Source organism: Triticum urartu, chromosome 4A, assembly GCF_056163025.1.
Source record: "Triticum urartu cultivar PI428250 chromosome 4A, HENAU_Tu73, whole genome shotgun sequence".
In the NCBI taxonomy this organism is placed as follows: Eukaryota; Viridiplantae; Streptophyta; class Magnoliopsida; order Poales; family Poaceae; genus Triticum; species Triticum urartu.
In genome coordinates, this window is record NC_141876.1 from 459,715,444 (window position 1) to 459,787,532 (window position 72,089).

General features: G+C 50.8%; 1 protein-coding gene across 1 annotated transcript; it reads right to left on the minus strand.

Moving 5' to 3' along the window:
* Window positions 1-45,515: 45,515 nt before the first annotated feature.
* On the minus strand, window positions 45,516-46,355 carry LOC147976161 (uncharacterized). The gene is made up of 2 exons (XM_087520753.1): window positions 46,157-46,355; window positions 45,516-46,066 (listed from the first exon to the last, which is right to left on the minus strand). Exons 1-2 carry the CDS (start codon window positions 46,353-46,355, stop codon window positions 45,516-45,518), a joined length of 750 nt encoding a protein of 249 aa, XP_087376879.1.
* Between the last annotated feature and the right edge of the window lie 25,734 nt (window positions 46,356-72,089).

Genomic DNA, 72,089 nt, shown 5'->3' on the forward strand with positions numbered 1-72,089 from the left:
CCTTGCTCTTCTTCTTCTTCTTGTTCTCATTGTCCCACTGCGGACACTCAGAGATGTAGTGGCCAGGTTTCTTGCACTTGTGGCATGATCTTTTCTTGTAGTCATGAGCAGAAGCTTCATCATTCCTTGAGCTAGATCGTGAAGACTTTCTGAAGCCTTTCTTCTTGGTGAATTTTTGGAACTTCTTCACAAGCATAGCAAGCTCCTTTCCAATGTCTTCAGGATCATCAGAACTGTTGTCAGATTCTTCTTCAGATGTGGTGACAGCTTTTGCCTTCAAGGCACCAGTTCGCCCATAGTTGGGACCATAGATGTCTCTTTTCTCGGAAAGTTGAAACTCGTGTGTGTTGAGCCTCTCAAGTATGTCAGACGGATCGAGTGTCTTGAAATCAGGACGTTCTTGAATCATCAGGGCTAGGGTGTCAAACGAGCTGTCAAGTGATCTCAGGAGTGTCTTGACGACTTCATGCTTGGTGATCTCAGTGGCGCCGAGAGCTTGAAGCTCATTTGTGATGTCAGTGAGTCGATCAAACGTGAGCTGGACATTCTCATTGTCATTTCTCTTGAAGCGGTTGAAGAGGTTGCAAAGGACACTGATTCTCTGATCTCTCTGGGTTGAGACGCCTTCGTTGACCTTGGAGAGCCAGTCCCAGACTAGCTTAGATGTTTCCAAAGCACTCACGTGGCCATACTGTCCTTTGGTCAGATGACCACAGATGATATTCTTGGCAGTAGACTCTAGTTGAACAAACTTCTTGACGTCAGCAGCAGTGACACCTTCTCCAGCCTTGGGAACGCCGTTCTTGACGACATACCATAGGTCGACGTCAATGGCTTCAAGATGCATGCGCATCTTATTCTTCCAGTAGGGATATTCAATTCCATCGAAGACGGGGCACGCAGCGGAGACTTTAATTATCCCTGCAGTCGACATAGCTAAAACTCCAGGTGGTTAAACCGAATTACACAGAACATGGGAGTACCTTGCTCTCATACCAATTGAAAGTGCGTTATATCGACTAGAGGGGGGGTGAATAGGCGATTTTTATGAAAGTCTTCAAAACGTGGAAGTTTCGAAGACAAACGATAGAAATAAACCTATTACCATGCAGCGGAAGGTAGACTACACTAGGCAAACCATAGTCAAGTATTCAATGAAGTGAAAGCACAATGACTAGCAACTAGGTAGTAAGGATCAGGTAGGAAGATATTAGGAAGCCAATCAGAAAAAGCAGTCACTCAGTGAAGACAAAAGATAGTGCAATCATACGATGACTTCACAAGGACCAACAGTATGTAAAGGGAAGGTAAGGATGAAACCAGTGACTCGTTGAAGACAATGATTTGTTGGACCAGTTCCAGTTGCTGTGACAACTGTACGTCTGGTTAGGGCGGCTAGGTATTTAAACCTGAGGACACACAGTCCCGGACACACAGTCCTGAACACGCAGCTCAGGACACCCAGTCCTCACCGTATTCCCCTTGAGCTAAGGTCACACAGACCTCGCCCAATCACTCTGGTAAGTCTTCAAGGTAGACTCCCAAACCTTCACATACTTCGTTCACCGGCGATCCACAATGACTCTTGGATGCTCAGAACGTGACGCCTAACCGGCTGGAGGATTCACAGTCCTCAAGTGTAATAAGTCTTCAGATCACACAGACAAGAAGACTTAAGTGATGCCTAACACTCTTTGGCTCTGGGTGGTTAGGGCTTTATCCTCGCAAGGAATTCTCTCTCAAAGGCTTCGAGGTGGATTGCTCTCAAACGACAAAAGCCGTACTCTAACTCTCAGTAGCCAACCGTTTATGGTTGTAGGGGGTGGGCTATTTATAGCCACTAGGCAACCCGACCTGATTTGTCTGAAATGACCCTGGGTCACTAAGGAACTGACACGTGTTCCAATGGTTAGATTTCAAACACACATGGGAACTTTACTTGGGCTAGAAGCAAAGCTGACTTGTCCGGCTCTGGACAAGATTCGCTCTCATTGTCTTCACTCGAAGACATAGGTTTTTGGTTAAGCATCACTTCAGTCATTCTGACTGGTTCTCTTGGACCCCACTTAATAGTACGGTGGTTCCTATGACTCAACACAGAAGAAGAACTACGAAAGATCTAAGTCTTCGAGCTCCATAGGCTTCATGCGATGTCTTCTCTTGTCATAGTCTTTAATGTGAATATCTTCACATACCACCTTTGACATCAATGTCTTAATACATTTTTAGGGGTCATCTCTGGTAGGAAAACCGAATCAATGAGGGACTTCTACCTGTGTTATCCTGCAATTCTCACAAACACATTAGTCCCTCAACTAGGTTTGTCGTCAATACTCCAAAACCAACTAGGGGTGGCACTAGATGCACTTACAGATCCAGCCGGAAGCAGAGCAATGGCAAGTGTTGTCCCAACAATAAGTAGATGATTAGATCCTCATTTCCCCTACTTTAGTATGCATGTAATTTCTTACTTTGGTGTGTGCAAATGTTATGTGTGTAGTCACTTGTATAATTGTATGCTTAATTTGGTTATGCAATGCTGTCTTTTTAAGTATATATGTTGATGCTCTGTTGACAGAGCGTAGATGGTGTGCGGACAAAGAAAATCACATCACACACAGACTAAAAAATGGAACCCGTCGGTGATGTTTTCATCAATCACTCACAATTGTATACCAGCAATCGTTTTCTCACAACACACACGTCTTATTAGCAGCAACCATCTATGTTCTTATCGGTCTTCAAACACATTTCTGTTTACAGACCTGTTTGTCGCGTATCACACACATCTTGTTAAGTTGAAATGTTTCTGTTCTCATGTCTCAATGCAAACAGTTCATCCGAGTGAACCGTATGATGTGTATCGCACACGCCTCCATCTGGCTGCCTATTTCTTTTGTTCCTCCTCATCGCAAACAGTTCATTGAACTGAACCATATGTCCTTCATTGCACACGCAACTAAAACCTGAACCATGTTTGATGCATCCTTCATCGCAAACATTTTGCACATTTCTGACGGTTTTCATACAGCACCATTTGCGATTATGGCATCACACACAGTTTCTCGAAGGGTCTCTGATCGTAGTGTCGCGTTAGCAGCATCCTGCAGTAGTGCTTCTAATCTTCTTGCCTTGCACACCGTGCACTCCTCATGGTAGTCATATGACTCCCTTTGAGAAAACTAGGGGGCTCACCCATATAAGTCGGTCGGCAGGGCATGGGCATGTTGTGTCATGCACATGTAGGCGAATACGACCCAAAATCCAGTATGTGCGGCACGAAAATATGGTGGAACCATTTCCCCTTGATGGTGCAAACAAACAATACTAGATGGTTCACAGAAAACTCGTACATCAAGAGAAGTGGTGTCGCCCTGCTTACACTATATCAACTACTAATTACTTTCAAATATTCAACTGTGAATATGTCCAGTACGAACATATGAGTCTTATTTGCGCTCATATTTCGAAGGTCGATTCTTTTCAATCTTTACGCATATATTCATTCACTAACATTACAAATTATATCCCTATATTATACTATCAGGTGATAACTTTCTGACATATCAAAAAATCATATAATGAAAAGATGAACAATCAATGCTCATGACATTCTTCCTGGTGATCTAGTCATGTACCAAAAGGATCATGCTTTACCCGCACACAATGCATTCCATCATCAGGTACTTTATGTGAAAGCTCTTGAGATAGTTCGACTTGGTGATAGCCCTTATGCAGAATCTTACGAGATTGCTATGCATGGTTTTCACAAACTTGATTCTATGCTTAGCCCTTATGCAAACATAGATGGCAAAGGTCTTTTAGACAAGAAAAATGCTCTCGGCCAAACAAACACAATAGTGGTTGACAAAGAGTCTTCAGACCATGAATTCACACCTGGACCACAATCAAATGACCCCATTGACAATTTAGCTCCTCCCAAAAAACTTGGATCTGAATGTCCAACATAATCACGTTCAAGACCACTGTCGGCGTTCTGGGAACGGGGGTCCCCAGACTTGCCTGCCTGCGGCCCACGGCGTGGCTCTGCAAGAGGCCCGTACCCATCTTCACCAGCAAGCATTCAAGACCCTCGCGAGGGGCCAAGCCTCGCGAGGCGGACGACACAAGAACTCCTCAGGAGCGGCCTCACCAGGCTGGCTCGCGAGGGGCGGAGAAATCAAGGCAAGGAAAACTTCGCGAGGTTCCAGTGACGTGAGCCATGACGATCGAGACCAGGCGGGCGCCAGCGCGCACAGTATCCTTGTTTCCTCTTTGGTGCTAAGGATGCAAGCACAGACGAAGAGTACTGAGGCGTCAAGCAAAGGTTTCCATATTGGTGCAACAAGACCAAGACCAGTAGGACGGCGAGATGGAGTTCATCATGGAGCCCAAGACGGCGTCACCACCAGAGCCTTTGGCAGGCGAAGACCACTTTTGTCAGGATAGCTTGTACTAGTTGTCTCCCTTCAAATTTGGTCATTGTTGGCTCCCTTCCCGCTCAATATTTGGGGAGAGGACTGTCAGCGTCCTGGGAACGGGGGTCCCCAGACTTGCCTGCCTGCGGCCCGCGGCGTGGCTGAGCCAGCATGCCGTACGACCCATCTTCACCAACAAAGCGCCCAAGACCCTCGCCAGGCCAAGCCTCGTGAGGCGGACGATGCAAGACCTCCTCTGGAGTGGCCTAGCTAGGAAGGCTCACGAGGAGCGGAGATATCAAGGTGAGGCGAATCTCACGAGGCTCTCGTGATGTGAGCTGTGACGATCGACACCAGGCGGGCGCCAGGCGGGTGCCAGCGCGCACAGCGTCCTTGTTTCCTCTTTGGTGCAAAGGGGGAAAGCGCAGCCGCGGAGTACCGAGGCCTCAGGAAAAGGTTGCCATTTCGGTGCAACAAGACCAAGACCATGGACTACAAGACGGAGGTCACCGTGGAGCCCAGAACAGCGTCACCGCCAGAACTTTGTGCAGGCGAAGACTACTTTTGTCAGGATAGCTTGTACTAGCTGCCCCCCTTCAAATTAGCCCGCCATTGTTGGCTCCCTTATCGCTCAATATTTGGCAAGAGGACCAGGGCCTCTACAAATAGGACTAGCCACCACAGTGGAAGGGGGGGTCAGATCTTAGCTCGAGAGAGACTGCCCCCCCACACAAGCTCACCGAGCTCAAGAATGCCTCAACCTCAGGAGGCCGTTCTTCCCTTGTATTATTCATCATCAGCCCAAGAGGCAATCCTCCACCACCACACTAGAGTAGGGTATTACACCAAAACGGTGGCCCGAACCAGTATAAACCCCGTGTCCTTCTGTGTTGTGAGTTCGTCGAGTTCGTCCGCAAGATCTTAGCGAGCTAGAGCGTAGATCGGTTGGAGGGAAAGACTTCGCACGCACCCCAGTGTTCGAACCTTAAGGGTTTGACGGAACCCCACATCCTGACATTTGGCGCGCCAAGTAGGGGTGCGCCGGAGCCTTTTCTCCGCAATCAGCTCAACGACGTTCACCGGCTATGATGTCTGGCGACCCAAGAGCCGGATCCGACCGCTGGGCAGCCTGGCCGGCTCGGACGGCGCCGCCTGCCCATGAAGATCTCGATCCCGCACCCTAGGCGGCGCAGGCGTCACCAAGCTCCACCGGGCGTGGACAGCGCGGCCAGGCATCATCCACCCTCACCCCTCGACAAGCACGAGCCGCGGCGAGAGCAGCGAGTCATGCCGCGGCAACGGCGCCGCATTCACGGCGGGAGCAAGCGAACATGCGTGTGGCACTCACAGTAGCAAGGGAGCTGCTGCGATGCAGGCTGATGGAGAGTGGCCGGGACACGCTGCTTGAGCGTGTTGCTGAGCTGCTAGACGCAGCGGCGTCGAGAGTGCCACCCTTCAGCTATCGACTCCCCCTAGGCCAATGCAAGGTCGCGCGGTGAGCCTCACCACATCTGCGCGCCGTCGACTACGCCCGGGGGCTTCGCCAACATCAGCACGGCTAGCGGCGTAGCGGGCTCCAATCCCCCCATGCCGCCCTCGAGAAGCACGAGCGCAAGCATCACCCCCCATGGTCCCAGCCGGATGCCGTATTATCATCCCGAGGATGCCATCATGGGCGGAGCAACATGGAGTGTGGGGCACCACAGCGAGGTGTTCGGGGTGACGGCCCCGGAAGCCTACGTGCCCCGCATGATGGACCAAGGGTACGCACCATAGGACGACATCGACTCATTCGTTGGGGAAGATTGGGGAGAAGGGGCGCTAGGAGTCGAAGCCTTCCAAGAGCCAGCGGAGAAACACAGCGATCGCGCTAGCGACGGCAACTACAAGGTACCGCTAACCTCTCAGGAACAGGCTTATGCTAACCATGGGCTACAGATGAATCAGGTTGCAGCACCAATCGACGACCCCGGCATGGCGGTACCCGTCTCAACAACGGAGACACGCTGGGGGCCGCCGAGAGGGAGCCAGGATCAAGGCCACTCTCCAAGGCACGTGAAACCAGGGGACACCCGGAGGTAAGCCCTCAGCCGGGGTGGCTTCAACGACCCTTCCTCCGGCAGAGGACCCGTGGTCACCGAGGGAACCGCTAGCGTCCTCTTTCCCTCATTTGTGCCGTCCTGGTCTCCGGCTGGCTCAAAGGAGGTCAAGAGTGGTGGAAGGCGGGGCTCTCGTCTGGCGATATGAAGCAAGGCCAGTACCTGTGAAGAAGGCCTGCTGCCTGTGAAGCTCGCCGCCCGTGACACTCTCACATAATAATGAGTTGGGGCTGTACACGCCCCGGAGTTCAGGAACACTGGCCTCAGGCCCTGGGGCTCCCTCCCACGCCTAGTGGACAACACTTAGCTCCGCGCTGGTGAGAAGACTTGAAGACCCGAAGACTAGACTAGGTGCCGGACGCGGCCTTTTTCTTTGGATCTCTCTTTCTGTGGCTTTGCTTTCTGATTCTGGACTTAAGTTGAAGCTGAATTTTTATCGTTGCGCGCGGGGGGTGCCTTTTCTCGTTCGAGCCATTTTTCGCCTTCTGAATCTTGTTTGGTTTGGGACTCACGTCTATCGCCTCTCCCTCGCAAAGCTCCTCGCGAGCCGGACTACGCAAAGAACGTGCTAGCACTATGCCTGGTGCTCACCCCTTCCGGGGCCCCCCTTCAAACAGGGCGATAAGCTCCGCAGGATTCTCAGGAACTCGTCGCCTCACGACCCAGCCCTAAGCTGGCACTGACTAAGCTAATCCACGTTTGGAAACTCACCCTCAGCTTCATGAGCTCACGAGGACACATACCCACATCGCGTAGGAAAGTAAAAACTGCGATTTGCTTACACGAGGGGATCCCCCTCTCAAAATGCTCTCACAAGTTTTCCAAGGGCCACGCCCAAGTTTTGCGTGCAGAATAAAACAACAGGAGAATATGGGATCAGCCAGAGATATCGCTCGCTAAGTCGTCCAGGGACGCGTCGCTCGCATCGTCATCACCCTCGTCAAAATCGTCGCCGCCATCGGCGACGCCCCCATCACCGTCGTTGACCATGTCACCTTCGTCTGTGACGAACACCACCCCTTCGTTCTCCGAGGTGAAGGCCCTGACCAACGCATCGACATGGTCCTCTACCCAACGTGCCAAGTCGCCCCAGACGGCAATGGGCACGGGAGCAATGGCAACATCAAAGTCGAAGTTGGGGTCGGCGTTCAGAAGGTGGCTGAAGACACGGGAGAAGGTTGATACGTCTCCAACGTATCTATAATTTTTGATTGCTCCACGCTATATTATCTACTGTTTTGGACATTATTGAGCTTTATTATCCACTTTTATATTATTTTTGGGACTAACCTATTAACCGGAGGCCCAACCCAGAATTGCTGTTTTTTGCCTGTTTTAGGGTTTCGAAGAAAAGGAATATCAAATGGAGTCCAAACGGAATGAAACCTTCGGGAACGTGATTTTCTCACCGAATACAACTCAGGAGACTTGGACCCTACGTCAAGCCAATTAACAGGAGGCCACGAGGTAGGGGGCGCGCCTGCCCCCCCCCAGGCGCGCCCTCCACCCTCGTGGGCCCCTGTTGCTCCACCGACATACTTCTTCCTCCTATATATATCCACGTACCCCCAAACGATCAGATACAGAGCCAAAAACCTAATTCCACCGCCGCAACTTTCTGTATCCATGAGATCCCATCTTGGGGCCTGTTCCGGAGCTCCGCCGGAGGGGGCATCGATCACGGAGGGCTTCTACATCATCATCCAAGCCCCTCCGATGAAGTGTGAGTAGTTTACTTCAGACCTACGGGTCCATAGTTAGTAGCTAGATGGCTTCTTCTCTCTTTTTGGATCTCAATACACTATTCTCCCCCTCTCTCATGGAGATCTATTCGATGTAATCTTCTTTTTACGGTGTGTTTGTTGAGACCAATGAATTGTGGGTTTATGATCAAGTCTATCTATGAATGATATTTGAATCTTCTATAAATTCTTTTATGCATGAGTGGTTATATTTGCAAGTCTCTTTGAATTATCAGTTTGGTTTGGCCTACTAGATTGGTTGTTCTTGCCATGGGAGAAGTGCTTAGCTTTGGGTTCGATCTTGCGGTGTCCTTTCCCAGTAACAGAAGGGGCGGTAAGGCACGTATTGTATTGTTGCCATCGAGGATAACAAGATGGGGTTTTTATCATATTGCATGAAACTATCTCTCTACATCATGTCATCTTGCTTAAGGCGTTACTCTGTTTTTAACTTAATACTCTAGATGCATGCTGGATAGCGGTCGATGAGTGGAGTAATAGTAGTAGATGCAGGCAGGAGTCGGTCTACTTGTCTCGGACGTGATGCCTATATACATGATCATACCTAGACATTCTCATAACTATGCTCAATTCTATCAATTGCTCAACAGTAATTTGTTCACCCACCGTAGAATACTTATGCTCTTGAGAGAAGCCACTAGTGAAACCTATAGCCCCCGGGTCTCTTTCTCATCATATCAATCTCCATCACTTTATTATTTCTTTGCTTTTTACTTTGCCTTTTACTTTTCACTTTGCATCTCTATATCAAAAATACCAAAAATATTATTTATCATCTCTATCAAATCTCACTTTCGTAAGTGACCGTGAAGGGATTGACAACCCCTAAGCGCGTTGGTTGCATTGAGCTATTGTTTTTGTGTAGGTACGAGGGACTCGCGCGTAGCCTCCTACTGGATTGATACCTTGGTTCTCAAAAACTGAGGGAAACACTTACACCACTTTGCTGCATCATCCTCTCCTCTTCGAGGAAATCCAACGCAGTGCTCAAGAGGTAGCAAGAAGAATTTCTCGCGCCGTTGCCAGGGAGGCTCACGTGAAGTCAAGTTAAAATTTTATCTCCCGTCAATGAGCCATTTCTGGTGGCCGTTGCCGGGGAGTCTGTGGAAGAGTCAACATACCAAGTACCCATCACAATCCCTATCTCCCGCATTACATTATTTGCCATTTGCCTCTTGTTTTCCTCTCCCCCACTTCACCCTTGCTGTTTTATTCGCCCTCTCTCTTTCTCTATTTGCCTCTTTTTTCCTGTTTGCTTTTTGTTTACTCGTGTGTTGGATTGCTTGTTTGTCGCGATGGCTCAAGATAATACTAAATTTCGTGACTTCACCAATACCAACAACAATGATTTCCTTAGCACTCCGATTGCTCCTCTTACCGGTGCTGAATCTTGTGAAATTAATACTGCTTTGCTGAATCTTGTCATGAAAGATCCGTTCTCCGGCCTTCCTAGTGAAGATGTCGCTACCCATCTTAATATCTTCGTTGATTTGTGTGACATGCAAAAGAAGAAAGATGTCGATAATGATATTGTTAAATTGAAGCTATTTCCTTTTTCGCTTAGAGATCGTGCTAAAGCTTGGTTTTCATCTTTGCCTAAAAATAGTATTGATTCATGGAACAAGTGCAAAGATGCTTTTATCTCTAAGTATTTTCCTCCCGCTAAGATCATCTCTCTTAGAAACGATATTATGAATTTTAAGCAACTTGATCATGAACATGTTGCACAAGCTTGGGAGAGAATGAAATTAATGATATGTAATTGCCCTACTCATGGTTTGAATTTGTGGATGATTATACAAAAAATTTATGCCGGATTGAATTTTGCTTCTAGAAATCTTTTAGATTTGGCCGCGGGAGGCACTTTTATGGAAATCACTTTAGGAGATGCTACTAAACTCCTATATAATATTATGGTTAATTATTCTCAATGGCATAGTGAAAGATCTACTAAAAAGGTGCATGTGATAGAACAAATTAATGTTTTGAGTGGAAAGGTGGATGAACTTATGAAATTATTTGCTAATAAGAGTGTTTCTTCTGATCCTAATGATGTGTCCTTGTCTACTTTGATTGAGAATAATAATGAATCTATGGATGTGAATTTTGTTGGTAGGAACAATTTTGGTATCAACGCGTATAGAGGAAATTTCAACCCTAGGCCTTATCCTAGTAATCCCTCTAATAATTATGGTAATTCCTACAGCAATTATTATGGAAATTATAATAAGATGCCCTCTGATTTTGAATCTAATATTAAAGAATTTATTACTTTGCAAAAAAAATTAATGCTTTGATTGAAGAAAAATTGCTTAAGATTGATGATTTGGCTAGGAACGTTGATAGAATTGCTCTTGATGTTGATTCTTTGAAACTTAGATCTATTCCACCTAAGCATGATATCAATGAGTCTCTCAAAGCCATGAGAATTTCCATTGACAAGTGCAAGGAAAGAACCGCTAGGACGCGTGCTATGAAAGATGCCTTTATTAAAGCGTGTTCTTCTAGTTCCTATGAAAATAAAGATGAAGATCTAAAAGTTATTGATGTGTCCCCTATTAAATCTTTGTTTTGCAATATGAATCTTGATAATGATGGGACTGAATATGATCCACCTTCACCTAGAAGGCGTTCTCAGAATTTGGAATTTGTTGATCTTGATGCTAAATTTGATAAAAGTGGGATTGAAGAAATTAAAACCCTAGATGTTGCTAAACCCGCTATTATGGATTTCAAGGAATTTAACTATGAAAATTGCTTTTTGATTGATTGTATTTCCTTATTGCAATCCGTGCTAAATTCTCCTCACGCTTATAGTCAAAATAAAGCGTTTACTAAACATATCGTTGATGCCTTGATGCAATCTTATGAAGAAAAACTTGAATTGGAAGTTTCTATCCCTAGAAAACTTTATGATGAGTGGGAACCTAATATTAAAATTAAAATTAAAGATTATGATTTTCATGCTTTGTGTGATTTGGGTGCTAGTGTCTCTACTATTCCCAAAACTTTGTGTGATTTGCTAGATTTTTGTAATTTTGATGATTGCTCTCTAAACTTGCATCTTGCGGATTCCACTATTAAGAAACCTATGGGAAGAATTAATTATGTTCTTATTGTTTCAAATAGGAATTATGTGCCCATATATTTTATCGTTCTTGATATAGATTGCAATCCTTCTTGCCCTATTATTCTCGGTAGACATCTCCTTAGAACGGTTGGTGCAATTATTGATATGAAGGAAGGGAATATCAGATTCCAATTTCCATTAAAAAAGGGCATGGAACACTTCCCTAGAAATAAAATAAAATTACCATATGAATCTATCATGAGAGCCACTTATGGATTGCCTACCAAAGATGGCAATACCTAGATCTATTCTTGCTTGTTATGCCTAGCTAGGGGCGTTAAACGATAGCGCTTGTTGGGAGGCAACCCAATTTTATTTTTATTCCTTGCTTTTTGCCACTGTTTAGTAATAAATAAATTATTTAGCCTCTTTTTTGGTTGTCTTTTTTGTGTTTAATTAGTGTCTGTGCCAAGTAGAACCGTTGGGAAGACTTGGGGAAAGTCTTGTTGAACTTGCTGTAAAAAATAGAAACTTTAGCGCTCACGAGAACTGCTGTCATTTTTATTTGGAGGGTGATATTTAGTTAATTCTTTTTGCAGATGATTAATAGATAAATTCCTCACGTCCATAAATTTATTTTAGAATTTTTGGGGTTCAGATCTTGCGCTAGCTACAGATTACTACAGACTGTTCTGTTTTTGACAGATTCTGTTTTTCGTGTGTTGTTTGCTTATTTTGATGAATCTATGGCTAATAAAATAGTTTATAAACCATAGAGAAGTTGGAATACAGTAGTTATGACACCCATATAAATAAATAATGAGTTCATTACAGTACCTTGAAGTGGTCTTTTGTTTTCTTTCGCTAACGGAGCTCACGAGATTTTCTACTTTAAGTTTTGTGTTGTGAAGTTTTCAAGTTTTGGGTAAAGATTTGATGGATTATGGAACAAGGAGTGGCAAGAGTCTAAGGTTGGGGATGCCCATGTCACACCCAAGATAATCTAAGGACACCTAAAAGCCAAATCTTGGGGATGCCCCGGAAGGCATCCCCTCTTTCGTCTACTTCTATCGGTAACTTTACTTGGAGCTATATTTTTATTCACCACATGATATGTGTTTTGCTTGGGGCGTCTTTTATGATTTGAGTCTTTCCTTGTTATTCTACCACAATCATACTTGCTGTACACACCTTTTGAGAGAGCCATACATAATTTGGAATTTGAAAGAATACTCTATGTGCTTCACTTATATCTTTTGAGTTATATAATTTTGCTCTAGTGCTTCACTTATATCTTTTAGAGCATGGTGGTGGATTTGTTTTATAGAAACTATTGATCTCTCATGCTTCACTTAGATTCTTTTGAGAGTCTTTAATAGCATGGTAATTTGCTTAATAATAATATGCTTGGTATGCAAGATTTGTAAAACTTTCTTTTGAGTGCGTTGAATACTAAGAAAAAAATTGATGCTTGATAATTGTTTTGAGATATGAGGATGGTGATATTAGAGTCATGCTAGTTGAGTAGTTGTGAATTTGAGAAATGCTTGTGTTAAAGTTTGTGATTCCCGTAGCATGCACGTATGGTGAACCGTTATGTGATGAAGTTGGAGCATGATTTATTTATTGATTGTCTTCCTTATGAGTGGCGGTCGGGGACGAGCGATGGTCTTTTCCTACCAATCTATCCCCCTAGGAGCATGCGCGTAATACTTTGCTTTGATAACTTCTACATTTTTGCAATAAGTATATGAGTTCTTTATGACTAATGTTGAGTCCATGTATTATACGCACTTTCCTTCCTTCCACCATTGCTAGCCTCTCTAATACCGCGCAATTTTCACCGGTATCATACACCCACCAAATACCTTCCTCAAAACAGCCAGCATACCTACATATCATGGCATTTCCATAGCCATTCCGGGATATATTGCCATGAAACTTTCCACCGTTCCGTTCATTATGACATGCTCCATCATTGTCATATTGCTAGCATGATCATGTAGTTGACATCGTATTTGTGGCAAAGCCACCTTTCATAATTATTTCATACATGCCACTCTTGATTCATTGCATATCCCAGTACACCGCAGGAGGCATTCATATAGAGTCATATTTTGTTCTAAGTATTGAGTTGTAATTGTTGAGTTGTAAGAAAAATAAAAAGTGTGATGATCATCATTTTTAGAGCATTGTCCCAAGTGAGGAAAGGATGATGGAGACTATGATTCCCCCACAAGTCGGGATGAGACTCCGTACAAAAAATAAAAAAAAAAGAAAAGGAGGCCATAAAAAAGAAGGCCCCAAAAAATAAAAAAAATGAGAGAAAAAGAGAAGGGACAATGTTACTATCCTTTAACCACACTTGTGCTTCAAAGTAGCACCATGATCTTCATGATAGAGAGTCTCTCATTCTGTCACTTTCATATACTAGTGGGAATTTTTCATTATAGAACTTGGCTTGTATATTCCAATGATGGGCTTCCTCAAAATGCCCTAGGTCTTCGTGAGCAAGCGAGTTGGATGCACACCCACTTAGTTTCTTGTTGAGCTTTCATATACTTATAGCTCTAGTGCATCCATTGCATGGCAATCCCTACTCACTCACATTGATATCTATTGATGGGCATCTCCATAGCTCGTTGATACGCCTAGTTGATGTGAGACTATCTTCCCCTCTTTTTTTCTTCTCCACAACCACCATTCTATTCCACATATAGTGCTATATCCATGGATCACGCTCATGTATTGCATGAAGATCGAAAATGTTTTGAAAATGTCAAAAGTATGAAACAATTGCTTGGCTTGTCATCGCGGTTGTGCATGATTTAAATACTTTGTGTGGTGAAGATAGAGCATAGCCAGACTATATGATTTTGTAGGGATAGCTTTCTTTGGCCATGTTATTTTGAGAAGACATAATTGCTTTGTTAGTATGCTTGAAGTATTATTATTTTTATGTCAACATGAACTTTTTTCTTGAATCTTTTGAATCTGAATATTCATACCACAATTAAGAAGATTTACATTTATGCCAAGTAGCACTCCGCATCAAAAATTCTGTTTTTATCATTTACCTACTCGAGGACAAGCAGGAATTAAGCTTGGGGATGCTTGATACGTCTCCAACGTATCTATAATTTTTGATTGCTCCATGCTATATTATCTACTGTTTAGGACATTATTGGGCTTTATTATCCACTTTTATATTATTTTTGGGACTAACCTATTAACCGGAGGCCCAGCCCAGAATTGCTGTTTTTTGCCTGTTTTAGGGTTCCGAAGAAAAGGAATATCAAACAGAGTCCAAACGGAATGAAACCTTCAGGAACGTGATTTTCTCACCGAATACAACTCAGGAGACTTGGACCCTACGTCAAGCCAATTAACAGGAGGCCACGAGGTAGGGGGCGCGCCTGCCCCCCCCCCCCCCCCAGGCGCGCCCTCCACCCTTGTGGGCCCCCTGTTGCTCCACCGACGTAATTCTTCCTCCTATATATATCCACGTACCCCCAAATGATCAGATACGGAGCCAAAAACCTAATTCCACCGCTGCAACTTTTTGTATCCACGAGATCCCATCTTGGGGCCTATTCCGGAGCTCCACCGGAGGGGGCATCGATCACGGAGGGCTTCTACATCATCATCCAAGCCCCTCTGATGATGTGTGAGTAGTTTACTTCAGACCTACGGGTCCATAGTTAGTAGCTAGATGGCTTCTTCTCTCTTTTTGGATCTCAATACAATGTTCTCCCCCTCTCTCGTGGAGATCTATTCGATGTAATCTTCTTTTTGCGGTGTGTTTGTTGTGACCGATGAATTGTGGGTTTATGATCAAGTCTATCTATGAATAATATTTGAATCTTCTCTGAATTCTTTTATGTATGATTGGTTAACTTTGCAAGTCGCTTCGAATTATCAGTTTGGTTTGCCCTACTAGATTGGTTGTTCTTGCCATGGGAGAAGTGCTTAGCTTTGGGTTCGATCTTGCAGTGTCCTTTCCCAGTGACAGAAGGGGCAGCAAGGCACGTATTGTATTGTTGCCATCGAGGATAACAAGATGGGGTTTTTATCATATTGCATGAAACTATCCCTCTACATCATCTCATCTTGCTTAAGGCATTACTCTGTTTTTAACTTAATACTCTAGATGCATGCTGGATAGCGGTCGATGAGTGGAGTAATAGTAGTAGATGCAGGCAGGAGTCGGTCTACTTGTCTCGGACGTGATGCCTATATACATGATCATACCTAGATATTCTCATAACTATGCTCAATTCTGTCAATTGCTCAACAGTAATTTGTTCACCCACCGTAGAATACTTATGCTCTTGAGAGAAGCCACTAGTGAAACCTATGGCCCCTGGGTCTCTTTCTCATCATATCAATCTCCATCATTTTATTATTGCTTTGCTTTTTACTTTGCCTTTTACTTTTCACTTTGCATCTCTATATCAAAAATACCAAAAATATTATTTATCATCTCTATCAGATCTCACTTTCGTAAGTGACCGTGAAGGGATTGACAACCCCTAAGCGTGTTGGTTGCGTTGAGCTATTGTTTTTGTGTAGGTATGAGGGACTCGCGCATAGCCTCCTATTGGATTGATACCTTGGTTCTCAAAAACTAAGGGAAATACTTATACTACTTTGCTGCATCATCCTCTCCTCTTCGGGGAAATCCAACGCAGTGCTCAAGAGGTAGCAAAGGCGCGCTGAAGCAGGCCACGGCCCCTCTCCTCCACAAGCTGCCGAGCTCTGGCAGATTGAGCCTCCAGGCGCGTCACCACCTCGGTGAAGAAGGTCAGGTGGCTGGCGTAGTCACCTGAGTGAGGGGTCGGGGCGTTCTTGTCGCAAATATAACCCAGGGCGGTGTTGGCCTTGTTCCGAAGGTCTTGAAGCATAGGGGCATCCTCGCGCTCCAGTGTTCGGCGTTGGAGCACTTCTTCTCTATTTTGCCGAGCGATGGCCTCGGCATCGTCAATTCGCCTCCGGAGGGAAAGCAGCTCGGCGCGGGCGGAGGCCAGGCCCGCCTGCGCCGTAACCAGGGCGGCAGTTGTGGCCTTGATAACCCACAAGTATAGGGGATCGTAACAGTTTTCGATAAGTAAGAGTGTCGAACCCAACGAGGAGCTAAAGGTTGAACAAATATTCCCTCAAGTTCTATCGACCACCGATACAACTCTACGCACGCTTGACGTTCGCTTTACCTAGAACAAGTATGAAACTAGAAGTACTTTGTAGGTGTTGTTGGATAGGTTTGCAAGATAATAAAGAGTACGTAAATAAAAAGTAGGGGCTGTTTAGATTAAGAAACAATAAATTAAATATAGCGAGTGTGGAAAAGTGGTGGTATGAGTTGCGAAATTTCCTCTAAGCAATTGACTACTTTACTAGACCGATAGCAAGTATTATGTGGGAGAGGCCACTGCTAGCATGTCATCCCTGACTTGGAATTCTACGCACTTATGATCGGAACTATTAGCAAGCATCCGCAACTACTAATGTTCATTAAGGTAAAACCCAACCATAGCATTAAGATATATTGGTCCCCCTTCAATCCCGTATGCATCAATTTCTATGCTAGGTTGAAGCTTCTGTCACTCTTGCCCTCCAATACATAGTCCTATCAACATACAACTAACCCTATGGTGTGATCCACGTGCACGATCATATGATGGGAACCAAAGGACAGCAACATAACCACAAGCAAATTAAATCAATCATAGCAATTCATCAACCACCGATAGGACAACGAAAATCTACTCAGACATCATAGGATGGCAACACATCATTGGATAATAATATGAAGCATAAAGCACCATGTTCAAGTAGAGGGTACATCGGCTTGCGGGAGAGTGGACCGCTGTAGATAGAGGGGGGGAGGTGATGGAGATGTTGGTGAAGATGGCGGAGGTGTTGGTGTAGATCGCGGTGATGATGATGGCCCCGGGTGGCACTCCGGTGCCACCGGAAGCAAGGGGGAGAGAGCCCCCCTCCTCCTTCTTCTTCCTTGATCTCCTCCCTAGATGGGAGAAGGGTTTCCCATCTGGTCCATGGTATCCATGGCACGGGAGGGGCGAGAGCCCCTCCGAGATTGGATCTGTCTCTCTGTCTCTCTCTGTTTCTGCGTTCTCAGATTCTTCCCTTTCACTGTTTCTTATATTCCCGGAGATCCGTAACTCCGATTGGGCTGAAATTTTGACACGTTCTCTATCCGGAAATTAGCTTTCTTGCGGCAAAATAAGGGCATCAATCGCCTTACGGGTGGCCCACGAGGGTCAGGGGCGCGCCTGGGGGGGCAGGCGCGCCCCCCTGCCTCGTGGCCACCTCGGGCACTGTCTCGCGTGGATTTTTCTTCCCAAAAATCATAAATATTTCAAAAAAAATCTCCGTCAGTTTTTATCCCGTTTGGACTCCATTTGATATGGATATTATGTGAAACAAAAAACATGCAACAAACAGGAACTGGCACCGGGCACTGGATCAATATGTTAGTCCCAAAAATAGTATAAAAAGTTGCCAAAAGTATATGAAAGTTGAATAATATTGGCATGGAACAATTAAAAATTATAGATACGATGGAGACATGTCAGGCCTCAGCATGCCTCTCAGCCTCGTCCAACCTGGGCCTGAGGGCGGCGGCCCTGCCCGCGCCCTCCTGTCCGGCGAGCTACAACCTCAACCCGTACCTGCCCTCCAGATCAGCGCGAACCGCGGCTACCCGGCGATTGATATCTTCTTCGACTCTTGCCTCACGGGCCCCGACGGCATCTTCAGCTTGAGCGACTTGACGCTCCCTCGTCTCTAGTCGCTCGAGCTCGAGGCTGCGCTCCACGGCCTCCAGGGCCAGCATCTCCTCGCGCCGCCGGACCTCCTCTCCCTCCGCAGGCGTCCCCCTCATCGACGCAAGGGCGGCCCCACACGCCTCGACTTGCTGCTCAAGGGACGCGCTCCAAGCCTGGAGCTCCCACGCACGCTCCTCCACAGCCTTGTGGCGGCGATCGGCCTTGTGAGCTTCCTCCAAAGCTCGTGAGCGGGCCTCATTGGCAATCTTGAGGGACGCCTTAGCCTTCGCGTTCTCGAGGTCGCGATGATAACGGCCAAGGTTGATGGCCACTCGCAGCTTGCGCCGCTCCTCCACCAACTGAAGACCTTCGGCCTCAAGACGCGAGTCGACGCCAGCAAGCTCTTCACCGAGGCGGTTCATCGCGCCCATCGCCTCCTGGAAGAGCTCATGGCGGACCATGTTGCGCCTGCGCTCGAGCTCGAATGCTCTCCCCATCTCGTCCTCCACCTCGGGGGCTGCGGGTGGAGCATCAAGTGGCGCGCCATCTCTCGGTTAGGGGCTGGGGGCTGGCGCGGCCCCAGGCGCCATCTGACTCTCGGGAGGGGCCCAAACCAAGCAAGGCCCGCTACTTGAAGGAAGCTCCAGCATCAAGGCTAGCCACCTACCAACTGTGACCAAGGGAGGAGCCATTGGAATGCCTGCTGCGCTCTGAGCAAGGCCGTGAAGAAAGGACGGTGAAGGCGCAAGCTCGGGGCGCCTTGATAACGGACCAGCTCCCGAGGCCGACCCCACGCCGCGGGCAACGTCTGAGCCTAAAGCACTGGAGCTTGGCGAGTGTGATGGGATGAGAGGGAGCTGCTTCTCTGGAGATTTCGTGGCCTTAGCAGAAGGTGACCTGAGGGGGCAATCGTCAGGAAAGGAAGGCAGCACACAGAAGATCACCAAGAAGAGGTACTTACTCGTCGACGGTGATGTGCTTTCGTCGCTTCAATGGCTCGAAGATGTTGCTGCCGCTAGGAGATCCCTTCCTCTTGCGGAGTTCCTCGAAGTCCACGCAAAGGCGACCGAAGTGCTGGACGTGATGGCCGGCGCGTGGCGGAGCCGAAGAACAACCAAGCGGGATAGCCTTAGGGGAGCCAGGCTGTGGCGAACAGCCCGGCTCTTCCTTGCTGCGACCTCCCGAGGCCCCCGGAGCCTCGGCCTCGGGAGCCGCAGGCCGCATCTCGTCAGCAACCGGCGCCTCAGGAGGGGCGTCGCAACCTCCCGAGGATGACGCCCCTGGATCACTACTCGGCATGTGCTCCTCAACACCTGAGCAGCTGGCACCCGTCACCGCTCGCTTCCCCGCACCGTCACCTGGGGCGAGCTCGGCACCGGCGACGAAGAACGGGACCACGATGACGGGATTCTCGCGGGGCACCACCAAGCCAATTGGGCGCAGCCCCCACTCATCAAAGGAAGGCATGTTTGCGGCAAAGGTGACCTTGTTCTCGCAGCGGTATAGCATGCAGCTTTTCTTGGGCATCTCGTTTGGCAGAGGGACACCAGACAGGACCGTGAGCACCATTTGCCACACAGCGAGAGGGAGCCCCTCCTCCTGAACCCTCATGTTATCCTGACTGCTGAGCAAGTCCCACATCGGGCGAGAATGACGCTGAAGCGGAGCAACTCGACGCCTGACGAACTCCCTCCCCACCATGGGCGCGGTCACACGAAGGTCCTTCAACCACCGCAGCCTGGCCTAGACGGGGGCAAGGCAGGGGCTCGTGAGCTTCTGATGGCCCCAACCGGAGTTCGGAATGGCAGGCCCCACCGGAGCTTGGAGCAGAGGGTTGAGCACGCCGGCATCAACAAACACCCATCGCGTGCGAAACTCGCTCGCGGACGAAGGGAGCTCAAAGTCAATCCCCATGCGTGCTGTCGCAGCCACGGCCTGGAAGCCCACACACCCTGAGCTCTGCCGGGCACCGATGAGATGTAGCGAGAAGAAGTGGCGGAGGAGCGCCACGAAGGGGGAAATGCCCGCCATGGCCTCACACACGAAGGCGAAGACGGCAAGAAGGGTCACTGATTGAGGGTCGAGATGAAGCATATGGATCTGATAGTGCTCGAGCACTGCTTTGAAGAAGGCGGAGAAGGGAGGAAGCATGCCAGCCCAGAGGGCGTCACTGAAGATCGGGATCTCGGTGACTGCCCTAGCCATGCTAGAGCGAGACGCAGGACAGGCCGGCGTCTCTCCCCACTCGTTGAAGCTGGAGGTGAGCATGGGGCGCACCTTGCCCGTGGCCTCGTCTTTGAGCACCCAAGGCCTGCTGAGTGCCGGCTCGAAGGATGGAGGCACAGTTGGCGAGGGCAGAGGTTTCTTACCCTTGTCGGCTTGCTTCGGCGCCATGACTGTGAAGCGGGCGAAGCGCTGGTCGAATTGAGGAGGCGGAGCAAGGCGATGAGGAAGCAGGGAGATTGGAAGATTGGAAGAGCCAGGCGTGGAGAGGGAAGAATAACTGTGCAAGAAGCAGGACCGCATAGCCAGGCGGATTCAAAGGCATCATGGGGAAGCGGAGACACCCACGTCCAATCAACCGCCACACGTCAACCGAGGCCACAGGCTTTTGGGGCCCATGGTGCTCCGAACTTGACCCTTCGCTTCGCCGCGAAGCCAAGCCTGAGCGCACCTTGGGCCCGTGGGCTACTGTCGGCGTCTTGGGAACGGGGGTCCCCGGACTTGCCTGCCTGCGGCCCGCGGCGTGGCCGAGCCAGCAGGCCGTAAGGCCCATCTTCACCAACAAAACGCCCAGGACCCTCGCGAGGGGCCAAGCCTCGCGAAGCGGACGACGCAAGACCTCCTCTAGAGTGTCCTAGCTAGGCAGGCTCACGAGGAGCGGAGATATCAAGGCGAGGCAAACCTCACGAGGCTCTCGTGACATGAGCCGTGACGATCGACACCAGGCGGGCGCCAGCACGCACAACGTCCTTGTTTCCTCTTTGGTGCAAAGGGGGCAAGCACAGCCGTGGAGTACCAAGGCCTCAGGCAAAGGTTGCTTTGGTGCAACAAGACCAATACCATGGACTGTAAGACGGAGGTCACTGTGGAGCCCAGAACAGCGTCACCGCCAGAACTTTGTGCAGGTGAAGACTAGTTTTGTCAGGATAGTTTGTACTAGCTGTCCCCCTTCAAATTAGCCCACCATTGTTGGCTCCCTTCCCGCTCGATATTTGGGAAGAGGACCAGGGTCTCTATAAATAGGACTAGCCACCACAGTGGAAGGGGGGATCAGATCTTAGCTCGAGAGAGACTGCCCCCACACACAAGCTCACCGAGCTCAAGAACGCCTCAACCTCAGGAGGCCGTTCTTCCCTTGTATTGTTCATCATCAGCCCAAGAGGCAATCCACCACCACCACACTGGAGTAGCGTATTACACCAAAACGGTGGCCCGAACCAGTATAAACCCCGTGTCCTTCTGTGTTGTGAGTTCGTCGAGTTCGTCCACAAGATCTTAGCGAGCTAGAGCGTAGATCGGTTGGAGGGAAACCCCAGTGTTCGAACCTTAAGGGTTTGCCAGAACCCACATCCTGACAAGGACCAGGGCCTCTATAAATAGGACTAGCCACCACCATAGCTGGGAACGGACAGACCATCCAGATCTGATCCTCAACCACACAAGCTCACCAAGCACAAGAACACCTCTCCTCAAGAGGCTGTTCTTCCCCTGTAACTGTTCATCCTCAGCCCGAGAGGCAATCCACCACACCACATTGGAGTAGGGTATTACACCACAACGGTGGCCCGAACCAATATAAATCTTGTGTCTCGTGATCTTTGGGTTCGTCGAGCTAGGCTGTGAAATCGTGGAGTGCGTTAGCTAGAGAGAGGGGGAAGATCTTCACGCGCACCCCAGTGCTCGAACCTTAAGGGTTTTGCCGGAACCCGAAATCCGACATTTGGCGCGCCAGGTAGGGGTGCGCCGAAATTTCTTCTTCTCAACCCATGCTTCGTCACTCCACAAAGCTCATGGCCGATGCTCGCCGAGCTCGCGCTGAGCGCCAGGCCGCCCTCACCGCCTGCGTTGCTCAGACGGCTCCCGTCAGCGGGCCACCCCGTTGTTCTCCGTCACCCGCCGCCAACGCCGTCACCGGTCTGGCGGCAAACGAGCAGCAGGCCTCTTCGCTGCATCCCTCCGTGCGCCGTGACGGCCACACCGCCACTCCATCACTGACCCCGGCCACCTTGTCATCTCACACTCGCGGCGCTCCCACGGACGCGCAGGCCGCGCTGCTCATGGCACGCGAGCTCCTGCGCTACCGTCCATTTGACAACCTCTACGAGGACTGGCTCGACCGCATCACCGAACTCGTCAATGTCGCGGGAGGCTCTCCTGCACCGTCCCTCTCACTTCCTCGCCCGCCCCCAACTGCGGGCGGCGTGGCTCACGGAGCACCTCCACCTCCTCCGAAACAAGATGGTACCCTTGCACCGAGGCGTGCGGCTCAGGGAGCACCTCAGCCTCCCCCACATCAAGACGTCATCCTCGCTCCAAGGTGCGCGGCCCAGCAGCGCGACCCACCGCGCCACATGCCAGCGCACGAACAAAGAAGCTACCAAGAGATTCCCCGTCCACAAGGAAACACTCCACCACTCCCAGCTCCGCTACGCCAGGATTGCTTGCTGCGCAGGGCCATGCGCCACGTGCTACGGCGATGCAGGGGCACCACGACCGAGCTCTGCCTCCACGACGACCCATGGTGGCCATGGTGGGCTGCCACGCCTTCACCCCCGAGCTGTGTAGCGTTGCCTGGCCAGGTAAGTTCAAGCAAGACCTGCCTCCACGCTACGACGGCACCCCTGACCCCATAGAGTTCCTGCAGCTCTACGAGCTGAGCATCAGGCGGCCAACGGCGACGAGAAAATCTTGCCGAACTGGTTCCCCATGTCTCTCAAGGATGGCGCACGCTCATGGCTCCTGAACCTGCCTCCAGGCTCCATCTCTTCCTGTCGGATTTCGGGTTCCGGCAGACCCTTGAGGTTCGAACACTGGGGTGCACGCGGATATTTCGCCTCCTACCTACCTGCACCCCTCCGCCTCGCTAAGATCTAAGCTATGGAAAGAACAACACGAGAGACACAGGGTTTATACTGGTTCGGGCCACTGTTGTGGTGTAATACCCTACTCCAGTGTGTGGCGTGGTGGATTGCCTCTTGGGCTGATGATGATGAAAAATACAAGGAAGAACAGCCTCGCGAGGGTCTGCTCTTGGCTGGGGCGATGAACTGCTGGGAGGAGTTCAGTCACCCTTCTGTCTCTCTCTCTGATTCTGATTCTCTCCTCTGATTCTCTGATCTCCCCTTCTCTCCTGTGGGGGGCTGGTCCTAATTATAGAGGCCCTGGTCCTCTTCCCAAATATCAAGCGGGAAGGGAGCCAACAATGGCGGGCTAATTTGAAGGGGGACAGCTAGTACTAGCTATCCTGACAAAAGTAGTCTTCGCCTGCATAAAGCTCTGGTGGTGACGCCGTCTTGGGCTCCACGATGACCTCCGTCTTGCAGTCCTCCCGGTCTTCATCTTGTTGCAACGAAATGGCAACCTTTGCCTGATGCCTCGGTACTCCGCGGCTGCGCTTGCTCCCTTTGCACCAAAGAGGAAAGGAGGACACTACGCGGGCTAGCGCCCGCCTGGCGCCCTTGGTCGTCATGGCTTGCGTCACGGGCACCTCATGAGGTACCCCGCCTTGATCTCTCCGCCTCCTCGCGAGCCAGCCTGGTGAGGCCGTGCCTGAGGAAGCTCCGCGTCGTCCGCCCCGCGTGGCTTGGCCCCTCGCGAGGGTCTTGGGTCTGTGTTGGTGAAGATGGGCCGTGCTGGGCCCCCCTTTGAGCCACGCCGCAGGCCACAGGCAGGCAAGTCTGGGGACCCCCGTTCCTAGAACGCCGACAGTAGCCCCCCGGCCCAAGGCGCGCCCAGGCTTGGCCGCGCAGGGAGGCGGAAGGGCGAGGGAGAAGCACCGTGGGCCCTAACAGCCTGCAGCCTTGGGCACCGTGTGCCGGTCGATTGGACATGGGCGTCTCCACTTCCCCATGGCGCCTCGGCAACTGCACGAATTGGACAAGTCCCTGCATGCAAAGCGGGTCATGATTACCTGCGATTGTGGAGGTCGGCGGTTGGCCTTCGCCGGCTATAACTACGGAACGGTGCGCGCCCTTCCAGTCCATCCCTTCTTGCTTCTCCTTCTTCCCGATCCTTGCTCCATCTTGCTGCGATGGCCCCGATCCGACGGTTCTCGACGGCAGAGAAGGAAATGGCTCCCCGAGAGGAACTAGTCCCGCTCCCGCCGAAGAAACGGCTCGTCCTCCGCGGCCCGGACGAGGGGGCTCATCAGGTGGTGTCGAGGCCCTGGTGCGGGCGGGCACCGCCGGGGTTCCCGCTTCCCTTGTACGCCCACAACGAGGGCCCTGAAGGAGCTGATGCTGATCGCCACGGGCGGCGCCGCCGTCGGCACCGATGGGTCACGAAGGTGTGGGTCGTCCCCCTGGGGTCCACACCGAGGGCTCCTCTCGAGAGTTCGTGTTTCATGCCGCCATGCCTCCCCAGTCTTGGATTCGCCTTCCTCCCTTCTTCGCCTCCATCATCCCGCGGGGAGAGCCCCTGGAGCTTTGGCTGCAGCACGCCGGTTGCAGCACCCTCGCGACCGAGGCAGAGGTCGCGGTCATTGCCCCGGGCGAGGTCTTCATGACTCGAGGCTGGAGCGAAATCGCCCGGGTTTGCAGGACAAGGGGTGCCTTCGCGATCCACTTGGATTACGACGGTGCTTCGGTGATGTTCTTCAAGGTCTTCGATGCGAATGGGCGCCGGCTGGAGTGCTGCCCCGAGAGAGGTGGCCGGGACCCTGCTGCGGCGAGGACTGGGCCCGCCGACCGCTCCCTTGGCGGCTCCTCAGGCGGTGGAGGCGTCGGAGGTTCCAGCGACTCCGGCGAGCTCTTCGCGACTCCGGAGACGAGCGACGACAGCTACGAGCCCCCGAGCCGGCGCCGCTCCTGGAGCAGGGCGGGCTTGTCAGGCCGCCGCTGACTCTGATCTGGATGGGGTTGGCGTCAGTGCTTGACGGCCCACTGTTGATGATGGCGTCTTCTGCAGGGGCGCGCGTAGTTAGTGTCCCTTTAGGATCTGTTCCCTGCGAGGAATCAAAGACGCGTCCCGTGGGGGCTTGTAAGGTGCCTGTGATCCTGTTTTGTTAATACAACCCTTGTCGTAGAATTGTGCGAGTTGCTCATTCCGTCTTAGCTCAGTCCTCCCTTTCGAACCTCACGAGGGCTTGGTGCTCTGCGCCGATAGGTCCCAGTCCCAAGGCGGCTTCAGCCGTCGCTGGTATGCCAGGTCACGATGCCGTGGTCAAGGCCAGGAGGTGAGCGACCCGGAGTCCGGTAAGAGCCCCTGAGTCGCGATGCTCAGGAGGTCCCCTTTGGCGCTCAAGCAGCCGTCGTTCGGCGAGAAAGGAGAGCGGCATCTCTAACACGGGATTGCATTAGGTGCGAGGGTGGTGCCATGGTAGCTGGTGCTTCCGGGTGGTGACTTATCTCGAGAATCAGGGGTCGCTCTCTGGTGTGTCGCCGGGTCCGTGCATCGGCAGGCGTGAGGTTGCTCGGCGAGGTCCTCGCGTGTCCCTTCCCTCTCGCCTTTGCTCCCCTTTCTGCTCTACGTCCTCGGGTCCCGACCCTCGAGCGAGTCTCAGCCGTCGCTGGTATGCCAGGTCGCGATGCCGTGGACAAGGCCAGAGGGTGAGGGCTGGAGAGCCAGTAGGAGCCCTGAGTCGCGATGCTCAGGCACCCCCCCTTTAACGTGCAAGCGGTTCGCGCGGATGAGAGTGAAGGAGACACCGCAAGGGCCTCGCCTGATGCAGCTCCTTTAAGAGATCATGTAGACTCATCAGAGAAAGAACGAGGGGTTGCCACGACAATTGACAGTCAGCCGTTGGTTGCTTCTGAGGGGTAATGTGGCACTGAAGGCTTGACGAGGTGGCGCCATGCGGGGCTGCCGCGGCCAAAGCTCAGCCATCCAGGTTTGTCGGCGTTGCAGGGACGGACCCATGCGCAAGCGTCGTGCCGTTTGGGAGCAGTTCCGTCAGTTGGCGTCAGTTGAGCGGGCAGCTAGGTCAAACACATTAGCTGCGAAGGAGTGGATTCATTCAAATAGATGCTGGGAAGGCAGACATCACTGGGTCAGGCCCGAGCGACTTGGGGATCATGCAGCCCGAGGGGCGCCCCCAACAAGGTAAGCTAACAACATGAAATAAAAGGGATACACGCTGCAGGGATGGACCCATGCGGCCTGGGAATAATGCAGCCCTGGGGGGCGCTCCCAGCTGGAAGTGAAACTTGAAAGATGTCACCTGATGACGTTGAGGTCGAAGGGGTGTTGGTGTAGCAGACTCGGTGGGCTGCGGAAGCCGATCCTCACGAGCCCCCAGGCCCGGGGGCCTCGGGAGGCTCTGGAGGTGCTGGCGGCTCCCCGCGGACCATCTCCATCTCCGCCAGGGCTGCGGAACGCCTGGCCTCTTATGCCTCCATGATGCCTCTCATGAGGCGCTGGTACGTGGCAGCCGCGTTCGGCAAGCCGTAAGGCATGCAAACGCAGCTGTGGGGTGGACCTCCGCAGCGCCCCACTCGCGAGGGCCAGAGGCGCTCCAGAGAGGCGACTCGGTTGAGCCCTGGTATGTCGATGCAGACGCGCAGCCCACCATCCTCGCCTGGATGGGGAGCCACTGCTGGTAGACGGCGGCCGCCTTTCATGACCCTTGACTCCTGTAGCTCCTGAATGGCCTTGCTGACGAACTCCTGAGGGTCTGGCTCTCCTTGCCTTACTCCTTCTTGAGGGAAACGTGCTTCGAAACATGCCTCCATGTGGTTCCCAAGCACCTCCCTCGTGACTCTAGCCAGGTCGGTGGCCCTCCAGGGGAGAGCCCCCGAGCCCTGCCTGAGGAGGGCGCCGGGCGCGCTTTCCTATGCGATGGAAGGAGGTTCCCCCTGGGCAGGCACGGGCCCAGAGGGGCCGGGCCGGACAATGTCTTCTTCTTCTTGGGGGCGGTCTCGGGAAGCCTCCTGCTTCCGCGGTCCAGGTCTTCCAGTGACGCGGCCTGAAAGGCTCGTTCTAGGGAACACACCGCGTCCTTCTCTTCACAGGGCACCGTGATGACTTCGCCACTTCCTGGCATCTTGAGGATGTTGTAGCTGTGGTGAGTTATGGCCATGAACTTGGCCAGTGCTGGGTACCCAAGGATGGTGTTGTACAACAGGCGAATGTGAGTGACGTCGAAGTCGATGAGCTCGGTGCGGTAGTTGTCACGTGCCCCGAAGGTGACAGGGAGGCGGACCTGCCCAATCGGGACCGTGGAGCCGTCGGTGATTCTGGAGAAAGGCTTGGTTGGCTGAAGCTGACTGTAGGGCACTTGGAGATTGTTGAATGTTTCCACGGACAGGACGTTGAGCCCTGCCCCGCCATCGATGAGGGTCCTGGTGTCCACCACGTTGCTGATAATTTGGGAACAAAGCATCAGGAGGACTCTGGCTGTAGCCGCACACTTGAGCTGATCTGCTGAGCTGAACGTGATGGCGCACGCCGACCACCTGAGAGGGCGCGTGGCTTCAAGCCTGGGGAGGACTGCATTCACTTCGCGGGCAAACTGCTTGAAGATGCGTTGAGAGGCTGGGGCCTGAGCCCCGCCCAGGATGCAGGCGAAGCCGCACGGCTCCTGGAAGCCCCCAGCCCCCTCGTCTTGGTGGCGGTCCTCGTTTCTCCTTGGCTACGGCGACAGCGGAGGGAGGCCTGCGTTGCCTTGCGGGAGATCCTCGCGAGGCTGATCCCTCCAGTCTCCCTCGTGAGGCGGGTCTTGCCAGCGATCCTCGCGAGGTTGATCGCGCCACCCTTGGCATGGGCCACGGTCTTCCCAGCGTCCTGTGTTCCTTCCTCCTCCTCGACCGTAGCCCCGGTCACCGCGGTCGGGGGGACGGCCGATCCTTCCTTCCCGCATGGCTCGGAGCTCTTGACATTCATTGGTGTTGTGGGTGTGGAGGTCGTGGTACACACAGTATCGGCTGCCCTTGGAAGGTTCGGGCTGATCTCTGCCCCGCTTGGTGTCTGGTTCTGCCGCGAGCACGGCAGCCCCCTTACGCTTCACATCCTTGGCCTTGGGCTTCTTCTCTTCTGGGTCTGCGGCAGGCAGCTCGAGGAGGGAGAGACGCCCTTCCTCAGCCCTAGCGCACTTGGTTGCCAAGTTGAACAGCTCCAAGGAAGTGCACAGGTCTTCATGCATCGCCACCTCCTCCTTCATCTTGACATCGCGCACGCCATCGGAGAAGGCTGAGATGATGGCCTCCTCAGTCACCTTGGGAATCTTGAGGCGTGCGTTGTTGAAGCGTTGGATGTACTTCCGCAGGGTCTCCCCGGGTTGTTGCTTGATGCGGCGCATGTCGCTCACAACGGGTGGCCGGTCGCGAGTACCTTGGAAGTTGGCGATGAAGCGGGTGCGCATCTCGTCCCAGGAGGAGATCGTGCCTGGAGCCAGGTTCAGGAGCCAGGTGCGGGCCCCGTCCTTGAGTGCCATGGGAAACCAGTTCGCCATGACCTTTTCATCTCCGTTGGCAGCTTTGATGCCCATCTCGTAGAGCTGGAGGAACTCCGCAGGGTCAGCCGTGCCGTCGTAATGAGGAGGCAAGTCTGGCTTGAACTTGCCAGGCCACGCGACGCCGCGTAGCTCGATGGTGAAGGCACGGCAGCCTGCTGTGGCCACGGGAGGCCTTGGGTGACGGAGAGCTTGGTCTTGCATGTCCCCACGCGCTACAGCTGGGAGCAGTGCGGGGTCTTGACGTGCTGGAGCAGGTGCATGGTCGCGACGTGCTGGAGCAGGGAGCGCCCGGGCAGCTTCTTGCGGGCGAGGGACTTCTTGGCAGCTCTGCTCTTGCCGCGCTGGCACCTGATGGAGCGGGTTCCGCCCAGGGGCCACGCGCCTTGGAGCCATGGCGCCTTCTTGAGGAGGAGGCGGTCGGGGCGCCGCCGGAGCCTCGTCGCCTGCGCAGGGCGGGGTGCGGTGCAGCGGAACGGAGGGCACAGGAGAGCCCCCTGTGGCGTGGACGAGCTCGGCGACGCGGTCGAGCCATTCTTCGTAGACATCATCGACGGGACGGTAGCGCAGGAGCTCGTTTGCCGTGATGAGCGCAACTCAAGCCTCCATGGGTGCGCGGAGCACGCGGGACGAAGAAACAGCTGGGGTGAGCGAGGGAGTAGCGGTGCGGCCGTCTTGCCGCATGGACGGATGCTGAGACGATGCTTGCTGTTCGTCCCCCACCGGGCCCGTGGCGGCGTTGACGGCAGGTGACGGGGGATGGCGAGGACGCCCGCCAACAGGAGCCGTCTGGGTGACGCGGGAAGCAAGAGCGGCCCGGTGCTCGGTGCGGGCCCGACGAGCGTCAGACATGGGCACGATGGTCAGAGGAGAACAGGGTGGTGGAAGACGAATTCCGGCGCACCCCTACCTGGCGCGCCAAATGTCGGATTTCGGGTTCTGGCAGACCCTTGAGGTTCGAACACTGGGGTGCACGCGGAGATTTCGCCTCCTACCTACCTGCACCCCTCCGCCTCGCTAAGATCTAAGCTATGGAAAGAACAACACGAGAGACACAGGGTTTATACTGGTTCGGGCCACCGTTGTGGTGTAATACCCTACTCCAGTGTGTGGCGTGGTGGATTGCCTCTTGGGCTGATGATGATGAACAATACAAGGAAGAACAGCCTCGCGAGGGTCTGCTCTTGGCTGGGGCGATGAACTGCTGGGAGGAGTTCAGTCACCCTTCTCTCTCTCTCTCTGATTCTGATTCTCTCCTCTGATTCTCTGATCTCCCCTTCTCTCCTGTGGGGTGCTGGTCCTATTTATAGAGGCCCTGGTCCTCTTCCCAAATATCGAGCGGGAAGGGAGCCAACAATGGCGGGCTAATTTGAAGGGGGACAGCTAGTACTAGCTATCCTGACAAAAGTAGTCTTCGCCTGCACAAAGCTCTGGTGGTGACGCCGTCTTGGGAGCCACGATGACCTCCGTCTTGCACTCCTCCCGGTCTTGGTCTTATTGCACCGAAATGGCAACCTTTGCCTGATGCCTCGGTACTCCGCGGCTGCGCTTGCTCCCTTTGCACCAAAGAGGAAAGGAGGACACTGCGCGGGCTGGCGCCCGCCTGGCGCCCTTGGTCGTCATGGCTTGCGTCATGGGCACCTCATGAGGTACCCCGCCTTGATCTCTCCGCCTCCTCGCGAGCCAGCCTGGTGAGGCCGTGCCCGAGGAAGCTCCACGTCGTCCTCCCCGCGAGGCTTGGCCCCTCGCGAGGGTCTTGGGTCTGTGTTGGTGAAGATGGGCCGTGCTGGGCCCCCCTTTGAGCCACGCCGCAGGTCGCAGGCAGGCAAGTCTGGGGACCCCCGTTCCCAGAACGCCGACACTTCCTGGGATGAGATGCGCGACCATTTCATCGCCCACTTCCAGGGCACTCGCGACCGCCCCCGGCCGTGGGTGACCTGCACCGCTTCAAGCAACAACCATGGGAGACGCACCAGGAGTACATCCAACACTTCAACAACGTTCGTCTCAAGATCCCCATGGTGACGGACAAGGCCATTATCTTTGCATTCTCCGATGGCGTCCGCGACATCAAGATGAAGGAGGAGCTCGCCATCCACGAGGGGCTGTGCACATTGATACGTCTCCAACGTATCTATAATTTTTTATTGTTCCATGCTATTATATTATCTATTTTGGATGTTAATGGGCTTATTTTTACACTTTTATATTATTTTTGGGACTAACCTATTAACCGAAGGCCCAGCCCAAATTTCTGTTTTTTGCCTATTTTAGAGTTTCGCCGAAAAGGAATATCAAACGGAGTCCAAACGGAATGAAACCTTTGGGAGCATTAATTTTGGAACAAACGAGATCCGGGATACTTGGAGTGGACGTCAAGAAACAATCGAGGAGGCCACGAGGCAGGGGGGAGCCCACCCCCTGGGCGCGCCCTCCACCCTCGTGGGCCCCTTGTTGCTCCACCGACCTACTTGTTGGAAATATGCCCTAGAGGCAATAATAAAAGCCTTATTATTATATTTCCTTGTTCATGATAATTGTCTTTATTCATGCTATAATTGTGTTATCCGGAAATCGTAATACATGTGTGAATAATAGACACCAACATGTCCCTAGTAAGCCTCTAGTTGACTAGCTCGTTGATCAACAGATAGTCATGGTTTCCTGACTATGGACATTGGATGTCATTGATAACGAGATCACATCATTAGGAGAATGATGTGATGGACAAGACCCAATCCTAAACATAGCACAAGATCGTATAGTTCGTTTGCTAGAGTTTTCCAATGTCAAGTATCTTTTCCTTAGACCATGAGATCGTGTAACTCTCGGATACCGTAGGAGTGCTTTGGGTGTACCAAACGTCACAACATAACTGGGTGACTATAAAGGTATACTACGGGTATCTCCGAAAGTGTCTGTTGGGTTGACACGGATCAAGACTGGGATTTGTCACTCCGTATGACGGAGAGGTATCACTGGGCCCACTCGGTAATGCATCATCATAATGAGCTCAAAGTGACCAAGTGTCTGGTCACGGGATCATGCATTACAGTACGAGTAAAGTGACTTGCCGGTAACGAGATTGAATGAGGTATTGGGATACCGACGATCGAATCTCGGGCAAGTAACATACCGATTGACAAAGGGAATTGTATACGGGATTGATTGAATCCTCGACATCGTGGTTCATCCGATGAGATCATCGAGGAGCATGTGGGAGCCAACATGGGTATCCAGATCCCGCTGTTGGTTATTGACCGGAGAGCGATCTCGGTCATGTCTACATGTCTCCCAAACCCGTAGGGTCTACACACTTAAGGTTCGGTGACGCTAGGGTTGTAGGGATATGTATATGCAGTAACCCGAATGTTGTTCGGAGTCCCGGATGAGATCCCGGACGTCACGAGGAGTTCCGGAATGGTCCGGAGGTAAAGAATTATATATAGGAAGTGCTATTTCGGGCACCGGGACAAGTTTCGGGGTCACCGGTATTGTACCGGGACCACTGGAAGGGTCCCGGGGGTCCACCGGGTGGGGCCACCTGCCCCGGGGGGCCACATGGGCTGTAGGGGTGTGCGCCTTGGCCTACATGGGCCAAGGGCACCAGCCCCAAGAGGCCCATGCGCCTAGGGTTCAAGAAGGGAAGAGTCCCAAAAGGGGAAGGCACCTCCTAGGTGCCTTGGGGAGGAGGGATTCCTCCCTTGGCCGCCGCCCCCCTAGGAGATTGGATCTCCTAGGGCCGGCGCCCCCCCCCCTTGGCCCTCCTATATATAGTGGGGAGATGGAGGACTTCTCACCCCACGCCTTTGGTGCCTCCCTCTCCCTCTCCAACACATCCTCCTCCATAGTGCTTAGCGAAGCCCAGCCGGAGTGCTGCAGCTCCATCACCACCACCCGTCGTGCTGCTGCTGGAGCCATCTCCCTCAACCTCTCCTTTCCCCTTGCTGGATCAAGAAGAAGGAGACGTTACGCTGACCGTACGTGTGTTGAACGCGGAGGTGCCGTCCGTTCGGCGCTAGGATCTCCGGTGATTTGGATCACGTCGAGTACGACTTCCTCATCCCCGTTCTTTGAACGCTTCCGCGCGTGATCTACAAAGGTATGTAGATGCAATACAATCACTCGTTGCTAGATGAACTCCTAGATGGATCTTGGTGAAACCGTAAGAAATTTTTTGTTTTCTACAACGTTCCCCAACACTTCTTCCTCCTATATATATATCCATATACCCCGCAAACATCCAGGAGCACCACGAAAACCTAATTCCACCACCGCAACCTTCTGTACCCAAGAGATAACTTCTTGGGGCCTTTTTCGCAGCTCCGCCAAAGGGGGCATTGATCACGGAGGGCCTCTACATTAACTCCATGGCCCCTCCGATGATGTGTGAGTAGTTTACTTCAGACCTCCGGGTCCATAGCTAGTAGCTAGATGGCTTCTTCTCTCTCTTTGGATCTCAATACAAAGTTCTCCTTGATTCTCCTGGAGATCTATTCGATGTAACTCTCCTTTTTGCGGTGTGTTTGTCGAGATCCGATGAATTGTGGGTTGATGATCTAGATTATCTATGAACAATATTTGAATCTTCTCTGAATTCTTTTATGTATGATTGGTTTATCTTTGCAAGTCGCTTCAAATTATCAGTTTGGTTTGGCCTACTAGATTGATCTTTCTTGCAATGGGAGAAGTGCTTAGCTTTGGGTTCAATCTTGCGGTGCTCGATCCCAGTGACAGTAGGGGCAGCAAGGCACGTATTGTATTGTTCACATCGAGGATAACAAGATGGGTTTTCATCATATTGCATGAGTTTATCCCTCTACATCATGTCATCCTGCTTAAGGCGTTACTTTGTTCTTATGAACTTAATACTCTAGATGCATGCTGGATAGCAGTCGATGTGTGGAGTAATAGTAGTAGATGCAGAATCGTTTCGGTCTACTTTTCACGGACGTGATGCCTATATACATGATCATACCTAGATATTCTCATAATTATTCGCTTTTCTATCTATTGCTCGACAATAATTTGTTCACCTACCGTAATACTTATGCTATCTTGAGAGAAGCCACTAGTGAAACCTATGGCCCCGGGTCTATTCTCCATCATACAAGTCTCCATCTACATTATTTTGCAGTATCTTACTTTCAATCTATATCATAAAAATACCAAAAATATTTATCTTATTATTATCATCTCTATCAGATCTCACTCTTGCAAGTGGCCGTGAAGGGATTGACAACCCCTTTATCGCGTTGGTTGCGAGGTTCTTTTTTTTGTGTAGGTACGAGGTGACTCGCGCGTGGTCTCCTACTGGATTGATACCTTGGTTCTCAAAAACTGAGGGAAATACTTACGCTGCTTTACTGCATCACCCTTTCCTCTTCAAGGGAAAACCAACGCAGTGCTCAAGAGGTAGCACACATCCCTGGAGCTGTTCAACCTGGCGACCAAGTGCGCGAGGGCTGAGGAAGGGCGCCTTTCCCTTCTTGAGCTCCTGGCTGCCGACCCGGAGGAGAAGAAATCCAAGGCCAAGGACGTGAAGAGCAAGGGAGCGGCTGTATTCATAGCAGAGCCGGACACGAAGCGCAACAGAGACCAGCCTGACTCATCCAAGAGCATTTGACTGTTCTGCGCCTTCCACAACGTGCATAGCCACAACACCAACGATTGCCAAGAGCTCAGAGCCATGCACGGTGGACGCTTCGGTCGATGCCCCGAGTGCAACGACCGAGGCTATGGTCGAGGAGGAGGAGGCGGCGGAGGACGTTGGGATGACCGGGGCCCATGCCAGGAGTGGCGCGACCGGCCTCGTGAGGACCGCTGGCAGGACTAGCCTCGTGAGGGTGCCTGGAGGGATCAGCCTCGCGAGGACCGTCCTCAGTGCAATGCTGGGCTTCCTCCATTGCCACCACCACCAAGAAGGAATGATGACCACCACCAAGACGAGGGGGCTGGGGGCTTCCAGGAGCCGCGTGCTACCGCCTGCATCTTGGGCGGAGCTCAAGCCCCAGCCTCACAGCGCATCTTCAAGCAGTTTGCTCGCGAGGTGAATGCAGTCCTCCCCAAGCTCGAGGCTACGCGCCCGCTCAGGTGGTCCAAGTGCGCTATTACCTTCAGCTCGGCACACCAGCTCAAGTGCGCGGCCACCGCTGGCGCTCTTCCGATGCTCTGTTCACCCGTCATCAGCAACGTGCAAGTCACCAAGACTCTCACCGACGGCGGCGCAGGGCTTAACGTCTTGTCTGTCTAGATGTTCGACAACCTTCAAGTGCCCAACGATTAGCTTCGGCCTACCAAGCCTTTCTCAGGAGTAACCGATGGCTCCACCACCCCGATAGGGCAGGCCCGCCTCCCAGTCACCTTTGGACAGCGCGACAACTACCGCACCGAGCTCATCGACTTCGACATCACCCACATCCGTCTGCCATACAATGCCATCCTCAGGTATCCAGCCCTGGCTAAGTTCATGGCGGTGACCCACCACGGCTACAACGTCCTCAAGATGCCAGGAAGCGGTGGAATCATCACGGTCCCCTGCGAAGAAAGGGACGCAGTGTGCTCCCTCAAGCGTGCATTCCAAGCTGCAGCAATCGACGACCCCGACAGCAAGGGCAAGTACCCTCCTGAGGCCATCTGCAAGAAGAAGAAGTAGCTACTACGTGCTGGGCCTCGGGAGAACAGTGCCGCAAGTGGTACCTTGTCAGGATCAATGCCCGCACCTGGGGTGCCTCCCACTGTCGCATAGGAAGGCGCGCCCCGCGCCCTCCTCGGGCAGGGCTCGAGGGCTCTTTTCTGGAGGGCTTCAGACCTTGCCAACATTACGAGAGAGGCGCTCGGGCACAACTTGGAGGCGTGCTTCACGACACGTCTCCCTCAGGAAGACACTGGGCAAGGAGCGCCCGGCGCTCAAGAGTTCATCACCAAGGTATCTCAGGAGCTTCAGGAAGCAAGAGCAATTCGCGGCGACCGCCGCCCACCTGGCGTTTCTCCCCACCCAGGCGAGGGTGGCGAGCTACGCGTCTGCATCAACATCCCAGGGCTCAACCGGGCCGCATCTCAGGAGCGCTTCTGGTCTTCGCGTGTTAGACGCTGCGAGGGTCCACCTCACGGCTACGTTCATATGCCGTTCGGCCTGTTGAGTGTGGATGCTGCCTTCCCGCGCAACCTGCGGAGCGTCATGGCGGGTTAGGAGGCCAGGCATCACGCAGTCCTGGTGGAGATGGCGACGGTCCTCAAGGAACCGCCCGGACCCCTAGAGCCTCCCAAGGCTCAGGGCCCCGGTGGCTCATGAGGAGCAACTTCTTCGCCGCGTACCTTCAGCTACCTCAACACCCCTTCATCAATGGAACCAGGTGACATTTTCCAAGTTTATTTAGTTAGGAGCGCCCTCAGGGCTGCATCATCCCCAGGCCGCATGGGTCCATCCCTGTGGCATGTATCCTTTCTTGTTTATGTCTTTAGCTCACCTTGCTGGGGGCGCCCCTCGGGCTGCATCATCCCCAAGCTGCTCGGGCCTGGCCTAGTGGCATGTTTGCTTTCCATGCTTAATCTATCTACGACTATCACCTACTTGATTGTCACCTGGCACGGGAGCCGCGCGCCGACCGTCTTTCTTCAGGACCCTTCGCGTGAGAGTGTTAAGCGCGGCGTCTGTGCTCGGGCCCGTCCCTGCAGCGTCGATAAATCCAACGGCTGAGCTCTGTCTGGCGGGTCGGTCCCGTTCACGTCACCTCCTAGGGTCGTTGGTGCTTGGCCTTCTCACGCGATAACCTCAGGAGATTCATCCGGCGCAGGTTGTCTGACCACCTCGCAGGACCACCATAGCAAGCAAGAATCAAGACCAGGCGCAACCCACCTTGAGGTAGGGCCTCGTGAGTCCCGCGCTGGCTCAGGAGTGCCCAAACACACCTTGTCTAGCCCTGTCAAGCAAGACACGTGTCAGGGCGGGGCCGTACCTGCCCCGGGGGCTCTCCGCAGTAGGGAGTCCCCTCCCATGTACCAGTGGAAGCACCATGCTCCGTGCTGGCAGTCGACACTACCGAGGAGCGGCTATGCCCGTGCAAGTGTGGAAGCACCATGGTCCGTCCTAGTGATAAGCAACTGAGGGCGGCCTCGCGGCTGCATCAACCTCAGGGAGCCTCCGGGCTCGGTGTCTGGCCTCATCGCAATGCCTCCCCTCGGGAGAGCTGCGCGAGGGGGGTGGGCATGGGGGCTGCGCTCGGGTCACGCGCAAGCGCACGCCACCCTGCCAGGTCCCACGGACCTGTTCATCACGCGCCCTCCCAAGCGGAGCCAAGGTATGAAGGTCGTTTGAACGTCAAGGGGGACTCCTAAGCATCGCGACTCAGGAGCCTAACTGACCACGTAGCCCCTCACTCCTTGGTCCGTCCTGGTGATCCGGTCGGCCCAATGGTGGTTGAGGTATGCGCGGGATCGGGCTCTGCTGACGTAGAACACAAGACCTAACATTGCATCTCCTTTCCACAAGTTGTTTGTGCGTCAAGGGGGACTCCTGAGCATCGCAACTCAGGAGCCTAACTGACCACGTAGCCCCTCACTCCTTGGTCCGTCCTGGTGATCCGGTCGGTGCAACGGCGGCTAAGGTACGCGCGGGGTCGGGCTCTGCTGACGTAGAACATAAAGCAAATGGGAAGGAAATTGCAAAATCTCAAAGAAAATATTACAAGGCATATTGTTCTCTGAATATCAAACACAAGTTTAAACGCCTCCATGAGGCACGCTACATGATGCAGGAGTTTCAACAGGAAAGGAGCCGCGAGCTAGTCATCCCTGGATACCGTCGGCACCCGCTAGAGGCGTCCCCTCCCGGGTGGCGTCGCCTTCACCTACGCCATCGGTCGAAGGCGTCGAACTTCTTCAGCAGGGCTTCCACCTAACCTTTCACGGCAGCAGTGGCGGCTGCACAGTGTTCATCAGCCACGGGCTCCAGCAGCTCGTCAAGGCGGGCGGCAGGATCGCGAAGATGGAGGTGGCTGAAGATGCTCGTCAGCGCGGCTGAAGAAAGGACGCGAGCCTTTTCCTCTGCCATGGGGCCGATGCCGCGCACGACTTCCTCAAGCGTCTCGACCAAGTAGGGAAGCAACAGGGCGGGGCCATCCTCATTGGTGGCCAGCGGCTTCTCCAAGCCCTTCTCATAGAGTGACTTCAGAGCCTCGCGAGACCTCTTCTCGAGAAGCGCGAAGGCCGCGCGGTCCTTGGCCAGAACCTTCGTCCTAGCATCAAGTTCGGCCTTCTTAGCCTGCACCTTTTGCTCCAGCTCCTCTAGCCGGCCGCGCTCAGCGGCCTGCACCGGCGCCAGCTGCTCCAGCTCGGCGTCGCGACCCTTGACGGCGTCCTCCCGGGCCTTCATCCTCTCTTCCTCCACCTTACGACCACGGGCATCTTCGGCGCGCTCTTCACGCAGGACCTACAGCTCGGCCTCCAGCACCCAGCAGCAACCTTGGGCGGCCTCAGCGTTCTTCAGCACCTCCTCGCGAGAAACTATTGCCTGAGCTGCGGCTTGCTTCTCCCCTTCAGAGGTCGTCGCGACCTGGCATACCAGCGGCGGCTGAGCTCGCTCGAGGGCCAGGACCTGAGGGTGTAGAGCACCAGGAAGAGCGTGGAGAAGAGGGGAGGCCCGCATGGGCCTAACCTAGCTACCCAGCAGCAGTCGGCGCCCAAGTCTAGCACAACACGAGGAACTAGCTCCAGAATGCCAAGATAAGTCTTGTCCCTGGACCAACCCAACACTACGACATAAGATCCTCACCTTTTCGCTGCCCTGCTACGGCAACATCGCCTTCCCTTCCCATCCTCGGGTAGCTGCTTGCACGCTAAAGGGGACCTCTAGAGCATCGCGTCTCAGGAGCTCTTACTGGACCTAGGGCCGCTCACCTCCTGGCCTTGACCACGACATCGTGACCTGGCACACCAGCGACGGCTGCAGCCTGCCTGGGGACCGGGACCTGTCAACGTAGAGCACCAAGCTGCCGCGGGATTGGAAAGGGGGGACTGAGCCTCGGCAGGACGTGCGCTCGCAAATTCTTGCAATAAGGATAATATTAACAAAAGGCATTATAGACGCTTTACACACCCCCGCGGGGTCCGTTTCGATTCCTCGCAGGGAACAAAAGGAAGGGAGTTCCTAGAAGCTCTATCTACACGCGCCGGATGCCGCCGACGCCATCATCAACAGTGGGCCACGAAAGGCCGGCGCCAACCCATCCAGATCAACGGCGGCGGCGGACAGACGCGGCGGCCTTGCTCCAGGTCCAACGAGAGCTCGGGGGCACGTAGCTATCGCCGCTCGTCTCTGGAGACTCCACGAGCTCGGGGGAGTCACCGTTGTCGCTGGAGGAGCTGTAGGCAAGGCATGCAGTAGGCCTAGCGCCCGTCGCTGCGCCGTCCTGGCGACCTCCTTCAGGGCAGCACTCCAAGCGACGGCCTTCCTCGTCGAAGACCTTGAAGAACAGCGTCGAGGCGCCGTCATACTCGAAGTGGACCGCGAGGGCGGCGTCCTGTTTGACACGAGAAAAATCTTATAAGCACTCCGAGAAGAAGGGAAGAGAGGGAGTATGGATTTCTCTCATGCGCCGGGGAAAAGAAAAATGCGGGCGTGCCAGTGTACCATAGTACACAAAGAAAAGTGATACGGGAAACAAGTATTTCATTTATCTCTTTGGATGAACAAAATTACAAGGTCCCATAAAAAAATGGTTCCGCTCCGTGGCCTACTAGTGCGGCCTGCCTGACTATGGCGATGTGCAGTCTCCTGGTTCCCGGGGCCTCGAAAAGCTCCCGGTTAATTACTCCCGTGGGTTGCTCCGCGAGATACCTCCGATTAAGCCGTGTGGTCGTCTTCGTCGTCTTTGCTTCGCATTCTCCATGCATGATGATGATGGTGTGAGTGTATGGTGTGGGCGGCGGCAAAGCTCGTGTCCTCGTCGGTACATGTGCCGCTCAAAACATGGCTTTGTGCTGGCCATGTTCGCCCTCGCCGTCGCGCCTCGTCGGTCTTGACAACGTCGATGTAGTTGGTGTTGAAGTTGCATGGGTCCTGCTTAGCTCGGACTTCTTGACGATGTAGCGGCTTCGTCGGGTATGCAAGGGGTTGCCTCACGGGAGTAATCTTTTGTGGAGACCAGCGTCGATGTAAAACCAACGCTCACTCGTATCGGCAATGCCGGTGTGGTTAGCGCCTCGTCTCGGCTGGACGCCGTGTTTATGACGGTCCTCCAAGACAAGGGCACCGCCTCACAGGGCCATCGGGAGTTAGTGTTGGTGAAGTCATGTCGCCTCCTCGCCATCACGCCTCGTCTTCATGGGCTTCATGTTGCAAATAGCACCATGTAGTGGTAAGGGTTGGTGAAGCCACGTCATTGCGTAGCACCATCTTCTTTGCATCGCGGGCTCCGTGTTGCGGGTAGCACCAAGGGCGTGTGTCATCTTCATGGCTCCGGGTCGCGGGCTCCATCTTGATGAGGTAGACATTGGTGGTGTCCTCCTTGCAAGCTCCACACCACGATCCTTCACGGTACCGGGTTGATGTTGTTGACATTGGTGTCATCTTGGCGAACTCCGGGGCGCCATCCACCGCGGCATGGCAGCGGCATCCTTGCTAGCTCCACGCCTCCGTCCTCCATGGCACCGGCTTGATGATATTGGCGTTGGTGTCTTCTTGGCGAGCTACGTGCCGCTATCCACCGTGGCACGGCGACTCCATCGTTGCGAGCCTCCACGCCTTTGTCCTCCATGGCACCGCCTTGATGATATTGGCGTTGGTGTCATCTTGGCGAGCTCCGTCTCGCCATCCTCCGTGCCTTCAGGCTCCAGCTTGACGAAGTAGATGTCGGCGGCATCCTCAATGGGCGCCACACCTCCGTCCTCTAGCTCCAGCATGACGAAGTGGATGGCCGGCGTCCTTCTTGTGAGCTCCCCGTCACGATCCTTGCAGCACCAGATTGATGATGTTGACACTGGCGTCATCTTGGCGAACTCCATGGCGCCATCCACCGCGGTAAGGTGGCGGCATCATTGCGAGCATCCACACCTTTGTCCTCCATGGCGCCGACTTGATGAAGAAGACGACGGGTGTCGTCCTAGCGAGCTCCGTCTCGCCATCCTCCGCGCCTTCGGGCTCCAGCTTGATGAAGTAGATGTCGGCGGCATCCTCAATGGACGCCACGCCTCCGTCCTCTAGCTCCAGCATGACGAAGTGGATGGCGGGCGTCCTTCTTGTGAGCTACCCGTCATGATCCTTGCGGCACCGGGTTGATTATGTTGACATTTGCATCATCTTGGCAAACTCCGTAGCGCCATCCACCGCGGTACGGCGACAGCATCCTCCCAAGCCTCCACGCCTTCGTCCTTCATGGCACCGGCTTGCTGAAGTTGACATTGGTGTCATCTTGGCGAACTCCGTGCCGCGATCCACTGCGGCAAGGCGGCGGCAACCTCCGCGGCACACGGCGAAATCCTTACGAGCTCCGCGCCTCCAAGACTCCAGCTTGACGAAGTAGACGTCGTCGGCCTCATCACCAAGGGTAGCCACCACAAAGGAGGCCAACGGACTGCGCGTCGGCAGCCCCATCGACGCGTCCTCGTCTTCCACGCCTTGGTGAAGTCCGGGAGTAGCCTCATCGTCTTGGTTAGCTTGAGGAAGATGATGATAACGCCAACGAAGTGCTGCATGATCGCGAGCTCCACAGCACCACCACGTGTTGTGGATGCATGCAATAATAAAGGATGAAGGAGTGATTAGATGATAACTTCACCGTTCGGAAAGATCAACTTGGTGTTCATGTTGCTGTCGAGGCGCCGGCTTCTTGTACGGATGATCGTCGGCGTTCTTGTGACGAGATGTCGAGGCCGATCTCTCTTCTCTCCTTCTACTTCTTCTTGATGCGCGAGTTATGTGACCGTGGTGGCTGGATGTTGTCGATGGATTTGTGGATGTGTTGCTGCGTGGATTTGTTGTGCACGTGATGGCGGCGGCCGTGGTGGCTGTGTGTCTCTGCGTGCCGGCCAGGACGTGGTAGCTCCTGTATTTATAGGACGGGAGGGCTAGACGTTGTACGCAGCCCGCCGCTGATTTCTTCCTTCTATTCTTCTTCTTGATGTCCAAGTCTGCGCACAGAAAAGGAAACAAACTGATGCATACCTTGTTTCTTCCAGCATGCCTTTCAACAAAAATCAACGAGGTCGGTTGAGTCTTTGGTTTTCCTAATGTTGAAGCTTGCCAATTATACGAGCACACACCGGCTGCTCCCGTGCATGTAACTTGCACCGGGTATTCGGATATGTATTTGTGCCCTTGCCGACCGGCTGTAGATACTCAAATACATACACATATGATGTATAAATACAAAACGGGTATTCGGATATGTACGCACGCGAGCTTGCCGACCGGTCGAGACACCGGAATACATACACGTACAAAGCTAGACTACTACATCTAGCCAATGTGCATGTGGCCAGGACGTACGCATGCACACGAATTTATTGCACCAACATTTCATGCACGTGCATGTGAAAGAACGTGGGCAGCTTGCCATTCATGATTGTGCCATGCTAAATGAATTTTGCCTTTGTATTTATAGCCTGCATAAAAATCTCATTAAAAATATATATATTATTTTATGCAACAGTGGACAAAAACTCATCAAACAAATGCCCCCTCGTCGAGTTGAGCTTGAGTGCGAGGCAAATCGAGCTCGACTCGACAAATTTTTTTTTACTTTTCTTGGCGCATTATTCACATGCAGCCTAAAGACCCGGTTCGAAGTTGGACGATCGTGCGCGCCATTCTGAAGATGGTTGATTAGTAACAATGTATCTTAGTGTAGGTATGACCATCCACACTTGTGTTTTCTAGGGAGTTCGCTGGATCATATAGCAGGCATGATGCCGGACAACGAAACAACCCTATCTTGTCTTCATTCCAATGACGAAACATCATGCATTGTCCTGAAAACAAAAACCAGAATTTACCAATATCGTCGCGACCGTCTAGCTGCTACAGTGCCAGCCGACTTGATTGGAGGGTTTCACAGATTCACGCTAGCCGCACTGGCATGTGGCACTGCTCCCATGATTTCCACGTGTTGATGTAGGCGAGGCATCGGTAGACCGTCGATACCTCCCCTTCATTGAGTGAATCGCCACACCACTCACGGTGTGACAATTCTGGTGGTATGCCGGGACGCCATCAGCCTTACGAATGATTGAGGGCTTGACGTTGCCCCCATGCTTCATTGTTGTTGGAGACGGGGCCATGAGCGCAGGTGTTGCCTTATGGCGCCCATCGCGTGCGTCGGTGTAGACCATTGGTTGCCGACTTGTTGTCAGCGTTGTTATGGATGCATGGGTATTGCTGCCCCGAAACACCCATGATGTAGGTCGATGTAGTGGTTTGTCGCCGGAATGTCGTCGACGACGATAGGGAGTGTCTCTCCATGGCTGCAAAAGATGTTGGAGGAGCACAACTAGGAACACCAAAAGTAAACATGCGAAAAAGAGAGGGGAAAAAGTTTGCGGGATTTAAAATGTTGGCTTTCCCGTTATACACTAGCTATAGGCGTGATATCTGAGAAGGCTACTGAAGGACTTGTCATTGGGAAGCGTCAAAAGACCTTGACGATTGCAACTCAACAACTTAAATAGTTCTGGTGTACGTGCATGAAGACGCCGTTTTCGGGATGCTTCCGAGAGGCAACAAAAATTCATACTCTAACCCATCATCATACTGAGGGCCCCCACAGCTCAACATGCCCCCTGCACACGCCTCATGAACCCAGAGACTTGGGTGTGATAAGTTCAGGGTAAATGGTTTTGGGTCAATGGCTTGGCAATTTTTCTTCATGCATATTGAGGGGTGGTGAACAGCTTCCTCCCGCCTTCCTTCCAGTGGGTTCCTTACTGCTTGGGACCGCTTGATTGCTTCTTGGATTGTTGGGATTTTTCTTTCTTGAATTCGCTTCTTGGATTTTCAGAATTTCATCTTGATTGCTCACGCGGATGATTGATTGGCCGCGGACTTCATGGACTTGTTTTGACATTCGGCTCGAACTTCTTGGGGACTCTTCTTCCAGGATTCTTCAAGAGCCACCTTGGGAAATTGGAAAGGAACTGTTCACCTCTGTGGACTAGGAAAAACCCGCTAGCACATTATCTGGGGCTTCTAGTGGCACACCCCAGGGTTGCGATGTGACTACGCACCAAACCAACTTGTGTTGGGTCAGGCAGCCCTCCATGATCTTTTCCTATAGTCTTCCCTGGAGTGCGAGCCTCTGTGTACATGAGGCATGCCAGGAAACATGAAGAGCGTGGGGTCTCAATACTCAGAAGTGCCCAAGTAATCATCTCCGCTGCCTCCGGAAGCATACACCTGGTACGTGTCGTGCATTGTGGGTGTAGGAGCCGCCTCACCTGCAAATCGACACATTGTGCCACCCTCCAACAAGTCCTAGGGTAGCCGAAACTTCAATCAACAGCGTAGTGTGATATGGGAAAGCCATTTTTGTTGTTGTTAGACTTGGTCCGTAAAAATTGGGGAAAACTAGATATATCTATGAAATGCAAGGGAGAATGCATCATGAATTCGATAGCCCACGGAAAAAGCTTCCCCAACCAAAATCCAAAAGGCAACTAAAGAGGCAAAATTTTAAGAAAAATATTTTTTGAGGAACCTTCCATTGATTGGGGGCATTGGCCGGACTCCCTAAGAATCGACAAGCTGGTATGCTCCCCCGTCGTAGACTTGCTCAATGACGTATGGCCCTTCCCACTTTGGCTCGAACTTGCCCTTCGTCTTGTGCGTCACGACGATGGGCTGCCTGAGCACGAGAACCAACTCTCCTTCTCGGAAGATGCGTTGCTTGACGAGCTTGTCGTAAGCTCTCACCATATTCTGACGGTAAAGCTCTAGGTTTTGTTGGGCATTAAGTCGCCCCTCTTCAAGGGTGTCGAGCTCCTGAAACTTCAGTTGTACCTGTTCGTCTTGGGCGATCTCATCTTGGATAGCCACCCTCAAAGAGGGTAGCTAGACCTCCAGTGGTAGGCCCGCCTCACTCCCGTAAACGAGAGAAAACGGAGTCGCCTGCGTTGGGGTACGGACTGTGACACGGTACGCCCATAAGGACTCGAAGAGACGATCATGCCAGTCTCTCCGATTCCTTGTCACTGTCTTCTTGAGTATCTTGTCAAGCGTCTTGTTGAAAGCCTCGATCGCACCATTAGCTTGAGGGTAGTAGCCGGTGGAGTAGTTCCACTTGATCCTGTACTTCTCCGTGAACCTGTACATCTTGTTGGACTTGAAGGCCTTGCCGTTGTCGGAGGTGATCCGGTGAGGTATCCCAAAGCGATATATGATGTTCCGCTCTAGGAAGTTGATGACGTTGTCACTCTTCACCTCCCGTAACGGAACAGCTTCCGCCCACTTCGAGAAGTAGTCCGTTGCGTCGAGGATGAAGCGGTGCCCACTGGAAGATGGAGGGTCGATAGGGCCGATGACATCGATTCCCCAGGCATCGAATGGCCAAGAGGGAATGGTAGGGTGACGAGGGACTGGCGGCCTATGCTTGAAATCACCATGAACTTGACAGTTGTGGCACGATCTAGCCACCCGAAGGCAGTCTGACATAATGTCGGGCCAGTAGTATCCTGCTATACGTATACTATGATACATCTTGGCCCCTCCTTGGTGCCCGCCGCAGACTCCATGATGCATCTCCTGTAGGATCTTGCCGGCTTCTCTTCGGTTGATGCATCAAAGTAGGACCTCCTGCCCATGCGAATGCCTATATAGGACACCTGCTTCAAAAAGGTAGAAAGGAAGTCGTCGTTGTAGTTGGCGCCTCATGACAGGATCGTCGGGGAGGCTCCCATGCTTGAAGTAGTCGAGGAATGGTTGCAGCCACTCGCCCTCCTCTATGGCATTTGTCATGACGGTATTGACTTCGTACTCTGCCGGGATGAGCTCCAAAACAGCCGGGAGTAGCCACCTTTCTTCCACGTTCACCTGCATTGTTTTATTATCTGGGAGCACCAACGTCGCTGCTAGTTTCGCCAAGGCATCAGCAGGTGCATTCCTACTTCGCGGGACATGGAGCACTTCAAGATGTTGAAATTTTTCCATTAGATTCCGGGCCACGGAATAGTACGTCACCAGTTCAGGCTTGCGAACCTCATAGATGTTGTTGACTTGACGAATGATGAGTTGAGAGTCTCCATAAGCCCGCAAGGAACAAACCTCCATGGAGAGCGCCAAGAGGAGGCCGAAGATGAGCGCCTCGTACTCTGCTTCGTTGTTGGAGCATTCTTCTTTGAGGAGGGAAAATGAGTGATACATCACCCCTCCTTGTGGCGTCTTGAACACCAAACCTGCACCGGCTCTTCACCTTGGGGTACCATCGGGGTCAGCATCCATGCGGGAGGCACCGTCAAAGTAAAGCTCCCATGACACGTCGAGGTTGACATTGAAAACCTCCTCGTCAGGGAGGTCCGTGACTAGAGGTGAGTCATCTGGAATTGGGTGCGCGGCGAGAAACTCCGCCAAGGCTTGACCCTTGATTGCTTTTTGAGGCACAAAGGTGATGTCAAACTCCATCATGATAAGTGCCCATTTTCCAAGTCACCCAATGAGCGCGGGCTGACTTAAAACGTACCTCACGGGGTCCGCCCTTGCGACGAGCTGGACTTCATGCTTCAACGTGTAGTGCCTGAGCTTCTTCAAAGCAAAGATTAGGGCCAAGCACAACTTCTCTATAGAAGAGTAGTTTCACTCAGCCCCCACCATGGTGCGGCTCAAGTAATAACACGCCACCACCTTCCCTTCATCATTGTTTTGGGCGAACAAAGCGCCTATCGAAGTAGGTTGCGCTACAATGTATAGAATGAGTGGGCGCCCCTTCACAGGAGCTGCCAAGACAGGTGGATTAAGGAGGTACCTTTTTATTTCATCAAATCCGCGTTGGCATACTTCATCCCACACGAATGGATCTCCTTTCTTCATGAGGCTCGAGAAGGGCTGGATGCGTCCGGAGAGGTTGGAGATGAAACGCCTGATGTTGTTGGGGATCGTAGCAGAAATTTAAAATTTTCTATGCATCACCAAGATCAATCTATGGAGTAATATAGCAATGAGGGGAAGGAGAGTGCATCTACATACCCTTGTAGATCGCTAAGCGGAAGCGTTGCAAGAACGCGGATGAAGGAGTCGTACTCGTAGCGATTCAGATCGCAGTTGATTCCGATCTAAGCGTCGAACCACGGCGCCTTCGCGTTCAACACATGTGCAGCCCGGTGACGTCTCCTACGCCTTGATCCAGCAAGGGGAGAAGGAGAGGTTGGGGAAGACTCCATCTAGCAGTAGCACGACTGCATGGTGGTGAAGGAGGAGTGTGGCAATCCTGCAGGGCTTCGCCAAGCACCGCGGGAGAAGAGGAGGACTTGGGAGAGGGGGAGGGTTGCCCCAGAACTTGGGGTGCGGCTACCCTCCCATCCCCCACATATATATAGGGGCAAGGGAGAGGGGGGCCGGCCCCCTCAGATCCAATCTGAGGAGGGGGCGGCGGCCAGGGGGGTTGCCTTGCCCCCTAAGGCAAGGGGGGCGCCCCCCCTTTAGGGTTCCCCCAAACCCTAGGCGCATGGTCCCTAGGGGGGAGGCACCCAGCCCACTAAGGGGCTGGTCCCTCTCCACACACAGCCCATAGGGCCCTCCGGGGCAGGTGGACCCTCCCGGTGGACCCCCGGAACCCCTCTAGTGGTCCCGGTACAATACCGATAACCCCCCGAATTATTCCGGTGACCGTATGATGACTTCCCATATATAAATCTTTACCTCCGGACCATTCCGGAACTCCTCGTGATGTCCGGGGTCTCATCCGGGACTCCGAACAACATTCGGTGACCACGTACATACTTTCCCTATAACCCTAGCGTCATCGAACCTTAAGTGTGTAGACCCTACAGGTTCGGGAGTCATGCAGACATGGCCGAGACAACTCTCCGGTCAATAACCAACAGGGGGATCTAGATACCCATGTTGGCTCCCACATGCTCCACGATGATCTCATCGGATGAACCACGATGTCAAGGATTCAATCAATCCCGTATACAATTCCCTTTGTCCATCGGTACGATACTTGCCCGAGATTCGATCATCGGTATCCCGATACCTTGTTCAATCTCGTTACCGGCAAGTCTCTTTACTCGTTCGGTAACACATCATCCCGTGATCAACTCCTTGGTCACATTGTGCACATTATGATGATGTCCTACCGAGTGGGCCCAGAGATACCTCTCCGTTTACACGGAGTGACAAATCCCAGTCTCGATTTGTGCCAACCCAACAGACACTTTTGAAGATACCTGTAGTGTACCTTTATAGCCACCCAGTTACATTGTGACGCTTGGTACACCCAAAGCATTCCTACGGTATTCGGGAGTTGCACAATCTCAGGGTCTAAGGAAATGATACTTGACATTAGAAAAGCTTTAGCATACGAACTACACGATCTTTGTGCTAGGCTTAGGATTGGGTCTTGTCCATCACATCATTCTCCTAATGATGTGATCCCGTTATCGACGACATCCAATGTCCATGGTCAGGAAACCGTAACCATCTATTGATCAACGAGCTAGTCAACTAGAGGCTTACTAGGGACATGGTGTTGTCTATGTATCCACACATGTATCTGAGTTTCCTATCAATACAATTCTAGCATGGATAATAAACGATTATCATGAACAATGAAATATAATATAATAATAACTAATTTATTATTGCCTCTAGGGCATATTTCCAATAGTCTCCCACTTGCACTAGAGTCAATAATCTAGTTCACATCGCCATGTGATTAACACTCACAGGTCACATCGCCATGTGACCAACATCCAAGAGTCTACTAGACTCAATGATCTAGTTCACATCACTACGTGATAAACACTCAAAGAGTTCTGGGTTTGATCATGTTATTCTTGTGAGAGAGGTTGTAGTCAACGGGTCTTACCATATTCAGATCCCTATGTATTTCGCAAAACTTTATGTCATATCATAGATGTTGCTACCACGTTCCACTTGGAGCTATTCCAAATTGTTGCTCCATTATACGTATCCGGTATCTCTACTCAGAGCTATCCGGATAGGTGTTAAGCTTGCATCAACGTAACTCTTTACGTCGAACTCTTTATCACCTCCATAACCGAGAAACATTTCCTTATTCCTCTAAGGATAATTTTGACCGCTATCTGGTGATCCAGTCCTAGATCACCTTTGTACCCTCTTTCCAGACATGTGCCAAGGCACACATCAGGTGCGATACTCAGCATGGCATACGGTATAGGGCCTATGACAAGAGCATAGGGGACGACCTTCGTCCTTCCTCTTTCTTCTGCCGTGGTCAATCTTTGAGTCTTACTCAACTTCACACCTTACAACTCAGGCAAGAACCCCTTCTTTGACTGATCTATTTTGAACTCCTTCAAAAACATGTCAAGGTGTGTGTTCTTTGAAAGCACCATCAGGCGTCTTGATCTATCTCTATAGATCTTGATGCCCAATATGTAAGAAGCTTTATCCAGGTCTTTGTAACACCTCGGATGTAACTTTCCCAATTTGTACTCCAATTCTTGCCGTTTCCGGCGTTAAGTTAATTTATTATCTCGGGTTCGGGTCTTTGTCTCCGTGTGTTGTTATTGCTGTCATGCATCTCATATCATGTCATCATGTGCATTGCATTTGCATACGTGTTCATCTCATGCATTCGAGCTTTTTCCCCGTTGTCCGTTTTGCATTCCGGCGTTTCATTCTCCTCCGGTGGTCATTTCTACCTTTCTTTCGTGTGTGGGGATTAAACATTTCGGGATTGGACCGAGACTTGCCAAGCGGCCTTGGTTTACTACCGGTAGACCGCCTGTCAAGTTTCATATCATTTGGACTTCATTTGATACTCCAACGGTTAACCGAGGGACCGAAAAGGCCTCGTGTGTGTTGCAGCCCAACACCCCTCCAATTTGGCCCAAAATCTACCTAAGTCTTCTCCATCATCTAGAGCGTTCGATCACGATCGCGTGGCCGAAAACTGCACCTCTTTTGGACTCTCCTAGCTCCCACTATGCCTATTTAAAGACCCCTTCCCCGAAATCCGGATCTCCCTCTCTGAAACCCTAAAATTCCCTCGCGCCGCCGCCGGACACGTCCGTCTTGGGCGGACAAAGCCGGCCGCCGCCGGCCGCGCCAACCACGTCCTGCCACGTGGCGCCGCCGTCCCACCCCGCCGCCGCGGCCCGGGAGGCCCGTCCCCGGCCCCCGAGGCCCAGATCCAGCGCCGCCCGTGCCTCTCCCTCGCCTCCACGCCGCGCCGCCCGCGCCGGCGAGGTCCTCCACCGCCGCCGCCCCACTCCAACTCTGGCGGCCGAGCTCGCCTCCGCCCGCCGATGAGCCGCCGCCGCACGCCGCCGCCTCGGCCGCTGCGGGCCGTACGCCTCCACCGCCCGCCGCGAGCCGCCCCGGCCATCGCCGGCCCCAGGCCGCGCCGCTCCGGCCTCCTCCTGCCTCGCCGATGCAGGCCGCCGCCTCCTCCGTCCTCGCCGACCTCGGATCCGCCGCCGTGAACAGTGCGTGCGCGAGATCTAGATCGGGATGAACAGAAAACCCCAATCTGGAGGTTGAATTTTCTCTAAGTCCCGAAATTCTCAGATCCAAGTGCCCCTGTTCATGGCCTTGTAACTTTGCATCCGTAGCTCCGATTCATGCATATAGCATATCAAAATGTTCATCTCAGAGAGTACATCATTTCATTCCATTGCATCATTTTCATTTGAGCTCATCTTGATACCCGAAATGCTGTTAGAAGAGGGCTACTTGAGTTAATTGTCAGATCTGTTACTCCGTTTAGCACTTTTGTCATTTTTGCCATGATTAATGTGTGCATGATATGCCCGTGAGTTCTTCATATGTTTTGTTAAGGGTTTTGTCATCTATCCAGAGGTGCAACCCATGTATTTTTGTGATGTGTGTGGTGACTAGTGCAAGCTTGCAAAGTGGTGCACTTAGTAATTCTGTTTTCAGGGACTTAGCATTTCCACTAAGTCCTTGAGCTGTTTATCTCATGTTGTCATATGTTCATGTTGTTTCCTAGTGATCCGTGCCTATTTTGAGGATGATCAGTAAGGATGTTTTGTTAATATTTTAGTACTCTATCCATCAATGTCTTTGTTTGCAATTATGGAGCACCCTAGCTTGAGTCAATCGAGCTCTACTTTTGCTACTTTGTGAATCTGGGCAGATTGTCAACTTGTTTGCAATTTTGCCGGTGATGTTGTAGTTGATCCGTGCATGCTATGCTATTGTTCTTGCCATGTCTACCTTGAATTTTGTGCCTTCGTGATGGTTGTATGCTTGCCTTTCCATGACTTGCTCTGTAGTGAGTGCATCGAGCTCGTAAACATGCCTACTTGAGTTATGTTTCAGCATGTGTCAGTTTTCACTAAGTCTGATAACTGATTATGTTTTTGCTATGTTCACATGCTTGCATTTATATTTTCTGATCCCTTTTGGCTCAAGGTCACTAAGGGACTTTTGTTAAGCTCTTTGAGTATCTCCATGCCATGCTTTACTTTGCCATGTTCAGATCCTGTAGCATATAGTTTTGTTGCTCCAAAGAGGGCTACCTGATCTGAAATTCCAACCAAGTATTAATTTCACCAAGTCTGAGATCTGTTTGCCATATGCATTTTTGCCATGCTTGTTTGAACCTGTTAATGGATGAATTGGCCATATCTCAGTGCTAGACTTTTGTTAAGCATCTTGTGTGCATCCCTGCCATGTATTTTGTTGCCATGTTTGGGTGCTGTAGCATGTTCATCTCATTGCATTTAGATGGCTACTTGCTGTAAATCGCAGACCCGTGTCATTTTTGAATCGCTTGCCATTTCCAAACCGTAACTCTGATTCCGGCGTTCTTTATATCGTTTTCAAGCAATTTCATCTCATTTTTCCAGTGGCACACTTAGTTTTCCAAGTTGAGGCCAGGCTCATGCATTTCCTGTCATATCTTGCATTTCGCATCCCGCATCGCATCCCGCATAGCATACCATCTTTGCATTGCGTTGTTTGAGTTTGCACATGGTTGATTGTTGTAACACCCTCGATGCGACTATAGCTCCCACGTGTCGAGGCACGACTTAGAGACATAATCGCATTGAAGGCATATGTCGCAAGTTAGGCAATCTTCACAACATCCCATGTAATAATAATAAAAGGGGAGATAACATAGTTGGCTTACACTCGCCACGTCAATCAAGTAGATAAATAACATTACATCATCCAAACACTCATGGCCCGACTACGGCGCCAAAATAAAAGAGAACTCAACATGCGACAACGGTCCCGTTCACCCCTAACTGGGCACCACTACTGATCGTTGGGAAAGGAAACATAGTATCGTTGAGAGTCTTCGTCGAACTCCCACTTGAGCTCATACGCGTCTCCTGGAGCGGAATCATCAGGCCCTGCATCTGGTGTAATAGTAATCTGTGAGCCACGGGGACTCAGCAATCTCGCACCCTCGCGATCAAGACTATTTAAGCTTATAGGTAAGGCAAGGTAAAATATGAGTGGAGCTGCAGCAAGCGACTAGCAAGTATGGTGGCTAACTTATTCACAAAAGAGAGCGAGAAGAGGAGGCAAAGCACGAGCGAGAAACTAGAGAGCAACCTGCGCAAACATTACTCCAACACTGTGTCCACTTCCCGGACTCCGCCGAGAAGAGGCCATCACGGTAACACACTCGGTTGATTCATTTTAGTTGAGTTAAGGTTCAAGTTATCTACAACCGGACATTAACAAATTCCCATCTGCCCATAACCGCGGGCACGGCTTTCGAAAGTTCAATCCCTGCAGGGGAGTCCCAACTTAGCCCATGACAAGTTCTCACGGTCAACGAAGGAATAGACCTCCTCCCAAGAGGTTCCGATCAGACTCGGTATCTCGGTAACTCAAGACACTTCGACAGGTTAAAACAAGACCAGCAACACCGCCCGAATGTGCCGACAAATCCCGATAGGAGCTGCACATATCTCTTTCTCAGGGCACACTCAGATAAGCAATCCGTACAACTAAAAACCAGCCCTCGAGTTTCCCCGAGGTGGCGCTGCAAGGGGCTCTAGTTTGGACCAACACTCAGAGGAGCACTGGCCCGGGGGGTTAAAATAAGATGACCCTTGAGTCTGCAGAACCCAAGGGAAAGAAAAGGCTAGGTGGCAAATGGTACGACCAATGTTGGGCATTGCTGGAAAAGCTTTAATCAAGGCGAAATATCAAGGGGTTCCCATTATAACCCAACCGCGTAAGGAACGCAAGAATCCGGGAACATAACACTGATATGACGGAAACTAGGGCGGCAAGAGTGGAACAAAACACTAGGCGAGAGGCCGAGCCTTCCACCCTTTACCAAGTATATAGGTGCATTAAGATAACATGGCAATATAATGATATCCCAACAAGTAAATAAAAGATGTTCCAATAGGGAACGGCCTCCAATCTTCACCTGCAACTAGCAACGCTATAAGAGGGGATGCGCAAAGCAGTAACACGGTTTGCTAGGACAAAGGTGGGTTAGAGGTTTGACATGGCAATTTGGGAGGCTTGCAAGATATGACAGGAAATGCATGAACCTGGCCTCAACTTGGAATTCCAAGTGTGCCACTGGAAAGATGAGATGAAATCGCTTGAAAATGATATAAAGAACGCCGGAATCAGAGTTACGGTTTGCAAATGGCAGGCGATTCAAAAATGACACCGGTCTGCGATTTACAGCAAGTAGGCATCTAAATGCAATGAAATGAACATGCTACAGCGCCCAAACATGACAACAAAATACATGGCAGGGATGCACACAAGTTGCTTAACAACAGTCTAGCACTGAGCTACGGCCAATTCATCCATTAGGAGGTTCAAACAAGCATGGCAAAAACGCAAATGGTAAAACAGATCTCAGACTTAGTGAAATTAACACTTGTCTGGAATTTCAGATCATATAGCCCTCTTCGGAGCAACAAAACAACATGCTACAGGACCTGACCATGACAAAGAAAGACATTGCATGGAGCTACTCAACAAGCTTAACAAAAATCCCTTAGTGACCTTGAGCCAAAAGGGATCACAAAATATATACTAACAAGCACACGAACATAGAAAAAACATAATCAGTTTTTAGACTTAGTGAAAACTGGGACATGCTGAAACATAACTCACGAAGGCATGTTTACGAGCTCGATGCACTCACTACGGTGCAAGTCATGGAAATACAAGCATACACCCATAAATAAGGCACAAAACACAAGCTAGACATGGCACGAACAATAGCATAGCATGCACGGACCAATTATAATAACATCGGCAAAATCGCAAACAAGTTGACGATCTGCCCAGATTCACCACGAAGCAAAAGTAGAGCTCGATTGACTCAATCTAGGGTGCTCCATAATTGAAAACAAAGATATGGATGGATAGAGCACTACAAGATTAACAAAACTTCCTTACTGATCATCCTCAAAAGAGGCACGGATCACTTGAAAACAACAAGAACATATGGCATCATGAACTAAACAATCCCAGGACTTAGTGAAATCACTAAGTCCCTGAAAACAGAATTAGCAAGTGCACCACTTTGCAAGCTTGCACAAGTCACCACGCACATCCTAAAAATACATGGGTTGCACCTCTGGATAGATGACAAAACCTTTAACAAAACATATGAAGAACTCACGGGCATATCATGCACACACTAATCATGGCAAAAATGACAAAAGTGCTAAACGGAGTAACAGATCTGACAATTAACTCAAGTAGCCCTCTTCTAACAGCATTTCGAGCATCAAGATGAGCTCAAATGAAAATGATGCAATGGAATGAAATGATGTACTCTCTAAGATGAACATTTTTGTATGCTATATGCCCAAATCGGGGCTACGGATGCAAAGTTACGGGGCCCCGAACAGAGGCATATGGATCAAGAATTTCGGGACTTAGTAAAAAAATCAACCTCTCCTAGGGTTTACTGTAGCTGCGAACCGGATCGGATCTTGCGCACTGTTCACCGGCGGATCCGGCGCTCGCCGGCGGGCTGGCGTGGAGGAGGCGGCTGGGGTGGTCGCCGGCGGCGGGCGGCGGGGCCGGGAGGCGGTGGCGGGCGGCGCGGCCGGCTCGGCCTGGGGCGGCGCGGCGGGCTCGGCCGGCGATGGCGGCGCGGCGAGCTCGGCCGGCGAGGGCGAGCTGCGGCGGCGCGGCGGAGGGGCGGCGCCGGGCTGGAGGAGGGAGGTGGCGCGGGGCGCGGACCGGGAGGCGGCGCGGGAGGGCCGGGCGCTGGGCGCACGTGGCGCGTGCTGAGAGGGTGCGGGCGGCGGCGAACGTTGTCCGGCCCGCTCCGGACACGTTCGGCGGCGGCGGATCTGGGATTTTTAGGGTTAGGAGGGAGAGGATCCGCGAATTTGGAATGGGGGTGTATATATAGGCATAGGAGGAGCTAGGAGAGTCCAAATGAGGTGCGGTTTTCGGCCACGCGATCGTGATCGAACGCTCTAGGACATGGAGCAGAGTTTGGTGGGTTTTGGGCCAAATTGGAGGGGTGTTGGGCTGCAACACACACGAGGCCTTTTCGGTCCCTCGGTTAACCGTTGGAGTATCAAACGAAGTCCAAATGGTACGAAACTTGACAGGCGGTCTACCGGTAGTAAACCAAGGCCGCTTGGCAAGTATCGGTCCAACCCGGAAATGTTTAATCCCCACACATGAAAGAAAGCTAGAAATGGCCACCGAAGGAGAACGAAGCGCCGGAATGCAAAACGGACAATGGGGAAAATGCTCGAATGCATGAGATGAACACGTATGCAAATGCAATGCACATGATGACATGATATGAGATGCATGACAATGACAACAACACACGGAGGCAAAACCCAAACCCGAGAAAATAAAATAACTTAACGCCGGAAACGGCAAGAGTTGGAGTACAAATAGGGAAATTTACATCCGGGGTGTTACAACACTCCACCACTACGAAAGGATCTCATCCCGAGATCTAGGACTGAAAGAACGCAGGGTACTCAAAACGGAGGTGATCCTCGCGTTCCCAGGTAGCTTCACGGTCGGAATGGTGTGACCACTTGACTTTGAGAAATTTGATTGACTTGTTGCGAGTCTTGCGTTCAGTCTTTTCAAGAATAGCAACTGGGTGCTCACGATAAGAGAGATCTTCTTGGAGCTCAATGTCCTCGAAGTTGACGGTGCGGTCAGGAGTCTTGAAGCACTTTCGAAGCTGAGAGACATGGAACACATCATGAACATTTGCAAAGTTTGCAGGAAGCTCGAGTTGATAGGCGAGTTCGCCTCTCTTGCTGACAATCTTGAAAGGTCCCACGTATCTAGGGGCAAGCTTCCCTTTGATACCGAAGCGATGAGTACCTTTCATAGGAGAGACGCGGAGGTAAACATAATCTCCGATCTCGAAAGCCAAATCATGGTGCTTACTATCATAGTAGCTCTTCTGGCGGGATTGGGCTGCTTTGAGGTTATCACGAATGACTTTGCACATTTCTTCTGCTTCTGTGATTAAGTCATTACCCAAAAGCTGACGTTCACCGGTTTGAGACCAGTTGAGAGGGGTACGACACTTCCTTCCATACAGAATTTCAAAAGGGGCCTTGCCCGAACTTGCTTGAAAACTATTGTTGTAGGAGAATTCAGCATAAGGAAGACAATCCTCCCACTTCATGCCGAAGGAGATCACACAAGCCCTGAGCATATCTTCAAGAATCTGGTTGACACGCTCGACTTGACTGCTTGTTTGAGGATGGAAAGCTGTGCTGAAGCGGATGTTGGTGCCCATGGCCTTCTGGAAAGAATCCCAAAACTTCGAGGTAAAGATGCTGCCACGGTCTGAAGAGATCACTTGAGGAATACCGTGCAGAGAGACAATACGAGAGGTATAGAGTTCCGCCAATTGAGCTGCAGTGATCGACTCTTTGATAGGCAGAAAATGAGCCACTTTGGTGAGTTTGTCGATGACAACAAATATAGCATCATTGCCATGCTTGGACTTTGGAAACCCAGTCACGAAGTCCATCTCAATGTGGTCAAACTTCCATTCTGGAATAGCAAGAGGTTGGAGGAGACCAGCTGGCCTTTGGTGTTCTGCCTTCACTCTTCTGCAGACATCACATTCATTCACGAATTGAGCGATCTCGCGCTTCATTCGAGTCCACCAATAAGCTTGCTTGAGGTCCTGATACATCTTCGTGCTCCCAGGGTGGATGGAGAGGAGAGAATTGTGAGCCTCGTTCATGATCACTTTACGGAGGTCACCTTCGGGTACAACGATACGATCCTCGAAGAAGAGAGTGTCCTTGTCATCAAGGCGGTAGCACTTGTACTTGGACTGACTCTTGGCAATCCCAATCTTCACCTTTTTCACCATAGCATCAAGAAGCTGGGCTTGGCGAATCTGGTCTTCTAAGGTAGGAGAGACTTGAAGGTTGGCGAGGAAACCTTGAGGAACAACTTGCAGATTAAGCTTGCGGAAAGCTTCACAAATCTCGGGTTGATAAGGCTTAAGAATCAGACTGTTGCAGTAGGCCTTTCTGCTCAAAGCGTCAGCAATCACATTGGCCTTGCCTGGAGTATACTCAATACTCGGATTATACTCTTGAATCATTTCGACCCAACGAGTTTGCCTGAGGTTGAGATTAGGCTGAGTGAAGATGTACTTGAGACCCTTGTGATCAGTGAAAATGTCCACTTTTATTCCCAAAAGAAGATGTCTCCAAGTCAAAAGATCATGCACAACTGCCGCCAACTCAAGATCATGAGTGGGGTAGTTCTTCTCATTAGGCTTCAACTGGCGAGATGTATAAGCAACAAATTTCTTCTCTTGCATCAATACTGCGCCAAGACCTTGGAGAGAGGCATCACAAAAAACCTCGTACGGCTTGGATTCATCAGGCGGAGTCAAAACTGGAGCAGTGATCAACTTCTCTTTCAAAGTGTTGAAAGCAATATCACACTCCGGAGACCAAACGTACTTGACGTGCTTCTGAAGAAGATTTGAGAGAGGCTTCGCGATCTTAGAAAAGTTTTCAATAAATATTCGGCAATAGCTTGCGAGACCAAGAAAACTGCGGAGTTGCTTCACGTTCTGAGGAGGTTCCCAATTCACAATTGCAGACACCTTCTCAGGATTCACGGCAATGCCCTTGGCAGAGATGATATGACCAAGATAAAGAACCTCATCGAGCCAAAATTCGCACTTGGAGAACTTGGCGTAGAACTTGTGTTCCCTGAGCTTATCGAGTACCAAACGCAAGTGCTTGGCATGATCTTCCTTGTTCTTCGAGAAAACCAGAATGTCGTCGAGATAGACCAAAACGAAGTCATTGGTGTAGGCATTGAAGATGAAGTTCATCATGCGAGAGAACGTCGGAGGAGCGTTGGCGAGGCCAAAAGACATGACAGTGTATTCATATGAACCAAAGCTTGTTCTGAATGCTGTCTTGGGAATATCTTCTTCACGTATGCGAATCTGGTGATAACCCATACGGAGATCAAGCTTGGAGAATACTTGGGCACCTTTGAGTTGTTCGAATAGCTCATTGATGTTGGGAAGTGGGTATTTGTTCTTGATGGTCTTCTTGTTCACTGGACGGTAATCAACACAAAGTCGGTCCGTTCCATCCTTCTTCTTCACAAAAAGAACACCACAACCCCACGGAGAAGAACTAGGCCGGATGAGACCCATTCGTTCTTGCTCATCGAGTTGCTTCTTCAGCTCCTTCAACTCTTCAGGTCCGAGCTTGTAAGGACGCTTGCATACAGGTTCCGTGCCAGGCTCAAGATCAATAACGAATTCAACTGGCCGGTGCGGAGGCATTCCTGGGAGCTCTTCTGAAAAGACGTCTTGATATTCGCAAACGACTGGAATTTGAGAGATGGCATCCAATTCACCCTTCTCATTGAGAGAAAACAGATGGATAGAATCATCCCGAGCGGCAAAGACAATTACATCCTCAGACGAATGAGTCAATTGAATCTGCGTGGCTGCACAATCAAGCTGAGCCTTGTGTTGGGGAACGTTGCAGAAAACAAAAATTTTCCTACGGTTTCACCAAGATCCATCTATGAGTTCATCTAGCAACGAGTAATCGGATGCATCTACATACCTTTGTAGATCGCGAGCGGAAGCGTTCAAAGAACGGGGATGAGGTAGTCGTACACGACGTGATCCAAATCACCGGAGATCCTAGCACCGAACGGACGGCACCTCCGCGTTCAACACACGTACGGTCAGCGTAACGTCTCCTTCTTCTTGATCTAGCAAGGGGGAAGGAGAGGTTGAGGAAGATGGCTCCAGCAGCAGCACGACGGCGTGGTGGTGATGGAGCTGCAGTACTCCGTCAGGGCTTCGCCAAGCACTATGGAGGAGGAGGTGTTGGAGAGGGAGAAGGAGGCAACCAAAGGCGTGGCTCAAAAAGCCCTCCTTCCCCACTATATATAGGAGGGCCTAGGGGGGGGGGCGCCGGCCCTAGGAGATCCAATCTCCTAGGGGGGCGGCGGCCAAGGGAGGTTTCCCTCCCCCCCAAGGCACCTAGCGGTGCCTTCCACTTGCGGGACTTCCCCTTTTGAAACCCTAGGCGCATGGGCCTCTTGGGGCTGGTGCCCTTGGCCCATGTAGGCCAAGAGGCACCTCCTACAGCCCATGTGGCCCCCCGGGGCAGGTGGCCCCACCCGGTGGGCCCCCGGGACCCTTCCGGTGGTCCCGGTACAATACCGATGACCCCGGAACTTGTCCCGATGGCCGAAATAGGACTTCCCATATATAAATCTTTACCTCCGGACCATTCCGGATCTCCTCGTGACATCTGGGATCTCATCCGGGACTCCGAACAACATTCGGGTTACTGCATATACATATCCCTATAACCCTAGCGTCACCGAACCTTAAGTGTGTAGACCCTACGGGTTCGGGAGACATGTAGACATGACCGAGATCGCTCTCCGATCAATAACTAACAGCCGGATCTGGATACCCATGTTGGCTCCCACATGCTCCTCGATGATCTCATCGGATGAACCACGATGTCGAGGATTCAAGCAACCCCGTATACAATTCCCTTTGTCAATCGGTATGTTACTTGCCCGAGATTCGATCGTCGGTATCCCAATACCTCGTTCAATCTCGTTACCGGCAAGTCACTTTACTCGTACCGTAATGCATGATCCCGTGACCAGACACTTGGTCACTTTGAGCTCATTATGATGATGCATTACCGAGTGGGCCCAGTGATACCTCTCCGTCATACGGAGTGACAAATCCCAGTCTTGATTCGTGTCAACCCAACAGACACTTTTGGAGATACCCGTAGTATACCTTTATAGTCACCCAGTTACGTTGTGACGTTTGGTACACCCAAAGCACTCCTACGGTATCCGGGAGTTACACGATCTCATGGTCTAAGGAAAAGATACTTGACATTGGAAAACTCTAGCAAACGAACTATACGATCTTATGTTGTGTTTAGGATTGGGTCTTATCCATCACATCATTGTCCAAATGATGTGATCTCGTTATCAATGACATCCAATGTCCATAGTCAGGAAACCATGACTATCTATTGATCAATGAGCTAGTCAACTAGAGGCTTACTAGGGACATGTTGGTGTCTGTTATTCACACATGTATTACGATTTCCGGATAATACAATTATAGCATGAATAAAGAAAATTATCATGAACAAGGAAATATAATAATAATGCTTTTATTATTGCCTCTAGGGCATATTTCCAACAGTCTCCCACTTGCACTAGAGTCAATAATCTAGTTACATTGTGATGAATCGAACACCCATGGAATTCTGGTGTTGATCATGTTTTGCTCTTGGGAGAGGTTTAGTCAACGGATCTACTACATTGAGGTCCGTATGTACTTTACAAATATCTATGTCCCCATCTTGAACATTTTCACGAATGGAGTTGAAGCGACGCTTGATGTGCCTTGTCTTCTGGTGAAACCTGGGCTCCTTGGCAAGTGCAATAGCTCCAGTGTTGTCATAGAAGAGTTTGATTGGCCCCGACGCATTGGGTATGACTCCTAGGTCGGTGATGAACTCCTTCACCCAAATTGCTTCATGTGCTGCCTCCGAGGCTGCCATGTGCTCCGCTTCACATGTAGATCCCGCCACGACGCTCTACTTGCAACTGCACCAGCTTACTGCCCCACCATTCAAAATATACACGTATCCGGTTTGTGACTTAGAGTCATCCAGATCTGTGTCGAAGCTAGCATCGACGTAACCCTTTACGACGAGCTCTTCGTCACCTCCATAAACGAGAAACATTTCCTTGGTCCTTTTCAGGTACTTCAGGATATTCTTGACCGCTGTCCAGTGTTCCTTGCCGGGATTACTTTGGTACCTTCCTACCAAACTTACGGCAAGGTTTACATCAGGTCTGGTACACAGCATGGCATACATAATAGAACCTATGGCTGAGGCATAGGGGATGACACTCATCTCTTCTATATCTTCTGCCGTGGTTGGACATTGAGCTGAGCTCAATTTCACACCTTGCAACACAGGCAAGAACCCCTTCTTAGACTGATCCATATTGAACTTCTTCAATATCTTATCAAGGTATGTGCTTTGTGAAAGACCTATGAGGCGTCTTGATCTATCTCTATAGATCTTGATGCCTAATATATAAGCAGCTTCTCCAAGGTCCTTCATTGAAAAACTCTTATTCAAGTAGGCCTTAATGCTGTCCAAGAGTTCTATATCATTTCCCATCAAAAGTATGTCATCTACATATAATATGAGAAATGCTACAGAGCTCCCACTCACCTTCCTGTAAACGCAGGCTTCTCCATAAGTCTGCGTAAACCCAAACGCTTTGATCATCTCATCAAAGCGAATGTTCCAACTCCGAGATGCTTGCACCAGCCCATAAATCGAGCGTTGGAGCTTGCACACCTTGTTAGCATTCTTAGGATCGACAAAACCTTCCGGCTGCATCATATACAATTCTTCCTTAAGGAAACCATTAAGGAATGCCGTTTTGACATCCATTTGCCATATCTCATAATCATAGAATGCGGCAATTGCTAACATGATTCGGACGGACTTCAGCTTCGCTACCGGTGAGAAAGTCTCATCGTAGTCAACCCCTTGAACTTGTCGATAACCCTTAGAGACAAGCCGAGCTTTATAGATGGTCACATTACCATCCGCGTCTGTCTTCTTCTTAAAGATCCATTTATTTTCTATGGCTCGCCGTTCAATGGGCAAGTCAGTCAAAGTCCATACTTCGTTTTCATACATGGATCCTATCTCGGATTTCATGGCTTCTAGCCATTTGTCGGAATCCGGGCCCGCCATCGCTTCTTCATAGTTCGAAGGTTCACCGTTGTCTAACAACATGATTTCTAAGACAGGGTTGCCGTACCACTCTGGTGCAGAACGTGTCCTTGTGGACCTTCGAATTTCAGTAGGAGCTTGATCAGAAGTATCTTGATCATTATCATTAACTTCCTCTCTAGTCGGTGCAGGCACCTCAGGAACATTTTCTTGAGTTGCACCATTTTCCGGTTCAAGAGGTAATACTTCATCAAGTTCTACTTTCCTCCCACTTACTTCTTTCGAGAGAAACTCTTTCTCTAGAAAGGATCCATTCTTGGCAACAAAGATCTTGCCTTCGGATCTGAGGTAGAAGGTATACCCAATAGTTTCTTTAGGGTATCCTATGAAGACGCATTTTTCCGACTTGGGTTCGAGCTTTTCAGGTTGAAGTTTCTTGACATAAGCATCGCATCCCCAAACTTTTAGAAACGACAGCTTAGGTTTCTTCCCAAACCACAATTCATACGGTGTCGTCTCAACGGATTTCGACAGAGCCCTATTTAAAGTGAATGCAGCAGTCTCTAAAGCATAGCCCCAAAAAGATAGTGGTAAATCGGCAAGAGACATCATAGATCGCACCATATCTAATAGAGTGCGATTATGACATTCGGACACACCATTACGCTGAGGTGTTCCAGGCGGCGTGAGTTGTGAAACTATTCCACATTTTCTTAAGTGTGTGCCAAATTCGTGACTCAAGTATTCTCCTCCACGATCTGATCGTACAAACTTGATTTTCCTGTTACGTTGATTCTCAACCTCACTCTGAAATTCCTTGAACTTTTCAAAGGTCTTAGACTTGTATTTCATTAAGTAGACATACCCATATCTACTTAAGTCATCGGTGAGGGTGAGAACATAACGATAGCCACCGCGAGCCTCAACACTCATTGGACCGCACACATCAGTATGTATGATTTCCAATAAGTTGTTTGCTCGCTCCATTGTTCCTGAGAGCGGAGTCTTGGTCATTTTACCCATGAGGCATGGTTCGCACGTGTCAAATGATTCATAATCAAGAGACTCTAAAAGTACATCTGCATGGAGCTTCTTCATGCGTTTGACACCTATGTGACCAAGGCGGCAGTGCCACAAGTATGTGGGACTATCATTGTCAACCTTACATCTTTTGGTTTTCACACTATGAACATGTGTAGCATTACGTTCGAGGAAGAATAAACCATTCACCATCAGAGCATGACCATAAAACATATCTCTCATATAAATAGAACAACCATTATTCTCGGATTTAAATGAGTAGCCATCTCGAATTAAACGAGATCCCAATACAATGTTCATGCTCAAAGCTGGCACTAAATAACAATTATTGAGGTTTAAAACTAATACCGTAGGTAAATGTAGAGGTAGCGTGCCGACGGCGATCACATTGACCTTGGAACCATTCCCGACGCGCAACGTCACCTCGTCCTTTGTCAGTCTCCGCTTATTCCGCAGCTCCTGCTTTGAGTTACAGATGTGAGCAACTGCACCGGTATCAAATACCCAGGAGCTACTACGAGTACTGGTAAGGTACACATCAATTACATGTATATCACATATACCTTTTGTTTTGCCGGCCTTCTTGTCCGCTAAGTATTTGGGGCAGTTCCGCTTCCAATGACCACTTTCCTTGCAATAAAAGCACTCAGTCTCGGGCTTGGGTCCATTCTTTGGCTTCTTCCCGGCAGCTTGCTTGTCGGGCGCGGCAACTCCCTTGCCGTCCTTCTTGAAGTTCTTTTTACCCTTGCCCTTCTTGAACTTAGTGGTTTTATTCACCATCAACACTTGATGTTCCTTCTTGACTTCTACCTCTGCTGATTTCAGCATAGCAAATACTTCAGGAATGGTCTTTTCCATCCCCTGCATATTGAAGTTCATCACAAAGCTCTTGTAGCTTGGTGGAAGCGACTGGAGGATTCTGTCAATGACCGCGTCATCCGGGAGATTAACTCCCAGCTGAGTCAAGCGGTTATGTAACCCAGACATAGTGAGTATGTGCTCACTAACAGAACTATTTTCCTCCATCTTACAGCTGAAGAATTTGTCGGAGACTTCATATCTCTCGACCCGGGCATGAGCTTGAAAAACCATTTTCAGCTCTTCGAACATCTCATATGCTCCATGTCTCCCAAAACGCCTTTGGAGCCCCGGCTCTAAGTTGTAAAGCATGCCGCACTGAACGAGGGAGTAGTCATCGGTACGTGCCTGCCAAGCGTTCATAATGTCTTGTTCTGCAGGGAGAACAGGTGCGTCACCCAGTGGTGCTTGTAGGACATAATCTTTCTTGGCAGCTATGAGGATGATCCTCAGGTTCCGGACCCAGTCCGTATAGTTGCTGCCATCGTCTTTCAGCTTGGTTTTCTCTAGGAACGCGTTGAAGTTGAGGACTACGTTGGCCATTTGATCTACAAGACATATTGTAAATATTTTAGACTAAGTTCATGATAATTAAGTTCATCTAATCAAATTATTCAATGAACTCCCACTTAGATAGACATCCCTCTTCTAGTCATCTAAGTATAACATGATCCGAGTCAACTAGGCTGTGTCCGATCATCACGTGAGACGGACTATTCAACATCGGTGAACATATTCATGTTGATCGTATCTTCTATACGACTCATGCTCGACCTTTCAGTCTTCTGTGTTCCGAGGCCATGTCTGTACATGCTAGGCTCGTCAAGTCAACCTAAGTGTTTGCATGTGTAAATCTGTCTTACACCCGTTGTATGTGAACGTTGGAATCTATCACACCCGATCATCACGTGATGCTTAGAAACGAACGAACTGTCGCAATGGTACACAGTTAGGGGGAACACTTCTTGAAATTATTATGAGGGATCATCTTATTTACTACCGTCGTTCTAAGTAAACAAGATGCAAAAACATGATAAACATCACATGCAATCAAATAATAATAGTGACATGATATGGCCAATATCACATAGCTCCTTTGATCTCCATCTTGGGGCTCCATGATCATCTTGTCACCGGCTTGACACCATGATCTCCATCATCATGATCTCCATCATTGTGTCTCCATGAAGTTGCTCGCCAACTATTACTTCTACTACTATGGCTAATGCGTTTAGCAATAAAGTAAAGTAATTTACATGGCGTTTCTCAATGACACGCAGGTCATACAAAAAATAAAGACAACTCCTATGGCTCCTGCCGGTTGTCATACTCATCGACATGCAAGTCGTGATTCCTATTACAATAGCATGAACATCTCATACATCACATATAGATCATTCATCATTCATCACAACTTTGGCCATATCATATCACAAAGCACTTGCTGCAAAAACAAGTTAGACGTCCTATAATTGTTGTTGCAAGTTTTACATGGCTGAAGTAGGGTTCTAGCAAGAACGTTTTCTTACCTACGTGAAAGCCACAACGTGATTTGTCAACTTCTATTTACCCTTCATAAGGACCCTTTTCATCGAATCCGCTCCAACTAAAGTGGGAGAGACAGACACCCGCCAGCCACCTTATGCAACTAGTGCATGTTAGTCGGTGGAACCGGTCTCACGTAAGCGTACGTGTAAGGTTGGTCCGCGCTGCTTCATCCCACAATACCGTTGAAACAAGATAAGACTAGTAGCGGCAAGAAAGTTGACAACATCTACGCCCACAACAAATTGTGTTCTACTCGCGCAAGAAGAACTACGCATAGACCTAGCTCATGATGCCACTGTTGGGGAACGTTGCAGAAAACAAAAAATTTCCTACGGTTTCACCAAGATCCATCTATGAGTTCATCTAGCAACGAGTAATCGGATGCATCTACATACCTTTGTAGATCGCGAGCAGAAGCGTTCAAAGAACGGGGATGAGGTAGTCGTACATGACGTGATCCAAATCACCGGAGATCCTAGCACCGAACGGACAGCACCTCCGCGTTCAACACACGTACGGTCAGCGTAACGTCTCCTTCTTCTTGATCTAGCAAGGGGGAAGGAGAGGTTGAGGAAGATGGCTCCAGCAGCAGCACGACGGCGTGGTGGTGATGGAGCTGCAGTACTCCGTCAGGGCTTCGCCAAGCACTATGGAGGAGGAGGTGTTGGAGAGGGAGAAGGAGGCAACCAAAGGCGTGGCTCAAAAAGCCCTCCTTCCCCACTATATATAGGAGGGCCTAGGGAGGGCGCCGGCCCTAGGAGATCCAATCTCCTAGGGGGGCGGCGGCCAAGGGAGGTTTCCCTCCCCCCCCCCCAAGGCACCTAGGGGTGCCTTCCACTTGTGGGACTCTTCCCCTTTTGAAACCCTAGGCGCATGGGCCTCTTGGGGCTGGTGCCCTTGGCCCATGTAGGCCAAGGCGCACCTCCTACAGCCCATGTGGCCCCCCGGGGCAGGTGGCCCCACCCGGTGGGCCCACGGGACCCTTCCGGTGGTCCCGGTACAATACCGATGACCCCGAAACTTGTCCCGATGGCCGAAACAGGACTTCCCATATATAAATCTTTACCTCCGGACCATTCCGGAACTCCTCGTAACGTCCGGGATCTCATCTGGGACTCCGAACAACATTCGGGTTACTGCATATACATATCCCTATAACCCTAGCGTCACCGAACCTTAAGTGTGTAGACCCTACGGGTTCGGGAGACATGTAGACATGACCGAGATTGCTCTCCGATCAATAACCAACAGCGGGATCTGGATACCCATGTTGGCTCCCACATGCTCCTCGATGATCTCATCGGATGAACCACGATGTCGAGGATTCAAGCAACCCCGTATACAATTCCCTTTGTCAATCGGTATGTTACTTGCCCGAGATTCGATCGTCGGTATCCCAATACCTCGTTCAATCTCGTTACCGGCAAGTCACTTTACTCGTACCGTAATGCATGATCCCGTGACCAGACACTTGGTCACTTTGAGCTCATTATGATGATGCATTACCGAGTGGGCCCAGTGATACCTCTCCGTCATACGGAGTGACAAATCCCAGTCTTGATTCGTGTCAACCCAACAGACACTTTTGGAGATACCCGTAGTATACCTTTATAGTCACCCAGTTACGTTGTGACGTTTGGTACACCCAAAGCGCTCCTACGGTATCCGGGAGTTACACGATCTCATGGTCTAAGGAAAAGATACTTGACATTGGAAAACTCTAGCAAACGAACTATACAATCTTTTGTTGTGTTTAGGATTGGGTCTTGTCCATCACATCATTGTCCTAATGATGTGATCTCGTTATCAATGACATCCAATGTCCATAGTCAGGAAACCATGACTATCTGTTGATCAACGAGCTAGTCAACTAGAGGCTTACTAGGGACATGTTGGTGTCTATTATTCACACATGTATTACGATTTCCGGATAATACAATTATATGAATAAAGACGATTATCATGAACAAGGAAATATAATAATAATGCTTTTATTATTGCCTCTAGGGCATATTTCCAACACCTTGTGCTTAGAAAGCCAATCCATTCCGAGAATAAGATCAATATCCGAGTCACCAAGAACATTTTGAGAGGACAAGAATTTATAGTCACCCAAAGTGATAGTAACATCCGGAACGCATGCTCGAGATGTCATTTGACGGGCCGGAGAGACGATAGCCAATGGCTTCGGCAACACTTGAGTAACAAAATCATGCTTAGATGCAAAAGGTCTCGAGATGAAACAATGCGATGCACCAGTGTCAAAAAGAACTTTTGCTGGAACATCATTAACAGGAAGGTTACCCATGATCACATCTGACGAGTCCTCTGCCTGAGCTGCATTCATCATATTGACCTTGGCATGCTTGGGGTTATGCTTGACCACAGCTGTACTTGCCGATCTGACAGGAGGAGGAGGAAGATGCCTCTGGTTGAGACACTTGTTGGCATAGTGACCCTTCTGTTGGCACTTGTTGCATGTGACCTCTGAAAGCGGACGGTGATACGGAGCACTCGATCTTGGAGCTTGAGACGAAGTCTTGTTCTGAAAGCCAGGGTTGGGTGGGTGGGAAGAACCACTGCCACCTTTGCTCTTCTGCTGATACCGCTGACGGAACAGAGGAGGAGGAAGCCAAAACTTCTGCTGCTTGGCCACTTGAGTAGAGCAAGAAGGAGTAAGATCTCTGACTCGCTTCTTGGAAGCATCACACCTCAACTGAGCAGCCTCTTGCTTCAGTGCCATGTTGTAGAACTCATCGTATCTCAAGGGCTCGAAGAGAACAAGAGCGAGCTGAATATCTTCTCTGAGACCACCCCTGAACTGATATATCATGCTCTTGTCATCAGGGACGTCCTTCTTGGCAAAGCGGGCGAGCTTCTGGAACAACTTGTTGTAGTCATAGACAGACAAAGAGCCTTGCTTCACATTGCGGAATTCCTCACGCTTTCTTTCAACCACGCTCTGGGGAATATGATGAGCTCGGAAATCTCGACGGAAATCATCCCAAGTGATAACACGTCCACCTCTGGAGTCCTTGTACTGCTGGAACCATTCTGCAGCTTGATCTTTCAGTTGGAAGGAAGCGAACTTGACAAAGTCCTCAGGCCTGACGTTACTGCACTCGAAATGTTTACACAGATCCACAAGCCAATCGTCAGCATCGGTTGCCTCAACACAATTGCTGAAAGTCTTTGGCCCATTAGCAAGGAACTGGTTGAGTGTAGCAAAGTGACTCTGATTGCTGCCTTGATTCCCTTGACTGCCTTGATTGCGCTCTTGAAGAATTTGCATGATCAACTGTGTGTTTGCATTGGTTGCGGCCATCACAGTTTGCCATGCCTCCGGAGGAGGTGGAGGTGGTGGCGGATCAAGATTCGGAGTCGTGCGCGTTGGAGGAGCCATCCTGAAGAGGGTGACCACCGTTAGCACATTGACAGATAAATATTGAAGCTGAATCCAACGGAATGAAAATTGCAACATATAGTCTTCACATCCGAACAAAATGAACGAATGCATTTCTCTTGAAATGGTCACATATCCATAAATTGAGAAGCCACGTAGAATTAAGGTAGAGAAATAAATCAACAAGGTATGGATCAAGAACGAATAATCGGTAAGAAATCCCAATCTCAAACCAATATCCGTGGAAGAAGAACTAGAGCTACTAGAATTCCCACCTATGAAACTCCCGAACCTTTCCGGTTATGCAATCGGGTGTTGGGGATACAGGGGAAGCATAATATCTCACCCAAACTAGCAATTCCTACATCCAGCTATATCCATCCTTCAACACATAACCAAGAAACCTTCGGAAACCATCTACCTCAACCTTCGAAAAGCATCCGTTATACAAGTTATGGCAATACTCCCGAACTCCCGCCCAAGTACTGGGTGGCGTCGAGGTTATCTCACCAACGAACTGCATAAAAGAGATTTTCGATGTCGGCGTACTAGACTCAGGTATTCCAGAACTGTAACGATAAAATTATGATGACAACCCCTCAGAGCTCTACTCCCCGGGACACTTCCACTAAACCCCTGACAGGAGGCACCAAGTCAATGTTCTCATCATAAAACCATCAGAACGATTCCAAGATACCCGCGTGATCCTAAAAAAAATTTAGTGAAATTTGAGAAGAGAAGAGTCAAAACTCTACGTCAGGATGCCTTACCAGAGCGATGAGGAGACTGGGAAGTAAAAAGAATTCCTAAACTCTCCGATATATAATTCCTAAAAGACTCAAAACATTTTTCTAGACACAACTCGGCCGCTAAAACGATCAAGCAATGGGGCTCCTAAGGTCGGGGAAGGCTCTGATACCAACTTGTAACACCCTCGATGCGACTATAGCTCCCACGTGTCGAGGCACGACTTAGAGACATAATCGCATTGAAGGCATATGTCGCAAGTTAGGCAATCTTCACAACATCCCATGTAATATGAATAATAAAGGGGAGATAACATAGTTGGCTTACACTCGCCACATCAATCAAGTACATAAATAACATTACATCATCCAAACACTCATGGCCCGACTACGGCGCCAAAATAAAAGATAACCCAACATGCGACAACGGTCCCGTTCACCCCCAACTGGGCACCACTACTGATCATCGGGAAAGGAAACATAGTAACGTTGAGAGTCTTCGTCGAACTCCCACTTGAGCTCAAACGCGTTTCCTGGAGCGGAATCATCAGGCCCTGCATCTGGTGTAATAGTAATCTGTGAGCCACAGGGACTCAGCAATCTTGCGCCCTCGCGATCAAGACTATTTAAGCTTATAGGTAAGGCAAGGTAAATATATGAGTGGAGCTGCAGCAAGCGACTAGCAAGTATGGTGGCTAACTTATTCGCAAAAGAGAGAGAGAAGAGGAGGCAAAGCACGAGCGAGAAACTAGAGAGCAACCTGCGCAAACATTACTCCAACACCGTGTCCACTTCCCGGACTCCGCCGAGAAGAGGCCATCACGGTAACACACTTGGTTGATTCATTTTAGTTAAGTTAAGGTTCACGTTATCTACAACCGGACATTAACAAATTCCCATCTGCCCATAACCGCGGGCATGGCTTTCGAAAGTTAAATCCCTGCAGGGGAGTCCCAACTTAGCCCATGACAAGCTCTCACGGTCAACGAAGGAATAGACCTCCTCCCAAGATGTTCCGATCAGACTCGGTATCTCGGTAACTCAAGACACTTCGATAGGTTAAAACAAGACCAGCAACACCGCCCGAATGTGCCGACAAATCCCGATAGGAGCTGCACATATCTCTTTCTCAGGGCACACTCAGATAAGCAATCCTTACAACTAAAACCAGCCCTCGAGTTTCCCCGAGGTGGCGCTGCAAGGGGCTCTAGTTTGGACCAACACTCAGAGGAGCACTGGCCCGGGGGGGTTAAAATAAGATGACCCTTGAGTCTGCAGAACCCAAGGGAAAGAAAAGGCTAGGTGGCAAATGGTAGGACCAATGTTGGGCATTGCTGGAAAAGCTTTAATCAAGGCGAAATATCAAGGGGTTCCCATTATAACCCAACCGCGTAAGGAACGCAAGAATCCGGGAACATAACACCGATATGACGGAAACTAGGGCGGCAAGAGTGGAACAAAACACTAGGCGAGAGGCCGAGCCTTCCACCCTTTACCAAGTATATAGGTGCATTAAGATAACATGGTAATATAATGATATCCCAACAAGTAAATAAAAGATGTTCCAATAAGGAACGGCCTCTAATCTTCACCTGCAACTAGCAACGCTATAAGAGGGGCTGCGCAAAGCGGTAACATAGCCAATCAACGGTTTGCTAGGACAAAGGTGGGTTAGAGGTTTGACATGGAAATTTGGGAGGCTTGCAAGCAAGTGGTAGGCATCGTAGCAATGGCATAGCAAAAGAGCGAGCAAACTAGCATAGCAAAGATAGTAGTGATTTCGAGGGTATGATCATCTTGCCTGCACAGTTGTCAGAGTTGACTGGATCCTCGAAAGCAAACTCAACGGGCTCCTCGTTAGCGAACTCGTCTCCCGGCTCTACCCAAACAAGACAAACAATCAACAAGGATACAATCAACCACGTTCAAGACCAAGCAATATGATGAAATGATGATATGCTATGCGGGATGCGATGCGGGATGCAAAATGCAAGATATGACAGGAAATGCATGAACCTGGCCTCAACTTGGAATTCCAAGTGTGCCACTGGAAAGATGAGATGAAATCGCTTGAAAACAATATAAAGAACGCCGGAATCGGAGTTACGGTTTGGAAATGGCAGGCGATTCAAAATGACACCGGTCTGCGATTTACAGCAAGTAGGCATCTAAATGCAATGAAATGAACATGCTACAGCACCCAAACATGACAACAAAATACATGGCAGGGATGCACACAAGATGCTTAACAAAACTCTAGCACTGAGCTACGGCCAATTCATCCATTAGGAGGTTCAAACAAGCATGGCAAGCACGCAAATGATAAAACAGATCTCAGACT

What these genes read in the sequence shown, in the direction of transcription:
- LOC147976161 (XM_087520753.1), bottom strand. Translation starts at nt 46,355, where the DNA reads ATGGAGTTTGACATCACCTTTGTGCCTCAAAAAGCAATCAAGGGTCAA. An exon ending in CATGGATGCTGACCCCGATG is followed by an intron (nt 46,067 to 46,156) that starts GTACCCCAAGGT and finishes TCCTCAAAGAAG; the next exon opens with AATGCTCCAACAACGAAGCA.